This window comes from Physeter macrocephalus, chromosome 15 (assembly GCF_002837175.3).
Source record: "Physeter macrocephalus isolate SW-GA chromosome 15, ASM283717v5, whole genome shotgun sequence".
In the NCBI taxonomy this organism is placed as follows: Eukaryota; Metazoa; Chordata; class Mammalia; order Artiodactyla; family Physeteridae; genus Physeter; species Physeter macrocephalus.
In genome coordinates, this window is record NC_041228.1 from 63445890 (window position 1) to 63501722 (window position 55833).

Here is a 55833-nt window from a genome sequence, read left to right on the forward strand (position 1 = left end):
GCAGAGGGAGGCCCGCGTACCGCAAAAAAAAAAAAAAAAAAAAAAAAAAAAAAAAATATGGGCAAAGAACTTGAACAGACATTTCTCCAAAGAAGATAGAGATTTAACTCTCGAAGAACATGGATTTGAACTGTGGAGTCCACATATAGGTGGATTTTTTTTTTCAATAAATACCTACTACAGTGCTACATGATCTGAAGTTAGTGAATCTGCATACGCAGAATCTCAGGGTCAATTGTACAAAGGGGTTACATGAAAAGACTTTCAAAATCATTAGTCATCAGGGAAATGCAAGTCACAACCACAGTGAGACCACTTTGCATTCACTAGGATGGCTATAACCAAACCCAGCCAAAACTAAACAACGCCAGCCTGAAAGGAAAATAACAAGCACTAGTGAGGCTGGCAAGAAATTGAGACGTGATGGGAACGTAAAATGGTGCAGCTCCTGTGAAAAACGGTTTGACAGTTCCTCGGAAAGTTAAACGTAGAATTACCCTATGATCCTATAATTCCACTCCCAAGGTATATACCCCAAAGAATTGAAAATAGGCATTCAAACAAAAAACCCATGTTCATAGCAGTGCTATTCACAATGGCCAGAACAACCCAAATGTCCATCAACAGATGAATAAGTAAACAAAATGCAGTGTATCCGTACAATGGAATATTACGCAGTCATTAAAAAAGAATGACTTACACATACATACTACAACCTGGATGAACCTTGAAAACACTATGCTAAGTGAAAGAAGCTAGACCCAAAAAGTCACACATAGTATGATTCCATTTATAGGAAATGATCAGAATAGGTAAATCCTTAGAGACAGAATACAGGTTGGTAGTTGCCGGGAGCTAAGGGTAGGAATATTTAGGAGTAACTGCTTAACAGGTACAGGGTCTCCTTCTGGAGTTAAGAAAATGTTTTGGAACTAGATAGAAGCGATGTTTCACAATATCATGAATGTACTACATACCACTGTGGTCTAGCTTTTTTTACCCCGTTATAGCCTTAAATATTCTGGTGGTAACTAAATGTTGTTCTTTTTCTTCATTATCTGTTCAGCTCAGTGAAACCAAATTGCGTTGAGTCTGGCTTTTGCCAGTTGGCTGAATTGTTCGTGTTAAAATGGTTAATTTTATGTTATGCAAATTTCACCTCAATTTAAAAAAAAAAAAACTGAAGTGAATTACTCACTTGCTAGTGAGGGTGATTTTTCAGGGCATTTAATACTTCATTGAAATGGAAGGTATATTTTCTTTTCTAATGTATTTCGGTCAACCTAAGAAAAGTTTGCAGAAATACCTTCTCTGAAAATTGAAAATCCAAAACAAAACTGGTAGTCAACTCTGGACTTTAATTTGCTTTGCAATTCTGTCTGCTATGGTAGAGCAGTACTGAGTATGTGGCCCCTCTTCCTGTGAGAGCTGTCGTAGCACTGGAATCTTCCAACGTGTTCTTTTTTTTTTTTAAATAAATTTATGTATGTGTTTATTTATTTTTGGCTGCTTTGGGTCTTTGTTGCTGCGCGCAGGCTTTCTCTAGTTGCGGCGAGAGGGAGCTACTCTTCGTTGCGGTGCGCGGGCTTCTCATTGCGGTGGCTTCTCTTGTTACGGAGCACGGGCTCTAGGCATGCCGGCTTCAGTAGTTGTGGCACGTGGGCTCCAGTAGTTGTGGCACACAGGCTCAGTAGCTGTGGCTCGCAGGCTCTAGAGTACAGGCTGATAACACTGGCGTCTGACTCTGGATTGAACTGTTAGAAGTCTAACTAAATAGCCGAAAGGTGAAAACAGCTCAAGTATTTATCAATAAATGAATAAACAAGTTATGATCTATACATACAATGGAATATTATTCAGACATTAAGAAAGGAATGAAGTACTGATACATACTACAACCTGGATGAACCTTGAAAACACTATGCTAAGTGAAAGAAGCTAGACCCAAAAAGTCACACATAGTATGATTCCATTTATAGGAAATGATCAGAATAGGTAAATCCTTAGAGACAGAATACAGGTTGGTAGTTGCCGGGAGCTAAGGGTAGGAATATTTAGGAGTAACTGCTTAACAGGTACAGGGTCTCCTTCTGGAGTTAAGAAAATGTTTTGGAACTAGATAGAAGCGATGTTTCACAATATCATGAATGTACTACATACCACTGTGGTCTAGCTTTTTTTACCCCGTTATAGCCTTAAATATTCTGGTGGTAACTAAATGTTGTTCTTTTTCTTCATTATCTGTTCAGCTCAGTGAAACCAAATTGCGTTGAGTCTGGCTTTTGCCAGTTGGCTGAATTGTTCGTGTTAAAATGGTTAATTTTATGTTATGCAAATTTCACCTCAATTTAAAAAAAAAAAAACTGAAGTGAATTACTCACTTGCTAGTGAGGGTGATTTTTCAGGGCATTTAATACTTCATTGAAATGGAAGGTATATTTTCTTTTCTAATGTATTTCGGTCAACCTAAGAAAAGTTTGCAGAAATACCTTCTCTGAAAATTGAAAATCCAAAACAAAACTGGTAGTCAACTCTGGACTTTAATTTGCTTTGCAATTCTGTCTGCTATGGTAGAGCAGTACTGAGTATGTGGCCCCTCTTCCTGTGAGAGCTGTCGTAGCACTGGAATCTTCCAACGTGTTCTTTTTTTTTTTTAAATAAATTTATGTATGTGTTTATTTATTTTTGGCTGCTTTGGGTCTTTGTTGCTGCGCGCAGGCTTTCTCTAGTTGCGGCGAGAGGGAGCTACTCTTCGTTGCGGTGCGCGGGCTTCTCATTGCGGTGGCTTCTCTTGTTACGGAGCACGGGCTCTAGGCATGCCGGCTTCAGTAGTTGTGGCACGTGGGCTCCAGTAGTTGTGGCACACAGGCTCAGTAGCTGTGGCTCGCAGGCTCTAGAGTACAGGCTCAGTAGTTGTGGCGCTCAGGCTTAGTTGCTCTGTGACATGTGGGATCTTCCCGGACCAAGGATGGAACCCATGTCCCCTGCATTGGCAGGTGGATTCTTAACCACTGCACCACGAGGGAAGCCCCCATTCCAACATCTTCTTAAGCTACACGTTATAATAGACACCTCGAGGGCTCTAATCCAGAAGGGTAACTAGTGGGGAGAATTCGGTTGTGTATTTGTGAGGGTGGGACTTTCCACTCATTTCCCGCTAATTTCATCATGCCCGTGGGTGCAGCCAACACTACTGGACTAGAACTGATTTCAGAACAATTGTTAGCTAATCCAAATGTCCCTTTTGACTGCCAACATAGAACCTAAAACTCACAGATCAGTGAGATCTGTGGTTTTAACCGTATAAAGCCTCTCACTGTCTACAGGCCACGTCATATTTTCCACTATGTCCCACCTCCAACTCACGTGTCACTTCAGCTTAGCTGTCCCTGTTCACATTGCTACTTGCAATTTCCTATCTCCTTTCTTTTGTTATTGTCCAGATTTTATCACCCCACTAAAGCCCAAATACCCCAGTGGTGACTAAACGTTCTTTTCTTTATTATTTGTCCAGCTCAGTGAAACCAAATTACATTGAGTCTGGCTTTGATGCCAGTTGGCTGGCTCCTTTCCAGGTTTAATTATTGAAGAATTTGTCTTATTCTTCAATATTAATTACTCTGCGTGGGCTTCAGTGGAAAAAATAGTCCAGAGATGGAATGTGGCATTGGAAACAGGTCCAAATCCTGACTATTCTTGCCACTAGACCAGGGTGTGCTGAGCTTATTAAACCTGAGAGGAATGATGAAATACTCAAGGGTGCCTTTAGAAGACTTAAGACACCTAAAGAAAAATGGGAAGAGCAAAAAGAGGAGGACCAAGGAGAGTGGATGGGTGTGGAGGACACAGGAGGGCAATGACTTTTGGAGCACCCCATGAGCCATAAATGGTCACTTTTCATGGACTTGCTATTAGGAGGCACGGTGCTTAATTAAGACCATGAACTTGGGAATCAGAACAGCGTGGGTTTTAACTGAAGCCCTACAGGCAGGCTGTCTAACACCCTAGATCCCTAGTTTCCTCATCTGTAAAAGGAGGATAAAATTGACTACAGCGTATCTTTATTACGAGGAACACTTCAGCTAATGTATGCAGGATCTCACCACACAGTAAGTAATCAATAACTGAAGCCTGTTACCGTACTTATTGTAGTAGCTGCTATTTGTGTAGCCCTTTACCTTTTCTCTCCCTCTTTATGGATAACTTTATAGAAAAGGAGCCTTGCTAAGGTACCTAAGATAACCTCCTTTTTTCCTTTTGAGCTATTAATACTGAGCCAAGCAAGTATCCTTAAAGCAAATGTTTGTTGGTGTGTTGGGTTTTTGTTGGTTTTGCACCAGACTCAGGCTGAGTTCTGAGCTGCTGGGCTGCAATAGAGGAAAGGGATCAAACTGACCCTCAGAGAGTCACTGTGGAGCCGAGAGACCACACAGGAGACTGGGCGGCAGGCAGATGCCAGGGAAGGTGCCGTGGAGCAGAAACAAGAGGGAACAGGAGGGACTTCCCTGGTGGCGCAGTGGTTAAGAATCCGCCTGCCAATGCAGGGGACACGGGTTTGAGCCCTGGTCCGGGAAGATCCCACATGCCACGGAGCAACTAAGCCCGTGCGCCACAACTACTGAAGCCCGCGTGCCACAACTACTGAAGCCTGTGCGCCTAGAGCCCATGCTCCGCAACAAGAGAAGCCACCGCAATGAGAAGCCCGCGCACCGCAACAAAGAGTAGCCCCCGCTCGCCGCAACTAGAGAAAGCCCGTGTGCAGCAATGAAGACCCAGTGCAGCCAAAAATAAAATAAATAAAATAAATAAAATAATAAAAAAAAAGACACACACCTTTCACTGCTCCTCTCACCCTCAGATGAGGCAACGAGTGCTCTAATGTGTTGGTTTTCAAAATATTTGTTTATGCTCCCCCCTTACCCAAAGAATGTTATAAACTTGGGGTAACGCTCATGCTTAAAAAAAAGACTTCTAAAATTTTTTATCAGTGATGTAATTTGATGCAACGGATACAATTTCTATTGTAGTATAAATATTGGTACTTAAACATAATGCTATTAAAACTTGACTTCTAAAATTTTTTATCAGTGATGTAATTTGATGCAACGGATACAATTTCTATTGTAGTATAAATATTGGTACTTAAACATAATGCTATTATATTACTCTCTTAAATATATTCATTGAACTACAAATACCATAGTTATTTTATAACCACTGTCATCCATTTGTAAAACATGGAAAAACCCTTCTCTAACCGTGGGAAAGTTTGCAATGTTTCTTTGCTTCCTTGAACTTGTATTTCCATCCCACTTCTCCCATAGAATTTTATCCTATTATCTGGTTATGCTTGAAAGTTTAATAACCACCCTATCATAATGTTTTACAGTAAAATTATGCATATAAACTTAAATGTCTAGGTTTCCCATGTCTCTAAGACTGTAACTATTAAAATTTTATTCTGGAGTGAGTTTTCAAATATTATAAGGATTGATCAAAACGACATAGACATGTTAAAACATTTTAATAAATAATGTTATTAAACATAGAACATACACTTTTATTGGAGATACATTTTATTTATTTTTATTATTTTTCTCCCACTCCCCCCAGCCTGGTATTGCCCCCTCACCCCCTACCACTGGTAACCATTAGTTTGTTCTCTACATCTGGAGGCTGCTCTTTTCACTATATTCAGTAGTCTGTTGTATTTTTTAGATTTCACATATAAGTGATATCATACAGTATTTGTCTTTCTCTGTCTGACTGATTTCATTTAGCATAATACCCTCCAAGTCCATCCCTGTTGCTGCAAATGGCAAAATTTCATTCTTTTTTGTGGCTGAGTAGTATTCCATTACACATATATATGTAATATGTATATACACCACATCTTAATCCATTCATCTGTTGATGGACACAGGTGGCTTCCATATCTTGGCTATTGTAAATAATACTGCTATGAACATTGGGGTGCATGCATCTTTTTGAATTAGTGTTTTTGTTTTTTTCAGATACCCAGGAGTGGAATAGCTGGGTCATACGGTAGTTCTATTTTAGTTTTTTGAGAACACTCCATAAGGTTTTCCACAGTGGCTGCACCAATTTACTTTCCCACCAACGGTGTACAAGGGAAACGGTGTCCACATCCTTGCCAACATTTATTATTTGTGTTCTTTTTGATGATAGCCATTCTGACAGATGTGAGGTGATATCTCATTGTGGTTTTGATTTCCATTTCCTTGATGATTAGTGATGTTGAGCATCTTTTCATGTGCCTGTTGGCCATCTGCATTTCCTCTTTGGAAAAAATGTGAAACATACAATTTTATTGGAATAGAGAGCCTCCAAATTCTTCCCCAGCACCATCCTGACCATGGATGCACTGCAGACAGTGAAATAAATTCCAGGAAAGGAGCTTCGGTCTCTTTGAGACCGGACTGAGTGGTGGTAGGCGTGGAAAAATTGTGCCTCAGTCCTGTTCCAGGGGCTACCTTCTTCCAAGGGTCACTTAATTTCTTTTAATTTCTGTTTCCCACCTTTGTAAACTGGAGATAATACAATACATGCCCTGTTTCCTGCTCAGGGTTGTAGAAAGGTTCACCTAAGATAATGTAGAAATGCCTTGTGTGCATTACAAACAAAATACAATGGTTAATTACTGTTATTAGTAAAGGAGGGAAATGCCCATCTCTGAAATGTTGGCCTCTGAGGCCTGGAATTTAAATTGCAGTGTTGATAATTATAATGCTTACTTAATCTTGACCTGTCTGATATTGCTTTAGGCTTATCAGTATCCAAGATATTAAAATAAATTTATCTTTCTAAAGAAAAATATAAGAGCCCTTTAGGGATCCTCCAAGTAATCTTAAAAATAAAATTAAAAGGATTCCTGTAAGCTGAAATGACCCAATGTTCACGCTAGTGAGAAGTTAGCTCTGGGTTAGCCCCCAGCTAGGGCCTGGGACCCAGGAAGGCAAACCACCCACTCGTCAACCAGGAATGAACTGTGAATCACAGACTCAACACCCTGTGTGCACACAGCCAGGCAGCTTCTGGTTTTAAGGACCTTTCATCCTCGGCTCTTGGATAAGAGAGAAAAAGAGAGAGAGAGAGGTCTCTAAGAGTAAACAGACACAAGGAAATAAGCAAGTGAGGGGAAAAAAGGAAAAGCAAAATACAGAAGAGCAGCATGGGTGAAGTCTCCCATCTTGATTCCATCAGTTAAATCCCCCGGAGAACCTACAAAGTGAGTGGGCAGGTGGGGCGAGGAGGTGGAAGTGAGGTGAGGCCAGCTCTCCACTGACAGATTTCCCGTCTCAGCTCCGCTTTGAAGTTGACCTGAAAGATCCTTTCATCGGGTTCTCAATATCGCTGTGGCTATAATTTAAACTTGAAACAGGAACAAAGTGTTTTTACTATTGAGTAAATCCTCTGTTCGAAGAGCAGCAGCTTCCCCCCATGCAGATGGTTTGTCTCTGCTCTCCTCTTCTTGGGGGTGCATTTCACCTCCACACTTCACACACACAGTTTGGGAAAGCATCACTTTGTAGAGCAAGTGGACACATACATCAGGACTGAGTGTGGGTCCAAACAATAACAGTACCTTTTCTGAAGTTTTTCTTCCTCCTCCGGCCCCCTCTCCCCTCCTTCCTTCCTTTCTTTCTTGCCTTTTTTCTTTTCTTTTTTTCTTAGAAAAATTTTTTTTCAGTTTTCTTTCCATACTAGTACAGTACTATTGCAAATGTAATGCTCATTACAAAACATTAAGACAAATACAAATAAGCAAACACACAAAAAAATCAAAACAAAGCCATGGACTACCTCATCCAAAAATAACCTCAATTAACGTTCTGGTGGAAATTCTTCCAGACTACCCATCTCCCTGTCTCTCTCTAACTGTGTGTGTGTTTGTATGTGTGTGTTCACATATTAAGGATTACTCGACTAGAAATAAAGTTTCTTGAGGTTGATAACTCTTCTTCCCTTCAATTTGACCCATTTTTGAATAGAAGCTTCCACTTGTCTTCCTCCGTGGTGGTACCTTTAGTTTTATCTACAAGGAGCTACTTCTTGGACCATGTAATACAACATGATTTTCAGATTGGAGCTATCTGAGGAGGTCAGGACTACAGTTTCTGTTCATGAGGGTGGGTGACATGGGGTTGAATTTTAAAGGGTCTGAGTAGATGCTGAAATCAGAGCTTCCTGGGCAGGCTTGTCTGATCTCAATCACATGGTGTGATGGAAAATTGTGAAGTAAAGGAGCCCCCAGCAAGTCCATCATAAGTAGCCTCCTCCCCAGCCCTCTCTGGTCCCTACACTTTCCAAGAATGCATCATTCTTTGTGCTACAGGAATCCTGGGAAGATTCTCAAATAGAAATGTGCCTGCTTATAGATATCACACCAAACCCTTATCAGGCTTTTAGTAACGTCATCAGTTTCTGGGAAGAGAGGAAGGCTTTGACCAAGGTCTGGGTTGGGGTGGAGGAAATGAGGAAGAATAGAAAGTTAATGGAAGAAAAGGTTAGGGAAGATTCTGAGCCTAGGGACCTCCTCCAACATGATGGATGTTCCAATAGCAACCACACACACACTCACACACACACATACACACACACACACACACACAGGACAGAGGAAGGAAGGATTAGTGTGAAGATCCAATATTATTAGAAGTTATGGGGATATGAAATGAAGTATAGCAGATCCCCTTCTTTCTTCTCTGCCTCTCTTGTTCCTCTACCCCTCAAGCAATGTCTTCTAAGCACTCAGTCGGCATTTGGCCCCAAAGGGTCTCACGCTCCAACATCACAACAATCCTGGTTCAGTACTCACCACAGCCAACAGTTGTTTCTGTGTCTCTTAACTCAAATTCCCTAGAGTAGTGGCTCCAAAATCTGGCTGATCATTGAAATCACTTGCGGCTTTCTAAACACAGATTCCTGGGGGTCCATCCCAGGGACTCAATCAGCATCTCTGGCGAGAGAGTAGTAGGCCAATATCTCTCTCTTTGGGTGGATTCTGTTAGAGCTGCTGATTGGTTGCCCTGGGATCAGGTGTCCATCCGAGGACACTGAGCTGTGGCTGGGGTAGGTGGAATCCAAGACACACATGTGGGGTCATTTCAGGGTTGGGATCAGGACAAACAGAATAACACATCTTTGTGACAGTGTTCCTTCCAATCCATCCTCTACTGGCCACTGGAAGTTTAAAAAAATTTTATCTCTCAGTTCATGCTCACTCAGTGGATTCCCTATCTTTTTTTGGATAAGGATAAAAATCCTTAAAATGGTTCACATAGAGAGAGAGGTGAGGGCTGGAACAGAAACAAACAAAAACACATAGGAAACACTAATTGCAAAACTGAGTATCTAGGGGCCTGAATTATGGTTTGGATTCTGCATCATCTTGTCAGTCCTATAACGTCTCTGGCCTTAGTTTTCTCACTGTAAAAGTATGTGGTTGGATAAGATAATCTCTAATTCGCTCAGCTTTAACATTTTGATATTTCTTGGCTCTGCACCACGGTTTGGGCGATAAGAAGCCATTCTGGGGTCGGGGGAAGGAGTTGGTTGGAGCAACATGGGTCATGAATACTTTCACCTCCTATTAACTGGGGAGAAGTAACAGTGAGAAGTCAGTGGTCATAAGGGACTCTGTTTGCAAGATCCTGATCAAATCTTGGCATCAAAGACAACAAACAAACAAAACATATTCCTTCTGTCTTTTAAGGACACAATCAAATGATGCAAGTGAAAATCGGGATTCTGAGACTGTTCTTGCAAAAGACTCATTCTAAAGCCTGCTTATGAGCATGTCCAGGTTTCAGCTTGGAGAGTATATGGCAAATGCTGAAATAATTTAGTCCCAAACAAACTGAAGAACTGATACAAGAGAAATGATATGAAACTAACTACCAAGAGAAAATTAAAAATTACTATGGATGACTGGTCACATTGCAGCTCATAATAGTCATCTGAGGGTAGATGAAATAGCGTGTCAACAATTCATTGGTTGGATGATTATAATGACTCTTGTAAGTTGATGAAGAGGCTTGAGTTGCAATTTTTTAAGGAAGTTCAGAAATACTTCACTCATTTCTACTGATCAATGTGTGTGTCCCTGAGGTCAAAGATGGCATCCATCACTGTAACATGCTTGGACCTTTAACAATTTCCAACTAATCCATAGCAGTAGATGGAGGCCAATGGTTGGATGGAAGATGCTCAAAGACTCTTTCATCCATTATCCCACTCGCATCTTCCATCTACTTTGGAGTTTGCCCCCAGTGTACCAGAATGCCCTTCTCTTCTGCAGGCCAGCCTTTCTCTCTCATCATTCAACCTATTATGAAATTTTACCTTCACCAAGAATGCTGTCCTTTACTAGATGGATCGGGGCAGATGACTTTTGATTCCTAATGCTTAATTAATCACTCCATCTTCTGTGCTGCCACGTCATTTTATAAATACTACTATTATAAGACTTAGAGTATTAGTTATGTCGATCTGCCCATCTAGGTTGTATGTTTCTTTATAGCATACCTCATGACCACTTGTGTTTGTATCTCCCACACCTACCGTAGTGGCCAGCACACAAATACTTAGAGAAAGAGAATTATATCAATGATGGGGGGGAGGGGGAATGGGGAAGGGGAGTTACCATCTCAGAGGGACTTTTACTCCGATATATTTTATAACAGTTAAAATGCTACCCATTGACAATGAAAATATAGCAGAACCCAATGCGGTTTGAATACTAGTGATTCCAACAGAGAAATGCTGGGTAGGAGATATTTATTTTGAATGGTGGTGCTTCAGGAAAAGAGAACAAGCTAGTTTAAATAAAGGAGGGTGAGGAAGTAAGGAGCTTCGGAAAAGAGATCCTGAGTGATCTGGGGGGTTGTTCACATCTCCGCCCAGGTCAGGTTTCAAAGCACATGGCGTTCTTTTTCCTAGACATGCCCATTCTTACGGGTTTCCATCATATAAGATAATGTGCAGGCTAATGAGGTAGGTAGGAGGAGGAGCAGAGAAGAGAATGGGAATTTTAAAAAGGCCTGGAGGGATCTGAGCAAGTTGGAAGGAAAGAGGAGGGAAGTTGCTATGGGTTGAATTGTGTGCCCCCTCCCCCAGATTCATGTGTGGAAGTCCTAGTCCCCAGAACCTCAGCATGTGCCTTTATTTGGAAATATGGTTATTGCAGATATAGTTAAGATCATGAGGGTGGGCCCTGATCCAATATGACTGGTGTCCTTATAAAAAGCAGAAATTTGGACACAGAGACCGCATGCAGGAAGAATAGCACGTGACTATGAAGACGACCACCCACAAGCCAAGGAGAGAGGTGTGGAACAGACCTTTCCTTCACAGCCCTCAGAAGGAACCAAACAACTGACAGCTTGATTTCTGACTTTTGGCCTCCAGAACTGTGAGACAATAAATTTCAGTTGTTTGGGCTTCCTTAGGGCGCAGTGGTTAAGAATCCGCCTGCCAATGCAGGGGACACGGGTTTGAGCCCTGGTCCAGGAAGATCCCACATGCTGCGGAGCAGCTAAGCCCGTGAGCCACAACTACTGAGCCTGTGCTCTAGAGCCCGCGAGCCACAACTACTGAGCCTGCACTCTAGAGCCCGTGAGCCACAACTACTGAGCCTGCGCCCTGGAGCCCGCGAGCCACAACTACTGAGCCCGTGTGCCACAACTACTGAAGCCCGCACGCCTAGAGCCCGTGCTCTGCAATGAAGAGCAGCCCCCGCTCGCCGCAACTGGAGAAAGCCCGCGCGCAGCAACGAAGATCCAACACAGCCCCCAATTTTTTTTTTAATGTCAGTTGTTTAAGCCACCCAGTTTGTGGTAGTTTGTTACAGCAGCCCTAGCAAATTAATCTAGGAATGAAAGAGAACGTGTGTATACACGTATAAGAATGATTTCTTAGGAGGGAATGAACTGAATTGTGAACTGTGAAATACAGAGGTATGAGGGGGGGTGGCTGGCGAAAGCCTCGTCCGATGAAGAAGAAGAATCAGTTCCCAGGGCCAGCCAGAAGATGGCGCTGTTGATCGGACCAGCTCGCAGAGGCGGGAGGAGGAAGCCGGTGGGTCTTTCCAATTTGTCAGATATTTGCAAGTGGAGTAGCCTGGACACAGTAATTGCTGGACATGCAGTCTAGTGCCAAGCTGTGTCCAGCATCCTCGGTGATTCTTGGAAGGCTGTGAACAGAGAATGGTGGGAAATCTTTCTGATGATTATAATCTAGACAGGCGCACAGGGTGGTATGTGGGCATGGAATTTAAACTTTTGCTGCATCTGAGTGAAATGCAAACTCCTAGAGGGTTTGTGACAGTGGCTGTACCATTCCCTTTGCACAGCATCTTACACAAAATTAGAAGATGATTGTTCATTGTGGTAATAATTTTATCCTTTTGAGCTTACTAAAAAGAGATCTTTTTTTTCTTAAAAAATTACATTTTTAGGTCAATAGTATTTACATCTATTTGTATTTACCTCTACTTAAATCTCTGAGGCATGCTCCCATTTACTTCTTAGAATAGTAACAGCTAAAATTTTAATGTAAAAATTATATATATGAAGAATCCAACAGTGACCAAGTAACAACGATTCGTGCTTACAAAGCATTTTCACATAACAGCCCTGTTATCAAGGTAGATCTTACTGTTCCTGTTTTACAGGTGAGGAAAACTGAGACTCGTGGAGTTTAAGCAAGCAGGGAGTAGCAAAACAAAAACACACTAAAACCCAGTTTTTCCGACCCCAAATTGAACATTCTCTATCATTAATTAATTTTAGGAACGGTTGGAAATACAAATCAAACCACAATGAGATATCACCTCACACCTGTCAGAATGGCTATCATCAAAAAACCAAGAAATAACAAGTGTGGGTGAGAATGTGGAGAAAAGGGAGCCCTTGTGCACTGTTGGTGGGAATGTAAATTGGTGCAGTCACCATGGAAAACAGTAGGGAGGTTTTTCAAGAAATTAAAAATAGAATGATCATATAATCCAGCAATTCCACTTCTGGGTATTTAGCCAAAGGAAACGGAAACACTAACTTGAAAAGAAATCTGTAGTCCCATGTTCATTGCAGCATTATTCACAATAGCCAAGACATGGAAGCATCCTAGATGTCCATCAATGGATGAATGAATAAAGAATATATATATATATATATATATACGTATATATATATGAATATATATATATACGTATATATATATGAATATATATATATACATATATATATATATATACATATATATATACACACACACACACACACACACACACATAGTGGAATACTACTCAGACATAAAAAAGAGGAAATCCCACCATTTGGGATAACGTGGTTGGACCTTGAGGGCATTATGCTAAGTGAAATAAGTTAGACAGAGAAAGACAAATACTGTACAATCTCACTTATATGTAGAATCTTTAAAACAAAAGACAACTGAGCCCATAGCTGCAGATGGTGGTTGCTAGAGGTGGAGGGTGGGAGGTGGGCAAAACAAGTAAAGGTGGTCAAAAGGTATAAACTTCCAGTTATAAAAGAAATATCATGTAAATAAGGGATGGAATGTACAGCAGGGTGACTATAATTAATCATACTGTACGTGGGACTTCCCTGGTGGCACAGTGGTTAAGAATCCGCCTGCCAGTGCAGGGGACACGGGTTCGAGCCCTGGTCTGGGAAGATCCCACATGCCGCAGAGCAACTAAGCCCGTGTGCCATAACTACTGAGCCTGTGCTCTACAGCCCGTGAGCCACAACTACTGAGCCCATGAGCCACAACTACTGAAGCCCGCACACCGCAACGAAGAGTAGCCCCTGCTCGCCGCAACTAGAGGAAGCCTGCGCGCGGCAACGAAGACCCAATGCAGCCAAAAATAAATAAATAAATAAATTAATTAATTAAAAAGAAAAAAAAGATCCCATTAAAAATAATAATAAAAAATAATACTGTATGTGCACTTGAAAGCTGCTAAGAGAGTAAATCTTAAAAGTTCTCATCCCAAGAAAAAAAAATTTGTAACTAAAAAATTTAAGGAACTGATAATAGGAAATGATACCACAGGGTTCAACGACTTCAGTTATTTAATAGTCTATGCACCATTTGTCGAGCTATTTATCCTAAAAAGCCTATGAAATTTTAATAGAAATCCAGTGTTGGTTATATACTTCTCAGAGTAGAAAAAAATGTAGACTCTTGAAATTGCACAGAACAGGTTTGAATGTCTCTAGTTTGGGCAAATTTTCCAATGTCATCAAACTTCAATTTCCTTCACTGTCAAAAATAGTAGTAATACTTGCCTCATAAGCTTCAACAAACTAAAATACATTAAGAATGTAATATAGTTCACAGTACCAAATAGGCCTGGCTAAATGGTAGCTCCCTTATTCTCCATAAATAAGAGAGTATCTGGAGGCTTAGCGTGCAAAGAACATGTTTTCTCTCAAGCAAATGTCTAGGATCAAAGTCCAAGTCATAATATGCAGCCACCCAGGGCTGCCAGGCACACCAGCGAGCGCACTGGTTTCCCACTTGCTTCTTAGAACAAGTGAGTAGGAACACTCCTCTTCCTTGAAGAGGCACATTTCTCCCTGGCTTGGGGGGCAGGCAGTTCTGAGGGCTTCATGCCCTTCGCTGACTTAGCGGGAGTTTTGTGCATAGGAAGAAAGAACAGTCTGCTATAAAGATCCCTGCTGTGGCTCAAAGAAGGTGATTTTACCGTAGAAGGAGTAAATTACATGACTTCTTTAATGTCATCCCGATGATTTTCCTCCTTTTCATTTGTAAGCTTTGCTTACAATTCCACAGTATTTCCTCACAGCTCAGGCCCATCTAGGCACAAGCCAGAGCTTCAACGGTCCTAAACAAGGATTGCAGGGCGGAAGTTTTCTGACTGTGCCTTTTTAATTTCAGAATTCCATTTTACATGAACTCCTTCCATGCAGAGGAATGTTTATGTAGTTTACACAATGTTTAATGTATATTAGTTCATGAATTTTAGAGCTGGTCATATTGACTAAGGGTCAGCCAGACATTTTCTGTGAATATCCAGATAGTAAATATTTTAGGCTTTGTGGACTGTATAGCTTCTATCTTCTGCAACTACTCAACTCTGCCCTTGAGAGTGAAAAAAGCCAGAGACGATATGTAAACAAATGGTTATGGCTGTGTTCCAATAAAATTTTTATGGACACTGAAACATGAGAGTCATTTAATTTTCACATGATACCAGAAAACTCTCTAAAAACTTCTTTTCCCTTAGTCCACAAGCTATACAAAAATCGGCATAATTTGTCTAGACCTGAACTAGATGATTATAGTCATAGAATCAGTGGTGGATCCATCGAAGATCTTAGCTTCTCAAAGCCCTTCAATTGATAGCTGAGAGTCTGGAACACAGAGAAATTAAATACTTTCCTCAAAGTCATACAGCTAGAAGAGTTATGGGTCAAAATTCCCATCTCCTGATTCCTAAATCAGATTCTTTCAAACCGTGTCATTCTACCATAATCTCCTTGACTTATACACATCCATGCAAGCATCTACGATGAATTTGTAATTAATCTGTGGACATAAATGTCTGTCTCCAAGTAAGCCCTTTTGATCGCAACTTGGAGAGACTTGAACTCTGCAAAAGGACTTCTTCAACTGTGTTACTTGCAGCCTAATGTTAGGGTCAAAGAAAGCATGCAAGACCTCTCTGTCATGACTTATATCGCTACTAAATTTGAATATTAGAATCTTTGAGCTAAAAGGGTCATTGGAGATTGTCTTGGCTCACACCTTCAAATTATATAAGAGAAATCAAGGTCCGGAGAGCCTAAATGAACTGTCCGAGGTCACTCATTGGCAAGATCTAGAAGACAGGTCTTTGGACTCCTAGTGCAGAGCTGTTGCAATTGTACCTTATGGTCTGACAGTTTATGATTATGAATATGAATAGTTTATGGAAAGGAATTTTATTGCTTATAATTAAAGCATGTCTTTTGCGTTAAAGTCCAGAGAAGAAGTATAATAATTATCATTAATTCCCAACTTGTTCTAATATATCAGGAACTAAATTAGGCATTGCTTAATCCTTTCCTTCTTTATCTCCATTTTACAGATCAGGAAACCGAGGCTTGAAGGATTTACAATAATTTATTCCATGTTACGTAGCTAGTAAGTGATAGAACCATAGTTCAAATTTACTTTTCTCTTTAAAACCTGAGCTCTTCACTTTCCACGTCACCTCGGTTGGGTGCTTTTGTTTTAAGCCACAGAAATTTTTGCAACAAACTGGTATAAATTATAAGAGGGATTTCTTGGGACAGGGAATTGAAAGATGGAAATGTGATTTCAAGTGTCATTCAGTCAGAGCCTTGTGGGTGGTGGTGTGATGAACTGGGAGATTGGGAATGACATATATACACTAATAAGTATAAAATGGATAACTAATAAGAACCTGCTGTATAAAAAAATAAATTAAATTAAAAAAAAAAAATCAGAGCCCTGTGACCCCTGGCTCTGCCTTCCCTGGCTTGTTGGCTAATATCTCAGGTGGCTTCACATAGGCCACATGTGTCCTCATGCACATCCAGTGAGGGCAAAGGTGAAACTGAGTCATCTATGGACCCAACAAACATCCCAATCCTGGGGCTCTGATTGGACTAATCCCTGGACTGGTCCATAGGCTGAGGATGGAATTAATCCTGAGAACTCATCACTGGCGCTTGAGGTGAGGTTAATCCACCCAAAATGAACTGCTGTCACTTAATAGAGGGAAAGGGTTCTCCCTCTGCAAAGGAAATTTTAGGGGCTGTTAGAAAAGGAGGGAAGAATGAAATTTTATTTTATTTTTTATCTTATCTTTCAGCCATGCCGCGCAGCATGCAGGATCTTAATGCCCCCGACCAGGGATGGAACCCGTGCCCCCTGCAGTGGAAGCACGGAGTTCTAACCACTGGACCGCCAGGGAATTCCGAGAATGAATATTTTATGGGCAACAAATGAATTTACTTTACCACCTTTATACCCACCTCATTGTATTGATAGGGTCAAAGACACAAAATTGGTACCATAAACCTTGATAATGGTGTCCTTGACTGCTTGCTATAAGGTGGTAGGGGAGGAATTGCCCAACTTCCGTGAAACACACCAATCTTCAACAAGCAGATTTGGCTTCTTGCCTGTACTTTAGGCATCATTAGATGAATAAGTATCAGCCTATCAAGGCAGGACCTTCCCAAAAGGTATGCGAGCTTTTCCTGGGGGCTAAATCTGCACTTTGCAGGGACAAGGTAAGGGACTGATAGTGACCCAGTCTTCTAGAACCCAAATTCAATCTCCCCTTGCCTGCCCAGCTCCTGAGTCAGTCATCTCAGACACTCCCATCACCCCCTTTTAGAATAGCCCTCATCACAAAACACTGTGATGATCGTTACATGTCTAGTGTCTCCAGGAGACCTCAGTCTCCTTCGGGAAGGACCAGTTTTTTACCCATCTTTGGCCCTCAGCCGGGAGTAGCATCTCATACACAGAAAGGGGATGATTAGAACCAGATAAGCAATGCCAGCCATGAAGGGAGGACTCGGCTTGAGCTCTGGAGTGCTGGAGTGGTCACTTAGCTCCTCTGAGCCTCCCGTCCAGTGAAATGAGAAAATTAACAATATCTGCCCCATGGGATTTCCTGAAAAGCACATTATAAAATGTAAGGTGATGAAAGTGTTCTTTCTTTCCATTTTTCACTAATTCTAAGATCCACATTTTTCATGTGTTTTAACATCTCTGAAACTGAGATCCATTCTTGCAATGGACTGAATGCTTATGTTTCCCCCAAATTCGTGTGTTGAAACCTAATGCTCAAGGTGATGATATTAGAAGGTGGGGCCTTTGGGAGGTGCTTAGGTTATGAGCCCCCGTCAAGGAGACTAGCGCTCTCATGAAAGAGACCTCACAGAGGTCCTAGCCCTCTTTTTGCCATGTGAGGTTACAGCTAGAAGGCACTGTCTGTAAACCAGAAAGCAGGCCCTCACCATACACTGATCTGCCAGCACCTTGATCTTGGACTCTGAACATTTGAGGGATACATTCCTGTTGTTTATAAGCCATCCAGTCAATGGTATTTTGTTATTGCAGCCCGAACAGACTAAGACAATACTGCAATCCGCATATGAGTACACACCATACTTTAATCGACAGTGTTTTGTCTTACGTAGTATCTCTTAGTATTACATAAAATAATGGTGAATCTTACAGTTAAAGGTGTCTGAGTGTCAACAAAATATGATGTTCTCGATATCCATGCATTATTTTGCCTCTGACAAATGGCCCAAAACCTGCCTAAGAATCAACTATTCTATTTGATGTGAAACCAAAAAAACCCAAAACAAATGAATAAACGTAATTAAATAGAAACAGAGTTATAGATACAGAGAACAAATAGGTGGTTGCCAGAGGGGAGGAGATGAATAGGTGAGGGAATTTTCAGTTGCAAAATAAATGAGTCACAGGTATGAAATGTACAGTGTGGGGAATATAGTCAATAATTTTGTAATATCTTTGTAGGGTGACAGCTGACAACTAGACTTATGGCGATTATTTTGAAATGTATAGAAATATTGAATCATTATGTTGTGTACTAAGAACTATCAGAGTGTTGAGGTCAATTATACTTCAAAAATAAACTCATAGAAAAAAGAGATCAGATTTGTGGTTACCAGAGGCGGGGGGTGGAGGGATGGGGACTTGGATGAAGGTACAAACTTCCTGGGCTTCCCTGGTGGCGCAGTGGTTGCGCGTCCGCCTGCCGATGCAGGGGAACCGGGTTCGTGCCCCGGTTCCAGTTTTAAGTACTAGGGATGTAATGTACAACATGATAAAGATACTGAACACTGCTGTACATTATATATGAAAGTTGTTAAGATAGTAAATCCTAGAGTCCTCATCACAAGGAAAGAAACTTTTTTCTATTTTTTTAATGTTGCATCTATATGAGAGGATGGATGTTCACTAAACCTATTATGGTCATCGTTTCATGGTGTATGTAAGTCAGATCATTATGCTGTACGCCTTAAATGTATCCAGTGCTGTATGTCAATTATATCTCAATACAATTGGAAGGAAGAAAAAAAGAATCAACTCTTCTATTTGTCAATCTCAAGAGATTGATTGCCTCGACAGCCCTCAGAGCATCCTGGATGCCTTTTATAACTCCCTATCCATCTGACGTGTATCCAAACCTTTTGGGAAATGATTTGTATTTTCACTTCCACATACGCTAGTTACAGTGTTTAGTACAGCACTTAATCTTACTCGTCCTTACTTTCCATTACCATCTTACCAGCACTGCTACCAAGCTTTAAGTAATGGGAAGAATTCTGCAACGTCTTGCAAGGAATAATTTTAGTTCTGCTCTGGTTTTGTCACTAATTAGCTACATGTCTAATCTCTGTCATCTGCAAAACGGGGGTGCCAACATTTTCCTCACAGTTATGCAAGGTCGAATGAGATCATATATGTGGACGTCCTTTAAAATGACTGCATTCTGAAATCTGGTGAACAGAAAAGCCTCTCTTCCCCTCGGTATACTTACCAATCTTGGGCAGCTTTCAAAAACCACTCTTCAGAAGAAAGGGTGTCTTTTAAGGTGCATTTGATTACTTCCTACATTTACCACACGATCACTGAGATGATTTCTGTTCTCCAAAAATCTACAAGACACGGACAACAAAGTGACTGTTACATTTGACCAGCGCCCGGTTTCCGGTAAGAATGTGAACTTCATTGCTTTAAAAGTCAGTGTCTCCTTGACTTTGCCTTCCGGGCAAGAACTACTTCCTTTGCAGGGGCCGGCTCAGGGAAAACTTATTTTGATGTTTTCAAGACAGAGCAAGATTTAACTTGAAACTGTGAGTTTCTTTCAAAGTCACTTACCACAGACAAGCACCTTTTTTATGGTTGTTGATAAGTAGTAATCATTTACATCCGGCCCTCGGTATCCTCGGGTTCTACGTTGGACCAGCGAGCGGTTGGTTGAATCCATGGATACAGAACCAGTGGATACCGGGAGGGGGAGGGGCAACTGTACTATGTCATTTTATATAAGGGACTTGAATACCTGCAGATTTTGATATCTGTGGGGAAGGAGGGAGGGAAGGGGGCTTCCCTCCTCCACTGCCACCCCCATACTGAGGGACTACAGTATTTGCGGTTTCTTCTTTTTAACTTTGTGTTTTCCCCTACTTTGCACACTATTAAAACTGAGTTTGTCTGTTACTAGGCTCAGGCTTAAATTATGAAGTGGGAGTGGGGTAGGCATTAGGACAGTACCTAATAGATATTTAGTGCCCACTTTGTGCTCAATTTACCCACATCACCTTGTTTCTATAGGCAGCTCGCAGCAATCTGAAAAAGTTCAGTGTTCTATATTTGAGATGAAGATACTGAGGCAATTTGTCCAAGATCATAGAATCAGAACTGGACCCAACCTCCCTGATCCCAGACCCCCAACATTTTGTTTTTGATTTTAGGTTTTGGTTTTGTCTGGGCATAAGGGGGAAAAGGGGGTGAATAGAAAAGTATTTGAGCAAGCATTTGGCATTATGTTTTTAATTCTCTTAAACCGGAGGTCAGCTTCTGCTTTCTGTATGTGAAAATGAATTTGTCAGTGGATCATTTTCCTTTACATTTTCCTAGATTCTTAAGGCTTAACAGAACAAGTCTCTAGCTAAAGGCATTCCATAAAGCAGACAGCCTTAGGGAAGGAGTGGGGCATAAAATACATGAATGAGTTAGTACAAAGCTGCTAATAAAACCTACAACACAGGTAAAGGCAGAGGGTAAAATTTTCTGACAAAGCTATTTAGTACCAACTACCAAGAACTAAAAATATTAAAAAGTAAATATTTTTAAATTAAATTGCAAAAAGAGAGATTTACCTAAAGAGGAAAACAAAAGCATTTCCAAGCCTGAGATTTATTAGTATAAATAATCACAAAGAAAGGATTTCTTTTTTATTTTAGAGTATGTTTTCTTTGGACAGTGAAAAGAAAGAATTGCACTGTGCAGTTGTCAAACTTCACTTGTGATTACAGTTAGTAAGATACAATTCTTATAATGTATTCAATCTTTTTCATTTCACAACGTTTTTGCTTATTTTTAATGTGTGATTATTGTATTGCTTTACTACTTTCATAGCAAAGTTTTGTTTTCTTTTTCTTTTGTTACCTTCCTAGTCTCTAAAGAGTAAAGGGAATTCCTCTTTGAGAAGTCTTTACATGAGAAAGGAAAAAAATTAGCTCTGAAATTAATTAGATTTCTCAGACTCACAGATACAGACAACTTTATATTCCTGGTTTCTTACAAAAACCATTAATAGTTTAAATGATTTAAGAACATAAAATAAAATGAAACTTCCAGGATTTTCGGTTAACGAAAAAAGTACAGAAGATACAATATAGTTGGAGAGGAAGGTGGAAGAGAATGTCTATGGAAAGTTAGGCTGGCACTTGATTAAAGCGGAAATTATTTCTAAAATATCATCAAGCAGAATTTCTTTGGGGAAATCTGCATTAACAGAAAGCGGAGCGCCGTTTATATTCTATGTATCATTAATTGCCTCTTCTGTGAAGCAAAGTGGCATTTTCCTGGGGCAGGAAAATCCCATTATAAAATGCTGCAGGAATAAAGGATGCTTCTTCAGTCTTAGCTGTCGATTGCGTGGCCCGGGGTCGGGGGACTGGTGTCCCTGGAAAAGCGCAGCGTGGGCTTCCTGGGCGAAGCCTGGGTGACCCGCGCGCACGGTGCGGCTGAGCCCCGCACGGGCACATCAAGCGCTATTCGGCTCTTGGCCTTGGAGTCAAAGTGCCCCGCTGGCTAACATGTCCGCAGACGTCAGGAAGCAGAGTCGGGAACCAGGAGATGTGGTGGCCGCCCTGACGGGGCTGCTGGCGGCCCGGCACCTCACTGGGCCGCTGGGATCCCAGAGCACCTGCTCTTCCGCGGCCTCCGCGCGGGGTCGCCGCGGGGAGGGGGCCGGGGCCCGGAGCGTCGATCGCGGGCGCCCTGGGCTGAGGCGCCCTCCCCGCCCGTCTCTGGACGGGCGCGCCGCCAGGGCTGGGGAGGGGCGGCGGGAAGGGCGGGGGCCGGCGCGGGGCAGGGCCAGGCCGGGCTGCTCCGGGGCCCGCGCTCTCCGAGAAGCCCAGCGCTCGCCCCGAAGGTGTGCGGAGCGCGTGCCATGAGGACCCTGTGGATGGCGCTGTGCGCGCTGGCGCGGCTGTGGCCCGGGGCCCTGGCCGGTTGCGCCGACGCGGGGCGCTGCTGCCCCGGCCGGGACCCCGCCTGCTTTGCCCACGGCTGGCGGCAGGACAGGGTCTACGGGACGTGCTTCTGCGACCAAGCCTGCCGCCTCACCGGGGACTGCTGCTTCGACTACGCCAGGGCGTGCCCAGGTGGGTGGCGGGCCCGAGGGTGGGCAACCGGCCGTTCGCCCGCAGCGGAGGGGCACAGGGTCCCACGCCAGGGACCGCAGCCCGGCAGCCAGGTGTCCCGGTGCCGTCTATCCCGGCCCACCCCGGACGCCTCCATCCGGGGTCCTCCAGCACCCCCCTCTCTAGGTGCACCCCAGACTCTCCATACTCGGGTCCCCAGCCCCCTCCATCTCGGGATCTCCCAGTCCTCTCCAACTAGACCTACGGCTCCAGTGCCCCCCTTCCCACCAGAGCCTGGGTGGAAGGGGCTGGAGCCCTGTTGTCTGGAAGGGCGCTGGCCACCTCGGCCGAATGAATCCCTCCGCTTGGGAGCTGTGGCTTGGTAGGGCCACCTCCCACCTGGAGAGATGGCGCTGACAGGTTCCAGAGGTACGCCCCTGTGCCGGTTCCGCCCCGTGCAATCTGTTAACCCTGGAGAGGGGTGATGAGGGGGGAACGTGTAATTATCCCACTTGGCGCCAAGGCCTTGTCCTGGGAGGGTACTTTCTTCTGGAGAACAAGTTCCTGGAGGACCACAGTGGTCCTCTCCTGCACTCCAGCGTGTAGCACAGCCCCTTCCTTCTAGGAGGTGTTCCGTATATTCGTTGAATTCAATTTTATTCATATAGCATGATAAAGATGTTTATCTCAAAGTTCCTAGTATGTTTTAATCTTGCCGGTTTTCCTTTAGGGTCAATCTTTTTCATCTTTAAATCTCCCACAATATCACAGCCCCTGGTATAGGCTCAACAAATGCTGATTTAATTAAATTAAAAGGTAAAGGAAGACATGGTGAGTATAGTCCTGAAAAACAAGGCGTACCTGAGAAAAGCCAGCTCTGGAAATAAAAGTAGCCCTGCTCCCTGATAATCACATCACCCCCAAAGCCACACATACATTAGGGTTTGACCTCAAGGAGCCCAGCGTTGTGGGATCCTCAGCATCTTCCTGGTAACCTGCGGGGCTGTGTCATTCCCCGGGAAACCGGATGCCTGGTGGAGACTAGCACCCCTTCTGCCTCTTTTCTGCCGGGAGAGGCCACCAGCCCACCGCAGGACGGTCACCCAGGCCTTCTGCTGAAAGAACACAGTTGAAAAACATTAAGATTTTTAAAATCTTGATTGAACGCTAATGATTTACCTGAGAATATTGATCTTTTTGATAAGCTTCTTTCTCTCTTCTGCTCCAAGGCCAGGGTACTCTACTACTAAAGTAAGGTGAAGAGTCAGTTACTGAGGGAATGTAGTACCCTTGGGCCAGGCGTCCCCTGTTCCCTCCCCGCAGAATCCTCCCTAAACTCCTGTTTGCCTCAGTTACCTGGATCACTCAAACCTTTCCACCATGGCAGCCTCTCTCACTAACCTTTTCTCTCAAGGGATCTGCCTACATTTTAAAGGTAAATACAGAATTCCTGCAGTTCAGATAATGGGCCCCTGTCTGTGGTAAGCACAGCAATACAAAAACAATGAAGACACAATCTCTGCCCCCTGGGAGTTCAGAGTCGAGCAGGGAAACACACACAAAACCATTTGCAATACGCTCAGTGCCAAAATAATGGATCCAGGAAGCCAGAGAGGAAAAACTCAGAAGACCGGAGGAATTCAGGGAAGACTTCCCAGAGGAAGTAATGGGCAAGCCTGGTCCCAGAGAATGAGGGAGAAGCCTCTAGAAGGGGAAGGGGAGTTCTAAGAGGAAAGCATCTCATGGCTGTGCAGTGTTCCCTGTGGGCGTCAGCGTTTTGTGACAGCGCTAGGCTAGGCCCTGAGGCTCACCTGGGGAACCAGACAGACAGTGAACGCCGCTAGATAGGCGAGTGTCAGGAGGAAAACTGGCTTTTTCGTGTGCCCCTAACAGCGCCATGAGGAGTTGCAGAATCCTCCAAGTCTCTATTTGGTCAAAACTAAAACCCTCATTTTCAGTCCAGAGATATTAAAACAAAGAGCCTATCGTTTCGGACTGAGGATTTATTGGGGAAGTGATGGCAGAAGAGAGAAGACCTTACCATCTCCGGGGGAACTCAGAAGAAATCCCAGGACCTTTGTGGCTAGGAAGAGGCTGTGAGCTGTGGACAAAGAAGCCCAAGCCAGAAAAGGAAATGGTGCCTGCTAGGATTTTTAAAGGAGCATTTTCAGGAGCCTTAAATGCCCTTCCCCAGGGAGTTAACAGAGGCTCTTGCAGACCTAGGCAGAAAGCAGGCTCGGGATGGAAAAGGCTCCTCGTTGGTAGAGTCTCTGTGCCTCGAGTTTTGCGGGAAGGCAGTGAGAAAATAAGAGACAATTGGAAGGTGGCCCACTTGGCGAGCCCAAGCCTGCTCTGGCCTCAGAGCTGAGGGCGAGAGCGCGGGGCAGGACGGAGCCGAGATGCTCGGTCTCCTCAGCCCTGGACCAGCATCACAACTGTGCTGACTTGCGGTTCTGGGGAAAGGGGAGGTGGGCCTGCGTTATTAAGGTTTTCCAGCCGCAGGAGCTGGGGCTTTCAGAGGGCTCTTCTGTCACAGCGTTACCGCAGGTGGGCAGCAGGGTGAGATCTGAACCCACGCTGCGTGCTTTCAAGTTGCCATCCGCCCCATCTGTTTGCGGCAGCTCATAGCTGTAATTGATCATACCAGATAAGGGGCAGCGGCGCAGAGCCTCCAGTTACTCTATGTACGTAGAGCCATTCGGCCTCTGAGAATCCACTTCCTCTTACCTAATGTTAGGTTAACTATTGATGCTGCCCGAAGCAGTTCTGACTGACATGACATTTAAACGTGAATGAAAAATGTAACTGTGTCAGTGGAACTTACTTCCAGCCCTTCTGATTTTTTCATCTTGAGAAACACATTATTTTTTGGTGTGGCTAAGAGATGACCGTACTGGAACTTTTTTTTTTTTTTCCAAAATAGAAAGTTGTTGTTTTTTTAAATCTATTTATTTTTGGCTGCTCTGGGTCTTCGTTGTGGTGCGCGGGCTTCTCATCGCCGGCAGCTTCTCTTGTTGCGGAGCACGGGCTCTAGGCGCGCGGGCTTCAGTAGTTGTGGCTCGCGGGCTCTAGAGCGCAGACTCAGTAGTTGTGGCGCACGGGCTCAGTTGCTCCACGGCATGTGGGATGTTTCCGGACCAGGGCTCGAACCTGTGTCCCCTGCATTGGCAGGTGGATTCTTACCCACCACGCCGCCAGGGAAGTCTGAAAGTTATTTTTTTACTCAGTAAAAAATAAAAATAAGTTGAATCTGAAGAATAACTAAACTGCCCAAAAAAGTCAGTTCTGAAATTAATCATCTCAGAAAAATCTAATTATGTTGATGGTATGTGTTTCAACACCAATAACATATCTTCATAACCACCCCCCAGAGGATAAAGGATAGCGAATTCTCCACTGGCTGAGCCTGATCAGGGATTGGGAGAGACCGAGGAGGGGACAGGTCTGAGTTACCCTGCCCTGAAAGAACTTCCTGGAAGGCTTGCTTATCAGGCTCATAACACACAGTCTCTAACTCATCAGCTGGGTTCGTGGAGTCTGCATTCTAAGACCGTAGAAGCAGTAGGTTGCATTGGATCTTGGATGAGCAACTTAAGGACAGAGCAATCCTTAACCCAAGTGGAGCAGGACAAAAATTGAGTCGCCTCTATGGCCCAGTGTCTTCTCCTAGATTTATGGGGAATCCAAGAAACCAACTGGCCGCGCTCTCCAGGTACCTCCCAGCTCTCAATTTCCTTAGGTCTCACAACCCACCCAAGTATTCTTCATTTTGGTCTCACTCTATGGACGAGGCAACCAGAGCACAGAAAGGTCAAATAGTGTGTCCAAAGTCACACAGCTAATAAGTGATGAAGTGAGATTTGAACCCAGGAGCTCTGGATCCAGAGCCCACACGTTTAAACATTACGTTTTCACTGCCTCGCAGAAACTAGCCTTTATGAGAAGCTGTGGACTTTGTTGGTAGGCTCCATATAAATACTGGTAAAGTGAGTGAGTCTTCTATCTCCATCAACCGTATGCCCCTCAAGGGTGAAAAAATGTGTCCCGCTCCTCTTTGCAATCCCCTAAGAGCTATCGCAGTGTTGTTTACAAACATTTGTCCAAAAATATATGACCACTGGTTTCCACCTGGAGGATGTTACCTGTGACTTCAGAGGGCAGTGCCATCTGAGGCATATCCACATGTCCTTTTTAAAAATAACATTTTCTGGGAATTCCCTGGCAGTCCAGTGCTTAGGACTCTGTGCTTTCACTGCAGAGGGCGTGGGTTCGATCCCTGGTTGGAGAACTAAGATCCCGCAAGCCACCTGGCGCGGCCAAAAAAAAAATTTCCTTCCTGATCACAAAATATATGTTTGTTGCAGAAAGTGTAGAAATGCACAAAAGAAGAAAAGAATTTACCTGGAAACTTACTACCCAGAAAAAGCATCATTATCTTTTTTATTTTGAATCCCTTTTTTCCCCCAGGCTTGCATGGTGTCTAAAATTCTGTTTTTCTAAGGTGACAGTTCATGTCACTGTCTTGTTACCATTTCATAAACTTGTCCAGTTAATGTCTCAAAAGAAAAACAAACAAACAAAAAAAACCTACCAGGGGCCAGATAACAGAGTTTCTGCAAGAGGAGCCAGATAACGTAGTTTCTGCAAGAGGAGCCAGATAACGTAGTTTCTGCAAGAGGAAACAAATACTTGATCATTTTATTGGTGCTTTTTGAGGGGGTCCATAGGCACTTGGGCAATATTTATGCTCTCATTCGTCTTTCAGAGAAGTTGTGACAGAGTTCCTGGGAAAGGGGTACACATACATAAGGAGAGGGAAAAAGGCAGATGACATACAGTTAAAATTGTCTCACCCTGAGATGTGTGTGTGTGTGTGTGTGTGTGTGTGTGTGTGTGTATAAAGGGACGGTTTTATTTTTCCTCCGTAGATTGTCGAGAAACAGAAGTTACGCATCAATGGTACTGCTGCGGGTAAAGTGTGAAAAGAATATTTCGGACTAGACCTGATTAGAATTTAACAATGTGAGGGAGAAAGCGCTTGATCGTGGGTGGCCTTCAACTTTTAGGTGGCAAAGAGCCAGGCAGGCAGGGCCAGATTACAAAGAGGAAGGCTTGAGTGTCTGTGATTAACCAAGGTGAGGCTACATGAAGATAAGCAAGGCTTTACATTAAGAAGAAATAATCCAGACTATACTTAAGGAAATGAAGGAGCCTGGCTTTCAGCTCAGTTTGCTGCCGTGTGTGCGTGTGTGTGTGTGTGTGTGTGCGCGTTTGTGTGTGTCTAATTAGATGAGCTGGCCAGGAAAGGACTCCTTGAAAATAAAATAATTCAGCTGGACCTCAAGGATGAGCCGAACCCAGCCATGCCCAGTGTGGGAGGAACATTCCAGCAGAGGGAAAACACAGACAAAGGTCCCAGAGTGAAAGAGCCTGGGTGGGTGTGGCGGAGGGGTGAAGAGGCCAGAGTGGGCGGAGCCTGGGGCAGAGGGGCCACTGGGGGTGCCTCCGGGTGGGAGCGACGGGCAGGCACAGGCAGGTCACCCAGGACTTTGTGGGCCATGCAGGGAGGTTGGATTTTATTCCAAATTCAATGGCAAAGCCATGGAAGGAGGTTAAAAAGTCATTAAAAAAGAAAAAAAAAAAGATTAGTGGTACATCTTTTAAGGTAATTGTACTTGGATATGACTGGATACCCTTGTTAGGACATGGAAAAATGTACCCTACTCTTGTGTGCAGATTCGTTATTGAACTGTATAACTTACTTTTCTGCTCTTGGCTGTTCTCCTCGTGGCCGTAGTGGGGATATCTGATAAACAGAAAGCTCCAGAGGAAGGGGTCCTAGCTGGTACATCATGAAGGGCTTGATGATGCCTTGCGTTCCGGATCTATCCACTGTCTCACTGCCCAGTGAGCCCAGAGCCAGAGGTGCCCACTGGACCCAAAGTAGAAGCTTAGGACTCTACTTCCTACCTCTGTTCTCTTCTATGTCTTCTTCTCTGTCTCTGTTCCCCATTCCCTGATTATATTTCCTGGGATCACCTCCCCAGATAAATTGCTTGCATTCAGATCCATGTCTCAGGGTCTGCTTCTGGGGAAACTCAACCTGAATGTTATGTTGAGTTGAAACAAAGGAGAAAAAGAGAGCTTGCCGCTCTTCCAGGCACCCATTACATCTGGGCTTCTTTCCCCTAAAAGGGGTGGGAGGATGTCATCAAATCCCAAGTATTAAGACACAGGGAAGCTGGGGCAAACTTGGAGTCAGGAGATCCGTCTGCTCACTAGGTAACAGTCTGCCAGCCCCCAGTGACAGCCAGGGAAACAAGAAGGATGAGAAAGTCAGATTTGAAGAAAGAATATTTTGATATGCTAAGTATAGATGTGAGTTAGGTAAGCTTTAGTGGGAAGGAAACAAGAACGCTAATGGAAGAGTTCAAAAGGGAATCTGTGTCATGCAGTTGAGATATATGACTTGTAATAAATCTGTCAGAAGTTTCTGTACCTCTCCCAAGCTCCGTGACCAAAGATCACCTGTGACAAATCGCAATCCAAATAATCAAAAGTTCACAAGTTTGTTAATAATAGAATTTTTTCTGCAGAATAGGAATAAATACTTCAGACTCATCTTCCAACTCAAAATATTTTGTGGAACCCCTTTCCACTGGTGAAACTCTATGTGAACTTTTTTCACTTTCTCTGACAATAAAGTCCCCGAGATGTTATTGTTCAGGGCCCCAGAACTTTCTGACTCTCTTTATGAGGCTGTTAAAGTCATGAATTGGAAAGACAGAGCATAGTGTTTTGCCAAGGACAAACCTTAACCCATAGGAACAACAGTTGATTCAATGATTCTGTGAATTGAGGACTTTGCCTATTGGTCAAACCAAATAAAATAAACATTTATGACACATGAGACACAAATATTGAAGAAATACTGAGAGATTAAATTCATCCCCCCGTGTCAACTTTTACCATCTGGATAGGGTGCAACCCAAGGCCATATTACTAAGTTCTGAGTTAAAGCCATGGCAAAGTTGTATTTTTTTTAAAAGGACTTCCCTGGTAGTCCAGGGGTTAAGAATCAGCCCTACAATGCAGGGGATGCCACTAAGCCCACGTGCTGCAACTAAGACCTGATGCAGCTAAAAATAAATAAATAAATAAATATTTAAATAAAAAAATAAAGTGCTCCCTACTTCTCAGGCTATAACTATATATATATATATATTTTTTTGGCTGTGCCACACGGCACGTGAAATCTTAGCTCCCCAACCAGGTATCAAACCCGTGCTCCCTGCAGTGGAAGCATGGAGTCCTAACCATTGGACCACCAGGGAAATCCCACAAAGTTGTATTTTATAGTGATGTCTAAATGTTTAATGTTTGAATTAAGTGTATTATTAAGTGTAATTCAAGTCCAACATATCAGGTCAGGACTAGCTAGACTCAGGGATGAAGAGATTTGGGGGAGAAAGAGTTATTAAAGGAATTAAGGACAGAAGGTGTCTTTCTCAACCAGCTCCTAATCTGGCAGCCTCTTTAAATGCCTTCTGGTTCTGTGGGCCAATTAAATCAGGAGACTGTGAAAATAAAATGGGAAGGTCAACAAGAGATGAAGAGCAGGAAGTGACCTGTTATTGATTTTCCAAAGGATGTGTGCATGGCAGATACTGGGAACCAACCCTCATGTGGCTCGTTCTTGCTTCGTTAGGTAGCTGACATGTGATGCCATGAGTCTTTAGATGATTAGTAAAAGCATGTTTTAAAGGAGTTTGAAATTTTGGGATTACTGACCGAGCTTTATGTTGTATGTGACCCTTTTCATGTCAGGTGTAGTTATGTGCTACCAAATGATACAGCTTCCAAACGCCATGAACCCTAAACCAGAGTTTGCTGAGAGGCAAAATGAGTTTTTTCAGGTACAAACTGTTGGAAGTCCAATCAGATTTCAAAGAAGTTCAGGTGTTTTCGTGGTGAAGACTCTGGAAAGTATGAGGGTGATTGGGAAAAGTGGGTCACATTTTGTGGGAAAGAAAGAGTTTTGGCATCCGTTTCAGGGTCCATCTTCTGTCTCCTTGTCCTTTCCTTATATCCAATTTCAAGTCCTCAAGTAATTCAATTTAAAAACTCATTACAGTCCTTTTAAAAGACTCATTGGGATTTTAAATGAAAAAGTTAAATGTGCAACCACATTGATTTTACAGTCTTGGACAGAGCATTGAGAGCCAAATTCTCACCCTGACTCTGCCTCTTCATGCCTGACCATGGGTATTCTTACCCTGGGTGGGCCCTGGTTGCTGGTCTCTAAACTTCGCCTCTTACAGTGTATGAGTCTCTGAGCCATGGAGGATGAGACTAGAGCACCCAGGAGAAACCTACTGGGTAGGGGTACTTGGTGCAGCCTAAGTCATGTTTTATGGAGGCACATTTCCTGATAAGAATTGACCTGGGTAAGTGATGGGATGATTGGTGGGAGAAATACCTTTGCTTTTTTATAATTTTTTTTTCCTTTATGTTTTCTACAATGAATGTGTGTTACTGTTACCATAAAAATGTTCTGGCCAGAGGAGGATAAAGTTACAATCAAAGGAAAACAAGAGCAAAGACCTGATCTAAGCCCAGGGAGTAAAAGGAAGTACCCTGAAGGCATCAGTCTCTTTTACTCGGGTGTGTCCTGGCTCAGACCCATCTTCATGATCCTGGAACATCCGCCTGCCTCTAAGAGATACCCATTTATCAGTTCACCATCAGGGCGGGTGGTTGGCGGGAACGGCCGGGCAGGCGCTGGGTTTGCTCAGGTGTGCGTCCCCGTCGTGCTGTTTTTCAGCTCGCCCGTGCATCGTGGGGGAGTGGAGCCCCTGGAGCGGTTGTGCGGACCAGTGCCGGCCCACGGCCCGCGTGCGGAGGCGCGCGGTACGGCAGGAGCCCCGGAACGGCGGCGAGCCCTGCCCGGCCCTGGAGGAGAGAGCCGGCTGCTTGGAGTACGCGACGCACCAGGGCCAGGACTGCGGGCACGCCTACGGTACTGCGCTTTCCCTGATCGCCGCCCCTGGGGCCTCTGGTGACTTTCCATCCCTTCGTCCCATAGAAGGCCATGTGCCAGGCCGGGAAAGTTCCATGAGCTGCAGGGAATGGGATGGGCCAGTCTGCCCAGAGGAGATAGGAAGCTCAGGAAATACTTGATCAAGGAATTATAAGTCAGCTGTGTAAAGGCCTCCTCCCACCCCCTCCCAGTTACAACCCGTGCGTGGGTGGCCCCTTGCCGCTGTGCGCGTGCGCCCGGTGTAACGCACGCGCACTGTGGTTTTTGAGCAAACTCAGTCAAGCTGACCACAAAGGACTTTAGGTAGGATGAGAATATTTCGCTCAGGCTAGGATGTGTCCAGTAAGGATAACCTTGTTTCACCTTTCAAGGTCATTCCTGTTGAATCACGAATGCTTGCATCCATGTGAAAATAGGAGAAAAAAATAGACATTCCCAAAGGATGATAAAATGATTAAAACACCTGCCTCTCCTCTCAAGCCGACTGGATTGGAGCTGATGTGATCAGATTTATGATTTGGGAAGATCGTTCTGGTTGTGGCGCGGCCAAGGAGACCAGCAGTCGGCTTGATCATGCGTCAGGAGCCACAGGAAACTCACACAGAAATAAACAAAAAGGCCAAAACAGGGGTGTTGATCGGGGTTGAATCTGATAGAGCGAAAACACTGATTTCTCAGGGGAGAAAAGATCACATGTTTTTCATAGGAACCTGGAAAATTCCACGTCAGCGTGACCCTCCCTAAGCCATTTTTTCCCTTTTTTCCTTCCACACACAAATATTTAATGAGAGTCTACTTGATGCCAGGCACTGGGCTGAGTGCCAGTTACAACGGGGAAAAAAGTTGACATGGAGTCAGCTGTCAGGTAGATCACAGTCTAGTGGGAGGGGGAGATGATAAGCAGATAATCCTAGGAAACTAATCCCAGAAAATTACAGCTTCAGTTTGGTGCCACAGGTACTGAACAAGGGAAAGCTGTAGGGAGCGGTGAGTGTGTGTCCTAAGCAGATTCCCCCTGGCCTTGGTGGAGGAGGGCGTCCCCAGAGGCCAGGAGGGGAGCGACTTCCCTGAGGATGTGGAGATGAGGCTGAGAAATGCAGAGCTATCTAGGCAGAGACCAGTGTGGCGAACCAGACAGTCAGGTGTAGGGCTTTGGAGGGATCTGGGGACTGATCTAGGAAAAACGCATGACCACGAGAGTCAGTAACACACAACAACCTCAGGGTCCCCGTGAGAGGGGATGTCCAGAGGCTATGATATGGTGACCCCCATACAGAAGGGCAAGAGAGGAATCTGCCAGGAGCTTGTGTATCTAGGTGATGTTAGCCAAGCAGCATGGTTTGGAGTCCCTGGTTGGCTTCAGAGGGCAGGTGCCATGACAGCTTGGGGTCTTATAACCATAAGGCTTTACCTTATCAACGGCCGGCAGATGTTGGGTGTAATTTCACAGGGTATGCAAAACAGGCAGCACCTAAATGACTAAAAATCTGCTTGTTTGGCTATTTTAAAAACAAATTGGGGCTTCCCTCGTGGCGCAGGGAATCCGCCTGCCAATGCAGGAGACACGGGTTCGAGCCCTGGTCCGGGAAGATCCCACATGCCGTGGAGCAACTAAGCCCGTGCTCCACAACTACTGAGCCTGTGCTCTAGAGCCTGCGAGCCACAACTACTGAGCCCGTGTGCCACAACTACTGAAGCCCGCACGCCTAAAGCCCGTGCTCCGCAACAAGAGAAGCCACCGCAATGAGAAGCCACGCATTGCAACCAAGAGTAGCCCCCGCTCGCCGCAGCTAGAAAGAGCCCACGCACAGCCACGCAGACACAGTGCAGCCAAAAATAAACAAATTAAATGAATAAATTAAAAAACAAACAGACAAACAAAAAAACCAAATTGGATGTATAAAATTTTGAGTTTGGTGCCAGTAGGTTTTGAGACTAACAGGTCTCAGCCTGCTGTGAGGAAATAAACAACCTAGGGCCCATCTTTGGCTGATTTATATAACACAGGGGAGGCACAAGGCCCATTTGAGAAGCTGAAGGAAGGCCAGTGTGTGGGGAGCAGAGAGGGAGGCATCTGGGCTGACACCCCCCTGGATGCAGGGCCTTGGGGTCCCTGTTTAGGATTCTGGTCTTTCTCTTAAGAGCCGTGGAAAACCACTGGGGTGTTTTCTGCAGGTGCCAATGTGATCAGATCTGTGATTTGAAAAGATCTCTTGGGGAGTGGAGTGGGTAGTGGCAGGGCCAGGGCAGAGGCCCTTCATGGATATGGCAGTCGAGTTAAGCTCGCAGGGAAATAATTTAGGGCTCACAACAACGGTCACAGAACAAGCTCTCATTCAGCTCAGGCACTCTGCAGAAACATTACAGAAAGGCTGAGGGAGGAAGTCGCTGTGGGACATTATTGATTTTTTTGGATAGCTGTCACAGCCTATAGCAGATCTATCAGAAAAAGCAACTGCACCGTTCAGTTATAGGGATTGGCTGCTAGACCGTATTCCTGTAGCACATCTGAATCTTCATTGTGGCTCCAGGATGCCCAGACCCCTTCCCCTTCTCAGCCCTGGATCTCTTCAGAGCAGGATGATGCAGGTCACAGGAAAGGGAACAGGAAGCATGAAAATGCATATCTTCCATTTATTTGTATTTTCTTCAATTTCTTTCATCAGTGTCTTATAGTTTTCAAAGTAGTGGTCTTTCACCTCCTGGTTAAATTTATTCCTAGGTATTTTATTCTTTTCCATGCAAGTGTAAATGGGATTGTTCTGTTAATTTCTCTTTCTCATAGTTTGTTCCTATGAGAAACCAAATTCTTTTATTAGTTCTAACAGTTTTTTGGTGGAGGCTTTAGCGTTCTCTCTATATAGTATCATGTCATTTGCAAATAGTAGCAGTTTTATTTCTTCCTTTTCAATTTGGATGCCTTTTATTTCTTTTTTCTTACCTAATTGCTGTGGCTAGGACTTCCAATACTATGTTGAATAAAAGTGGCAAGAGCGCCCATCCTTGTCTTACTTCTCTCTTAGAAGAAAAGTTTTCAGCTTTTCACCATTGAGTATGTTAGCTGTGGGTTTGTCATATAAGGCCTTTATTATATTGAGGTACGTTCCTGCTATTCCCAGTTTGTTGACATCAACAACATAAATGGATGTTGAATTTTGTCAAATGCTTTTTCTGCAACTTTTGAGATGATCATATGATTTTTATCCTTCGTTTTGTAAATGTATCACATTGATTGATTTGCAAATCAATGTAACCATCCTTGCATCCCTGGAATAAATCCCACTTGATTGTGGTGTATGATCCTTTCAATGTATAGTTGGATTCAGTTTGTTAATATTTTGTTGAGGAGTTTTGCATCTATGTTTATCAAGGGTATTGGACCGTAATTTTCTTTTTTTGTAGTGTCTTTGTCTGGTCTTGGTATCAGGGTAATGCAGGCTTCATAAAATTTGTTTGGAAGGTTTTCCTCCTCTTCAATTTTTTGGAAAAGTTTGAGAAGGTTATTAAATGTTTTTGAATGTTTTGTAGAATTCTCCAGTGAAGCCGCCTGGTCCTGGGCTTTTGTCTGTTGGGAGATTCTTTTATTACTGTTTCAATTTCCCTACCAGTAATCAGTCTATTCAGATTCTCTATTTCTTCGTGATTCAGTCTTGTATGTTTCTAGGAATTTATTCATTTCTTTTAGGTTGTCCAATTTGTTGGTGTATAATTATTCATAATAGTCTCTTATGATCCTTTGTATTTCTGTGGTATTAGTTGTAACTTCTCCTTTTTCATTTCTGATTTTATTTATTTGAGTCCTCTTTTTTTCCTTGATGAGTCTAGCTAAACATTTGTCAATTTTGTTTATCTTTTCAAAGAACCTGCTCTTAGTTTCATTGATATATTCGACAGTTTTTAGTCTCTATTTAATTTATTTTCACTCTGATCTTTATTATTTCAGGAAGAACTGAAATAATATTTTTAATCCTCATGAAACCAGGACTTGATAAACTGTGAAATTCTCAGCCTACCAAAATGGCAAAGGACACTAGAATGAAGAGATTCACTCACAGGAAAACATGTTCTAGAGGAACACACGCAGGGCGTGGTTGTATTACCTTTTGTCAATACCTCAGAAAGCTGGAGGTAACAAATTATCACAAACTTAGTGACTTAAACAACACAAACATATTATCTTAGAGTTTTATAGTCAGAAGTCAGACAGGTCTCAAATCAAGGTGTAGATGGGGCTGAATTCCTTTCTGATGGCTCTGGGAGAGAATCAGTTTCTTTACATTTTCCATCATCCAGAAGCTTCCTTTTCCCATGGCCTCCTTCCTCCATCTTTACAGCCAGAAACATTGCATCTTTCTGTGCCTTTCTTCCATGGTAACATCTTCCTCTAACTCTTTGAAGGACCCTTGTGCTTAACATTCAGCCCATCTGGATAATCCAGGATGATCTCCCTATTTTAAGGTCAACTGAGTAACTTGAATTCTTCTTTGCCTTGTAACATAACATATTCACAGCTTCTGGGGATTAGGACATGGACATCTTGGGGAGGGGCCATTATTCTGCCTTTCGTGGAGGTAGGACAGTGTCATCATTCTTGGTTTACACATGAAGACATTGGAGCTCAGTGAGATGACAGCATTTGTAAAGGGACCAGAATTTAAACCTGCATCTCATGGCTCTAAATCCTGTGGGTTTCCCCCCCTTGATAGTGTTTTGCTGTTAAGTGTTATCATTAGTTATTATTATTATTATATTGCAAGTTAATATTGACATTGTAAATTCATTAATATTCATATATTAGTAGTATTATTATGTTTTAAAATTACAGTTACAGAATCTGGTAACTAAGTAGAAATATAAAGGCCGTGCAAGGCCAGTGAATGAAACATGATCACTGAGACACTCTTCTTAATGACCAAGTAGCCACTGCATTCTTTCTGTTTCATTTAACATGTATCATGAGTCTATTTCTATCATAAAAACAAATGCAAAAACCCATATTATATATTTGTTGCCCACACTGACAATTGTTTATATGCTTTTTCCTCTTGCGAGATTGCTGTGCATTATCATGAACCGTATACTTCCAGGCTGGTGTTATTTGTCAAATTTTCATTCTGTCGTCTTCTACACCATATCTACAGACCAGTTGTTCTAAGCCTGCTTTTGTGGCACCCCATTGTGTCAGAGGGCTTTATGAAATTCTCAAAGCAAATTTAATTTACTTTCATGTTCAAAGTAAGTATGTGCAGTGCCACGCTTTTAGAAGTGGAAGTTGTTGTGAAAGCGAACAGTGGTAGGTTGATGGGATGCCAGAAAAGCTGGCAAATAGTCTGTTAACAAAGAATCTATTACATTGAATATTGTTGCCAGGAAGGGGAAAGGAGGGGGAGCTGGCGTTTATTGAGAGCCTTTGTCCTGGGGCACCGGTTACGTGCTTCCACACAGAGGCAAAAGCGGGGCTGGAGGCAAAAATCATTTCTAAATTACTTACTGCTCTTAAGTAATGAAAAATTGAATTTCTGGGGGATGTTGAAAAGTGGTGTTGGTTCAGAGCTTGCCAGGAGATCTGGATTGTTTACTTTAGACTCTTGCCAGAGGGAAGGACGCCCCCCTCAATAGAATGTGCCACCAAACCAAGCCCGGGCTGGAGGAGGCAGGACACGGAGGAGACAAGGTCCAGGGTTACTGGCTTGCTTCTATGATGGGTCATAAGCACAGAGGCTTGACACTGGGCATGGATAGTAAGTCTTAAAGAAGCTAGTGTCTATACTGGGGATCCTGCTTGGTCATTTATTATTTATTTTCCCTTCACTTAACCTCGATGAGCCTCAGTCTTCTGATGAGAAAACCTGCTCAGAACACCTCTTGACAAAGCTTTGGTGAAGATCGGTTAACATACGACGTGAAAGCACTTTGTACACGAGCAGGCTACACACAGCAGGCTACACACGGACAAGGTGCCGTGCCTCTCCAGGCGTTAATCTGCGCCCACCATGAGCCCTCCCCCACCTCCTGGACCACACCTCCCGCCCCTCCCCCATGCCTGAGGGAAATCCGAAGGTCAGGGCTACCATCTCCCTGTCTCCTCTCTCAAATCTCACTTCGCATTAAGGGCAGTGATCGGGCACAGAAAGGGAAAACACAGCTGAATTTAAGCAATTCATCGGTAATATGCTGCAATATTGAAACTTAAAAGAGTGAAACTTTGTCATCTGCGTTGCACTAGAGGCAGCCTGCCACATTTAGACATGAGCCTTGAATATGTTTCTTAACCTCTCTGGGCCACAGTTTCCTCATCTGTGAAATGGGGAAATAATAGGGTCTATCTCAGAGCGGGGTTATGGGAATTAAATGAGTTAACACATGAAAAACACTTAGCATCATGCCTGGAAACTTAGAGGTTCATCACTGTTAGCTCTTATTTTTATTATCGTAGAACTTCTTCTTCAGATTTTGTATCAGAAACTATAGTCATACACTTGCCCTCTACTACCTAACCAAGTTTCCCACCCACCCCCCAAGCTACACATTAAGTGCATTGCCTTTGAACTTTTGTAATAATACCTGCAGTACAAATTAGGAGCTCAGATAAATGTTTTGCGCTAAAGAAACACATCCTGAAAACGTTATAGTTTGATTGATATAATGCTACGTGGATGTAGCAGTAAACGCATTCTTCACTTAGTGAATAAGCCTATAAATGCGTCAGAAGAACAGAAATGAAAACAATACATGAGAAAATGAAAAGCCTTTCGCTGTTTGTGTTTCTGATAATTAGGTCTAAGAGAAACAGAGAAGGAGCCTAACGTACATGCATTCACTTGTCCTTTTTGATTCCGTCCGTGGATTTTGGAAGTTCAAAAGCTACGGTCACATTTAGAAAGAATGACATGTTCTCTTTGGAAAACAAACATGTTAGCACAGCGAGGAAGAGCCACTCGGTTGGGAGTCTGTAGTTTACACTAGATGTGGGTAGCGTTCAGACTGCAGAGATTAGGTGCTCAGATACAGGGGACAAAAGCGGTGCCTGCGACGCTTAGGATCGAGTCTTAAATTCCCATGCCGTAGAAAAATGACTCCGCATTCAGAAAGTCTAAAGAAGAATTAAGGCTGCCATCTTGTGGCACGAAGGAGCTTAGCAAGAGGAACATGCAGGCTTGAAGCCTCTGTTTTGCTGCCGGTACCCGCACGCCATTGTGCTCTTGATGATAAGTCAACCTGAGCTGGTATCTCCCCTTCCTGGGATGGTCCAGTTTCTGAAAGGAGAGCTAAGAAGGATGGTTGAGCCATCTCAGCTGCAAGGCTCAGTATAGGAACAGAAGACCTCAGGGAAGTAGGACCCGTGAACCTTGGTGGCAATTTCATTCATTCATTCATTCCTTCCTTCCTTCATCGACCCATTCATTCCTCGCACACATATTTACTGAGTATGTAAATGTGTGAGGGCTCCCGTGATGAACAAGGCAAAACCCTGCCTTTCTTGAATTGACAGCAGGGTGGAATCAAGAGGTTATCTCCGGGTGCTACACAGAGCAACAGATGCCCCTCCAGACTTAGAGATGAAATAGGAGGTAGACAAACAAAATAAGAGAGCAGAGGTGGGAGGGAAGGATTTCTGGCTGTTTTCTTTTCTCCCACCCAGAGTGTCAGAGGTGGGAGTGGGGAGAGGGGCCAGGAGAGATGCTTTAGGACCTTTCTTCTCTGAGTTTGGTGTGGAGAGAGTGCTATGCTGGCGGGCACCTGGTGGTCACACCCTGGGCTATATGGTTGATGGTGAAACTTCCAGGCTGTGGTTATCAGAACACCTGGGAACGTTGACCCTTTCCTCCTTTTGTTCTTTCCCTTTCTCATTTCCTCTCTCTGGTTGTCTTTTTTTTTTTTTTTCTCCTTTTACCCCCTTTTCTCTCATGCCTTCCTTCCTTCCTTCTCTCTCTCCTTTTCCTTTATTCTTTCTATCTTTCCCTTTTCTTCTCTGTGTCTCTTCTTTCCTTTAAAAAAAAAAAAATCCTCTCCCTTTCTCCAGTACCTTACTTTTTTCCTTGGTTCCCCCGACCCTGCCCGTCTTTTTATTATTCCCTCTGGGCTGTGCTTCCTGGTCCCTCTCCTGCCTTTCCACGTGGTGTTATCACTGCAGACAAGTGTGCTTATCAAAAGCCTGCTGTTCCCTTCCCTACCCAACTGCACTGCACAGAGCTTTATGGAATTCGTTTCTGGGGATTCAGACTTCACCTCCTTTCACTCCTTGAGGGTGTCCCATAGATTTAGGGATGGAAGGCTTTAGACGGGTTTGAAACCAAGTTTGGGAAATGTCGCTCTGGGTACTTCAGGCTTCACGTGTTCAAGGTCATTTTTCTTTTCCAGTCCCTGCCTTTATAACTACCTCTGCGTTCAACAAGGAGCGAACAAGACAAGCGGCCTCCCCGCAGTGGTCCACAGACACAGAGGATGCTGGGTAACTTGCTGTTTTTTTTACTTATGTTTTTCCGGTTGCTCGGTCAAGTCAGCCCACAGAGGTAACTTGCTACATGGGTTTTCTTGTTATTCGTTCACTGACAAATGTGACTGTTTATCACAGAACTGGGAAGTACTTGTCCCTTCCCTGTTTTATGTTTAAAAAAGATTTGTTTCTGAGGTCTGATCCCTAAGAAGAAACATGCTGTATAAAAACGAGATGATACTATTTTGTCAGTCCCACTAAGGCTGCTCATCTTATAGTCCTTAGGGGACTGTGGGCTCCAGCACCGCCTCCGTCTGGTGAATTTGAACGTGACCTCCACCTGAGCTCTGAGGACTTTATCAAGACCTAATGGCTCAGGCTGGGAGGAACCTCTGACCTCATTAGAAATCCTTTGGGCTTCCCTGGTGGCGCGGTGGTTGCGAGTCCGCCTGCCCATGCAGGCGACGCGGGGTCGTGCCCCGGTCCGGGAAGATCCCACGTGCCGCGGAGCGGCTGGGCCCGTGAGCCGTGGCCGCTGCGCCTGCGCGTCCGGAGCCTGTGCTCCGCAGCGGGAGAGGCCACAACAGTGAGAGGCCCGCGCACCGCAAAAAAAAAAAAAAAAAGAAAAAAAGAAAAAAAGAAATCCACCCTTCTGCGGTCAGAATAGAGACGCCAGACGCACTGCATGTTCTAATCTCCACACTACCTCTCACCGCTCCTCAGTTTTTCCTTCTTGTAAAATGAGAATATTAATTCCTACCCCGTGGGTTGCTATGAGAATTTAATGAGAAAATATCATTGAAAAGATGCCAGGGTTAAGCGGTCTGAAATTGACTGAGGCTACATCAATAGAATTTCCTACCTTAATACCTTAAGGTATCTAATAAATAATACTTACCGTCATTAAAGATTTTCTTTGAAGCAGATTCTCCAGACACTTTCCATCTAACTTTTTACAGCTCATAATTGTATGGATTAAAAAAAAAAAACGAGCCCATTTTAGCATAGTTAGGACCTAAAATGCCACATTGTTTTGTTTCCCTGAAGAATTGCAAAATTGTGTTGCTTTTAAGTACAAGACTCTAAAATATTCATCCATGTCTGGATGCGCCCCCAGAGCCTTCAGAGTCTAGTCACATAATAGAGTGTTTCCCGCAGCTCAGTATAAGGTGACACTAGTCTGTTACAGGAAAACATGTCTCAGCTTCCCATGTCCTTTTATCTGTGGTGCCCAGTGTAACTTTGATGCTTGACTTCAAGTCAAAACTCATCTCATTAGCCCAGATCATGCAGGTGAGCCAGGCGGGGAGAACAGGGAAGGCCCCAGGAATGTTTGTGGGGCAGAAAAACACAAGCGCTGGCCTGGAAGTCCAGGACCAGCCCTCCTGGCGCTCACATGTTCTCAGGCTCAAGCAAGGTCTTGTTCAATTTCTGTAATTCATTAAAATCTCAGCAAAGTTATCAAGGGTAATTTTCCTGCTGAAATGTGCTTTTAGACACAATTTCGTGGTCAGACTAGACAGGATACGAAACAAGTTTCTGCAAATTCGTGTTGACCATATAATTCAACCGTGGGCTGAAAAACAGCAAAAACGTTCAGTTGTCAGTCAGACATCATAGTTCAGCGAATGAGAAACTTGACAAGGCATTCTGTGACCTGTGACCATGCAACGCCCTACCTTCTCCAGGCTGTCCCATTTCCTCGGGCGGAGGGGTGTTCCAGGCTTCCTAAGCCTTTCCCCAGCGTTAGGCCATTTCTGATTAACAGCAAGTGAAATCGCTCCTTTTTTTTTTTTGCTCTAGGTACTGTATGGAGTTCAAGACAGAGTCATTGACTCACCACTGCGCCACGGAAAACCGGCCCCTAACCCGATGGATGCAGTACCTGCGAGAGGGCTACACGGTGTGTGTGGACTGTCAGCCTCCAGCTATGGACTCTGCGAGCCTTCGATGCTCTGGAGACGGCCTGGACTCTGACAGGTAAGGGAGGGAAACTGGTTGGAGGATTTTTCTTGGTACTCGTTTGGGGAGATCTGTCCTCTCCATGTCCTGAACAGCGGACCAGGATGTAGCAGATCAAGGCATGATTTGGGGAATCAAAACAGTGAGGAGAACATTCCATCTGGCAATTCCGGAGTCCAGGACCCAGTTCAGACTCTGGGACTTAGAGGCTCTGTATCAGAGATGCGTGAGTGAATTTGGATATTGGGGTTCAGGCCAAGCTCACAAGTGACTACCAAAGACCTGCACAGTAGCAGCCGTAGACACTGTGTCAACCGATGAGCTTGTCTTTGCTCTAATAATACTGTGTTAATGCACACTAAAATTCCAGTTTTATATAATTTTCATGTATCATGAAATATCCTTTTGATTTTCTTTCAACTCTTTAAAAACATAAAAATCGATCTTTTCTATTACTGTTTTTTTCATTGAGGTATATTTGATGTACAATATTATATTAGTTTCAGGTATACAACATAGTGATTCAAAATTTTTACAGATTATACTCCATTTATAGTTATTATAAAATATTGACTATATTCCCTGAGCTGAACAGTATATCCCTGTGGCTTATTTATTTTACACACAGTAGTTTGTACCTCTTAATCCCCTCCCCCTAGTTGCCCCTCCCCCCATCCCTCTCCCCACAGGTAACCACTAGTTTGTTCTCTACATCTGTGAGTCTGTTTCTTTTTTGCTATATTCACTAGTTTGTTTTATTTTCTTAGGTTCCACGTATAAGTGATAACTTACAGTATTTGTCTTCCTCTGTCTGACTTACCTCACTAAGCATAATACCCTCCAGGTCCACGCATGTTATGGTAAATGGCAGAATTTCATTCTTTCTATGTCTGAGTAGTAGTATATATACCACATATCCATTTTCAACCATTGATAAACACTTAGGTTGCTTCCATGTCTTAATGCTGCTATGAACATTGGGGTGCGTGTATCTTTTCGAATTAGTGTTTTCGTTTTGTTTGGCTATATACCCAGGAGTGGAATTGCTGGATCATAAGTAAACATCAGTCTTAACTCACAGACTACACAAGGGGGTGGGCTGGATTTGGCCCGTGGGTCACAGTCTGCTGAAGCCTGCCCAGGTGATTCATACCCACAGCAAAATTTCAGAATCACTGCTCAGTGGGGTAGTCATAAAATCATGACTGAGATAGTAGCCGTGTGCCCAGCTCTGCAGGGTCAGAAACTCTTTTGATGTTCGGAGCCCCCGGTTCCCAGTGTGGGGGCGCAGGGGGTTCTCCTCACACAACAGGAAGCAATTCGTGGGACACCAGCTGGGCATCCAACAGTTTAGCTCAGTTCTGACACTGTCTACCCAGAGACGGCATCAGATTCCACAAGGTGAAGGGCTCAGTCCTACAAGACCGTTCCCTTTTGCACCCCCCTTCAAATCCCATTCTCAAGCTCAGGCTGTTACCTGTGCTTCTGACCAACTGGCTGTAAATCGGAGATTCCCATGACCTCCTCCTCAGGTTTGATTAATTTGCTAGAGCGGCTCACAGAACTCAGAGATACATTTACTTACTAGATGACCAGTTTATTGTAAAAGGATATATCTCAGGAACAGCCAGATGGGAGACATGCACAGGGTGTGGGAAGGGGTGTCATTCTCCCCACATCTCCACGTGTTCACCAGCGTAGAAGCCCTCTGAACCCTGTCCTTTGGGCTTTTATGGAGGCCTCATTATGTAGGCATCATTGATTAAATCATTGGCTATGACTGATTCAACCTCTGGCCCCTCTCCCCTCCCTGGAGGTTGGGGATGTGAGGTAGGACTGAAGGTTCCGACCCTGTAACCACCTGGTTAGTTCTCCTGGCAACCAAGCCTCAACTTCAGGTGCTTCCAAAAATCACCTCATTCACATAAGCAAGACATTTGCACCACTCTCAACATTTAGGAAATTCCAACGGCTTTGGGAGCGGTCGGCCAGGAACGGTGGACAAAGACCAAATATACATGAAAAATATATTTTGGTCATTTGAATGACCAAATATATATTTCTTGTAAATCATCATATCCCAGAAATCTACAGAAATCTATAGATTGTCCAAAAGAATTGACCCTTGAAAACATTTTACCACCCTAAAAATCCATGCCAGTCCTGTACTTATCTACTAGTTAAATCCGATAACACTATTCATAACCAAAAGAAGGGTAGAATTTGGGATGGGCATGGGTTATGGTTTTCAATATGTCAGACAGAACTGGGAAAAATACAGATTTGAAAGAACAATATGGACCTTCCCAGTTAATCATTATTCCCATAGTCTATTTTAATACTTAATAACTTGAATTTATGTTTATTAGCCTCCTGTGCCCAACAGCCTCTGTATTGAGTACACATACGAACAATAAAGTGGGTAAGGAATTCACATGAAATAGAAACAATATTTAGACTTAATATTTTCCTGACTACCTCATCCATATTTTAACTTTAAATGAATATTATAATTTAATTTGTCCCTGTAAAGCACCTTCAACCCAGGCTGAAATTCCAGTGACTTTAAAAATAATAATTTCAGTAATATGGCTTCTTTCTTTTCACTGCTCCCATTTTTCATTATGGAATCAAAGAGCTGGAAAGGATTTCAAGGGATCGTTTGGTTCAGACCCCTCTAATTTATTTATTTATTTTTAAAGAGGGTATTAAATCGTTTATTGATTACACCTGATAATGCATGATACACGAGCTTCATTCCCATCTATAACTTTATCTGGTACCATAATTCAATTTAGATATATTGCATAGGATGTGCCAACAATCCTATTAATAACCAAAAAACTCCATGACTTTGCTTGGGTGACCCTTTTCACGGTGAACTCCAGGTCACAACACAGTAACTGTCAGTTCAACTACACCAAGGTTTCGGAAGACAATAGCTTCTCCACCAAAGCAGGTTGTAAATAAATTTTGAACGGAACCTGGCATCACCCTGAAGGAATTCTAACTTCGCACTGTTGGGGTAGTTTACCAAAATGGCTTCAGAGTTAGATTAACTTTACACAGCACATATTTTAAAAAGACACATTTATTCAAGCATCATGATTAGACTATTACATTTAGCAATCAACAGCATGGGTGCAAAAAAGAAAAAAAAAAAAACTACATTAAAACCCTTTGTTGGGATGCTTTACACTTTCCACAGAACAGAAACTAAAATAACCTGTTATACAATTAGTCACAAATACAGTCCTCGAGTTTTTTTGCCCATACACATGAGTATTGTCAAAAACATGTCTTCTTCGTAGCAGCTAGGCCCTGCCACCACTGTGCGTGGGTGAGTTCACAAATCTGTTGTAACCTGGAGCCTCCCCATCAGTTCTCCGGCTCTCCTCTCCTGCCGAGCTTTGTTTCCTGGCAGTAATCAAAACCTTCTGCCACTGCCATAGCTACTGCTGCTGCTGGAACCACCATAGCCACCTTGGTTTCGGGGCTTGGCAAAGTATTGGCCTCCACCACCATAGGGGAGAACTTGTGCCTCCAAAGTTTCCTCCTTTCATGGGTCCAAAATTTAAAGACTGATTGTTGTAACTGCCAGAATCATTGCAGCTTCCATCACCTCCAAAATGGCTTCCATCGTTACCAAACCCATTATAGCCATTGCCACTGCCGCCATATCCCCCGCCACCCTGGCTGCCACCAAAGGCACCTCGGCCACTGAAGTTTCCTCCACGACCAAAGCTGCCATTCCCACCAAAACCCCCTCCAAGACCACCACCAAAGTTTCCAGAACCACTTCGACCTCTTTGTCTGGATGAAGCGCGAGCCACCTCTTGCTTAGATAGGGCTTTCCTTACTTCACAGTTGTGGCCATTCACGGTGTGGTATTTCTGAATGACAGTCTTGTCTACGGAGTCATGGTCCTCAAAGGTTACGAAAGCCAAGCCTCTCTTTTTGCCACTGCCTCTGTCAGTCGTGATTTCAATCACCTCACTTTTCCCACGCTGTTCAGAAGAATCTCTCAGGTGATGTTCTTCAGTGTCTTCCTTAATGCCACCAACAAAAATCTTTTTCACAGTGAGGTGGGCACCAGGTCTTTGAGAATCTTCTCTTGAGACGGCCCTCTCTGGTTCCCCAACTCTTCCATCCACCTCGTGTGGCCTTGCCTTCATGGCCGCATCCACCTCCTCCCCAGTGGCATATGTGACAAACCCGAAGCCTCTGGAGCGCCTGGTGTTTGGATCCCTCACTGCCGCACAATCTGTGAGCGTCCCCGTCGCTCACAGACCTCCGATGAAGAGCTTCCGCAGCTGTTGGGGCTCTTTGGGTGACTCTGATGTAGACATGACAGCAATGGAGGGGGCAGATGTCAACTCGGCGGCGTCCACAGGCAGAAAGGCCAGACCCCTCTAATTTAAATGTACACGAAACAGAAAGCCATTTTCCCTTATGTAGCGCTTCAGATACTCAGAGCAAGTGAGAGACACGAATGCAGTAACCTCAAACTACAATCTCAGCAGGGGGTGTTCTCAAATAGGGATTAATTGGTAACTTGTTGTGACGGAACCTGAAGAAGGGAAACTCAGTTTTGTGATCTTTTTTTTTTTTAAATTTCAATTTGTAATACACTTCAGAACTCAAGGTGTGATCATTTTCTAAAAAAACCCAAAAGACAACAAACCTCGATTTATAATTCTGTAAATTCGAACTTTCTTTGGTATGCTTTAGCGTAACTCACATTTTCAAAATATCATTTCAGAAATCAGACCCTCCATTGGCAAGCAATTGGCAATCCTCGATGTCAAGGAACTTGGAAAAAAGTTCGGCGAGTAGAACAATGTTCCTGTCCAGCTGTTCATAGTTTTATTTTTATATAGATCGTGATATAAGCGTTTCAGAATGTGTTTGTAAACATGCTAAGTACTAGCAAGCCATGCTCAACGCTTCATAATTCTTTAAAAGCTCTTTGGCCAAAGTTCCTGAATATATGTCATTGCCACACTCTGAAGTAGAGAAAGGAAATTTGCGGGCCAGTTCTCAAGAAACACAGTGCCTTTATTTTCATTTTTACTACGTTGAGGACCCACCCTAAAGTCTCCTGTGGTTTTCTGTCCTCGATCTGTCACCTGGAGTCTCATTTAATAGGTGGCCCATTGGACACAGTGTTCATCTGTTTGCACTAAACTTACCACATTTTAATGGTCCATTTATTGGTAAGTTGTCATTTAAGGGTATCCACGATTTAAATCTTGCATTCTTTCTTTCTATTCTGTAATCTCTTAAAAACTTCTTTCTTTAAAAAATGTCTACAGATATATGTACACTCACACATACATTTCCCATGTATTATTCCATAAATTCTCAAATAATAAGTTCAAGCAAATTGTCACAAATAACTTTCCACAGGACAAGTTGTTTGAGATTCAGTAAGCATTTCGTTATGCGAAACCAACAGTTCTGCTAAAAATACTTTCGTTTTCGTTTTTTTTTTTTTTTGGCCGCGCTGCTCAGCGTGCGGGATCTTGGTTCCCCCACCAGGGATAGGACCCGTGTCCCCTGCAGTGGAAGCACAGAGTCCTAACCACTGGACCGTCAGGGAATTCCCTAAAAAATACCTTTTTTTTGAAATAGAAGAAATTTTCTTCGGTTAATTGAAAAGCGTCAATCAAATGTTCGTTCTAGGTCAGCACAAGTTCCTTTAAATGTTATAATTTCCATGAAGTGAAATTTTGGCACCAATGAATGAAACAATTGCTTTAATTATGGACATTCTACCATCATTAATATCCAAAATTATTTCCAAGGCTTAAAGCCTGAAGTTGACTAAAATAATATTGGAGTCCAACTTCAAGTTTAATTGAAGTAAACTTACTACTTTTTTTTCCCTACAGCACGTATTTTCTTTTGTTTGGAGTAGAAGGCAGAGGTATAGATTATGGAAGGCATAGATTTATTACGAATGCTATGATCCCCGCCTCCCCCGTGCCCCGCCCCACCATACACACACAGAGAAGTATTAGTCTCCTTATTTTATGATTGGAAAAATCAATGGACCAGAGACAAAGTGCATTGTTGCAGGATCTGGGCTGCAGTCAGAGCCAAATCTCAGCTTCTCATCCAGAACTCAGCTTCAGTGGAAAGCCTGTCGTTGCCAAAGACTGTGCTGTAAAAGCGAAGCCCTTTTCATTTCTGAAACAAATTTTAAATTCAGGATATTTTCTTCGGAGAATTGAATCTCGAGATTTAAACTACAGGCAAACTTCGGAGGTATTCGGGTTCGGTTCCAGACCCCCAAAATAAAGCAAGTAGCAAGAAAGTTTTGGTTTCCCAGGGCATATGAAAGTTATGTTTACACTATACTGAAGTCTGTTAAGTGCGCAATAGCATTATTTCTTAAAAAGCAATGTATATACCTTAATTGAAAAATACTTTATTGCCAAAAAAAGCTAACCATCATCTGAGCCTTTAGCGAGTAGTAACATCAAAGATCACAGATCACCTTAACAAATAGAATAATAATGAAAAAGTTTGAAATATAGTGAGAATTACCAAAACGTGACACAGACATACAAAGTGAGCAAATGCCATCGGAAAATGGCACTGTAGACTTACTCGATGCAGGGTTGCCACGAACCTTCAATTTGTTAAAAAAAAATGCAATATCTGAGAAGCACAATAAAACAAGGTATGCCTGTATATGAAATTCCTTTGGTTTCATTTGTATAAAATATTATTTACTAACAAGTGATTTACTAAAATACATATTTCTTGGTACTTATCATGTAATGACATAATGACAAGAGCAAGTTTAACAGGGATGGAAGAATCCCCAATATTTAATGCTGAGAGTAGCAATATTTCTGACTATGTGTTCATTTAACTGTCAGAATTGTTTTTGTGGTAAATTAAATTCTTCAGAGATTAATAATTAAAATTTGAGTCTCATCAGGTTTGGGAACTTCAACTATAAGTTCATTATTAACATTTTAAGACCATTTCTAAGATCTGTAAAGCAAAACTTTTGAAGGCATACTTGGGTAATTTTCAATGTTACTTAAAATTTTATACCAGTAAATAAACTTTCTGTTCACATTTTAAAAATCTCTTTCTTTATTTGACTAGAAAATACCTAAATCTTCTGGACTGGTCAGAGAATAAACAAAAATTTCACCAAAACCAAAACAAAACACTTCAGAATTGATAGGCATAGTTATGATGATTAACAGCAGTAAAGCTATGATGTATTTATGGTTCCAACGTGTGTTATAATAGTTAGCATACTTGAGTTGTATAAAATCAATTTTTCAAATTACGTATTTAGCTTTCAGTACATGGCCATTAATTACTTTCATATTAAAGCATATTTTTATTTCTATTCTTGAGAAGAATTTCATGGGCTAGAAGACATAATATTAAATAATGGTCTTGAAAACCTTGTTATTAGTTCTAGTTATTAGCAAAGGAAACCGGACAGAACTGAAACATGTAGTCCAAGTGATTAATGAAGAACCAAAAGTTCTATTTTCAGAGATAAAGATCAAAGAATTTAAGACTTATTTGATATTCCTTTTTAACAAGTATCTTAGAGTTGGGGTCCTTTCCACGGACACTCTACAATGATTTACGGGCCCTAGCATTACTTAATAGGCTGCTTTTCAAAAGTGCATGAGAAAAGTAATTTGAACAAAAATAAATATAACCACTCAGGAAAGAAGGGGAAAGGAATTAGAGATGGTGATCACTTAGAAGAGAAAAGTGGAAAAAGAAAAAAAGAAGAGAAGGGAAAAGAAAAGAGTAGAAAAAAGAACAAGGTGAACTATAATCTCACTATTCTTTTCTTAGGGCCTTTCTTGCAATGTTTTTATTCAAGAATGTTGCAATTATGCATAAAAAGCCATAGCAATAATTTAAGTTGTTTAGCTCTACTCTGGCATAAAAATCTTAATTAGCCATCTTTTCTAGGTATGCACCAAAATGATGTAAAATAAAACTGGTTCTGCCCTCTAAGAATATTCTAGTGAAGTTTCATACAAATAACTGTAAGTTGATTTAGACGACCTGAGCATTCTGAAGTATAAGCAACCAGATAATGAGTATATTGAAAGAGAAGTGAAACTTCTAGGTCAAGGTGACAGATGGATATACATGGTTACCTTCTTCCTCAAATCTTATTGAGATTACAGAATTCACGGAAGAGAATAAGTCTATAACATAGATGAGAAGGCAGGAGTGGGAATCAGCCCAGAGATTTTGAAGATTTTTTTTTTGAAGATTGAAAGCACATGGGATTCTACTGATGGATAAACCAGAATGAAGGGACCATACCCTTTTTTTTTAAATATAAATTTATTTATATTTTTGGCTACATTGGGTCTTCGTTGCTGCACGCAGGCTTTCTCTAGTTGCGGCGAGTGGGGGCTACCCTTTGTTGCAGTGCGCAGGCTTCTCATTGTGGTGGCTTCTCTTGTTGCAGAGCATGGGCTCTAGGCACACGGGCTTCAGTAGTTGTGGCACGTCGGCTCAGTAGTTGTGGCGTGTGGGTTCAGCAGTTGTGGCACACGGGCTCTAGAGCAAAGGCTCAGTGGTTGTGGCGCACGGGCTTAGTTGCTCCGCGGCACGTGGGATCTTCCCGGACCAGGGCTCGAACCCGTGTCCCCTGCATTGGCAGGCGGATTCTTAACCACTGCGCCACCAGGGAAGCCCAACCATACCCTTTAAAACATGTAGAAAAGAAGGTGGAATCAGAGGTAAGAGCCATTCTTCTTGGGGTGGGGTGGTCCCACCCAGCACAAACAAGATGAATTTTTAAAATCCCCACCCCTAGAGACAAACTTGTGAAATTTAAAATCAAGGATAAAGAAAAGACTAAAACCTTCCCGAGAGAGAAAAACAGATTACCTACAAAGGAACAAGAATCCCTATGAGAGACCGCAGTCTTCTCATCAGCAACAGTGGATACTTGAAGTCTAATAGAGCAGGGGTCCCCAACCCCGGGTATCGGTCCGCGGCCTGTTAGGAACCGTGCCGCACAGCAGGAGGCGAGCGAGGCCTCAGCTGCCGCTCCCGGCCGCTCCCCATCGCTCGCATTACTGCCTGAACCATCCCCCACCACACCCAACCCCGTCCGTAGAAAAATTGTCTTCCACGAAACCAGTCCCTGGTCCCAAAATGCTGGGGACCGCTGTCATAGAGTAAAGCCTCCAAGTTCTGGGTGAGAATAATTTCGAAACTAGCATTTCTATGTAAGTCAAGCTACTAATAAAGTGTGAAGGCAAGATTCAGCCTTTCAGGGGTATAGAGTTCAGAAGCCTCGTGAGATGGTCCTAAGTAGGGTATTTTCTTTTCAGTTAAACATGGCAGGTTGAACATATATTTACTTCCTTTACCTTCAAATAAAATTCCAGTTAAAGGATTTTTTTAAAGACAAAAAAATATAATGATAAGGAGATTGAGAGAAAAAGGCTGATAAGAGATGGTCACAAAATTTCAGGACCGGTAAAGCAGAAGAAAGGAGAAAGCCAAATGTCTACAGGAGGGAATTTCAGCAGGCAAGGTCATTTACAGCACGCTGGAAAGGCTCAGGAACTTAAGGATCCAGATGCTTCCGTCAATGGAATGGTTGACAGTTGGTATAAGAAACAGTTAGAGCCTTAGATGGCTCTGCAGCCAGGCAACAACTCTCGGCAGGGGACTCCAGATTGGAAACACCAGCAACAACTGAGAATGGAGACTAAGTATCTATTCTGAATGGTGACCGCCCCCTCCCCAGCTCCCTCGTCCATGTGCTCTGAGATAGCTACTCTCACCAGCTCAGAACAGTTTGCTAGATTCCTCTCTGAGGAAACAGATCATCCAAGAAAATGGCTGTAGGTACCAGCAGCTGCGATAGCCAAGTCCCTGTCCAACCACTGCCTTGACCTGTGAGTGCCCGTCAGTGCTCACAGAGCTTCCAACCAGCTTCTTCACACTCACTCATAAATATAAATGGACAGGCCAGTTCAACCAAACATTTGAGGAAAACCATTGACATAGCAAGAGGGAAACCAAAATTAAACAGAAACAAGCACTATAACAAAACTCAGGCAATAAACACTGCCAGGGTCAGAAGAGATGCAATGATGTCAATCATGAAATAAGAACACAATGTCCTAAAAAAGAACGTTCAGAGAATTAAAAGCTCTTGTAAATTAAAAAGTTTGATAGTAGATATATGGTATGAAAACTTAGAAGGTAAAGTTTTGTGACATCTTCCCCAGAAAGTAAACAAAAAAAATTAAAGATACAGAAATTTGGAGACAAAAGATAGGAAAGTAGAGGATCGGTCAAAGAGATCCAACATCTGAGTAATGGGAGTTCCAGAAAGAAAGTGCAAAAAAAAAAAAAAAAACAGAAGGGAAAAAATTAGCAAAGAAATAACACAGTAATATTTTTTAGAACTTAGCACAGGGATTTCAGAAGTCACTGAGTGCCTGGCTCATTAGTTAAAAAAGAAAAGGAGACTCACAACAAAGCATGTTACCATGAAATTCTAGATCACTGAATACATGGAGGAATCTACAAGCTTCCAGAGAGGGAAAAAAAAAAAAAAGTAGGTGACATGAAAAGTTTCAGTAATCAGAATGGTATCAGACTAACTAAAGCAACATCTTGATGCTGATGATGACAGAGCAATGCCTTTGAAAGTCTGAGACAAAATGTTTTCCAGATGAAAATTCTATATCCAATAAAATTATTAATCAAATGTGAGGCTAGAAAAAGGATATTTTCAGACATGCATGATATAAACATTTTTCACTCTATGCATATTTTCTCAGGAGGTATAGGATGAGATGCCCTAGATAAACGAGAGTTAAAACCAAGAGAGAGGATCCAGGAAACAGGGAATTCAAACCAGGAGAGAGATGACTGGGATGCCCAGAGCCAAGATAAGGGAGATGTAAGCTTGATAGCTGTGCAGCAAGCCTGGAGGGCAAGCAGACACCAAGGAGTAGGAGGGCTGTCACCAAAACAAAACAACCAAAAAAAAAAAAAAAAAAACAATGACATTGGGAATTCCCTGGCGGTCCAGTGGTGAGGACTCGGCGCTCTCACTGCCGCGGCCCAGGGTTCGATCCCTGGTCAGGGAACTAAGATTCCTCAAGCTGCACAGTGTGGCCAGAAAAAAAAAATGTCAGTAGAATGACATATTTCAATGTATTCAGAGGTCTTCAAATTGGTCAGAGAATTTGGAGATAAATAAGTGATGAGTACACACAGCTCAGGTGTAAAAAACAGTTACAGAGTTATCATACAAACACTGAATGTTGGTTTAACCAAAAACTGATGCAAATACCCTGGAGGAACTGGGGAGCAGCATCTGTACGGGTGCAAGTTGTGTACTTATGGAGAGTGGAGGGGGAGCATGCAAGAGACCTAAAATGTCATCCTATTAGTGGGGGATCACTCATATAATACCTCACACTGAAAAATAACGAACAGCAGCATAAGCATATTTTTAGTAAGTATAAAAACCAGTACTCGAGAAAAGAGCTGAAAGAGTTGAGAATCGCCTTTAGGGAGCAGTGTAATATTATTATTCCTAATTTTACACTTCATGTAAATTGGAAAAGCCTTGCAGCCATTCACTGGAAACAACTCAGGGACTGAATATAAAAACTGACAACGGGCAGACCTTATAGGACAACTGCAAGCCACAACCTCTGCAGCAATGAGTTTAGAATGCCAAACTAAATCCCCGCAGCTATCTACCCAGAATGGGCAGGACCTGGTCGATGACTGCCAACATCCCTATTTTTGGTCCCTACTTCCAACTCAGGACCAGTCAGAGAAAGCCAAATATGTTCTCCCAAACAATCACATAAGATGCCTGCTGCTGGGCTTCCCTGGTGGCGCAGTGGTTAAGAATCCGCCTGCCAATGCAGGGGACACGGGTTCAAGCCCTGGTCCGGGAAGATCCCACGTGCCGCGGAGCAACTAAGCCGGTGCACCACTGCTACTGAGCCTGCGCTCTAGAGCCCACGAGCCACAACTACTGAGCCCACGTGTCACAACTACTGAGCCCACGTGTCACAACTACGGAAGCCGGCACGCCTAGAGCCCGTGCTCTGCAATGAAGAGCAGCCCCCGCTCGCCGCTACTGGAGAAAGCCCGCGCGCAGCAGCGAAGACACAATGCAGCCAAAAATTAAATAAATGAATAATATTTTTTTTTAAAAAAAGATGCCTGCTGCTAGTTGGCTAGCCTCAGCTTCCTCATACCAACAATGTCCAATCAGAGAACACCTGAAGCCTTAGTTTTTCCCTAGAAAGCTTTCCCACTCTGAACGTCTGCCTGCACCTCTGCCAAACACAAGTGATGGTGGCCGACTCCCTTGCTATAGCACGTGCTGAATAAACAGCCTGTTTGTTTTCTCTTTTGAGTCGTCTTCGTTTATTTCCACAACTCAACAGCACAACGAATGGCTGTGATAGAATTATACAACATTACTGTATAGAAATGCAAATGAACAAGTACAGCTACGTACACGAACATGTTGAAAGAAAAAATGGCAAAGAATACAGAGTATTTCATTTAATTTCCTTAAATCAAAAAGAAAGATACGCTCCCAGTATTGGCAGATTGGCTCTGAGTCGGGGCACTCGTTCAACGTCACCTACACCTCTGCCTTAGCCTCCACCTCCTGCACTTATGAAGCCTAAAGATCACTCAGCGTACAGGCCTAGGGTCCCCCCAGGTCTTTGCTGAGACTGCGTCTAGTCCTGGGCATGCGCCTGGCCTTCTGGATTCCCTGGTTTACTACAGAGTCCTTCAAAGCCTTAACCCCCCATGTACCTTCCTCTCCAGGCTTTTCAGTCTGTCTGCTGTCCCTGACCCCAGGCAGATGTAGGTAATGTTTTTAAAGCCCTTAAGAGTTCAGAAGGGGCAAAACAAAGGCAAATCTCTGAACTGAACCCTCAGGGAACTGCCAGACAGGTCAAAACACACCACCACAATGCCGAGCACTGTATTGGCACTTGCCGAAGCATCAAGCCACACCAAGAACACAAGTCACTTGTCACCTTAAGCCGGGTAAGCAAAAACACCAAAATGCCCCTAGCAAAATTTAGTAGCCTCTTTCTTCATTAAGCGTGTCCCAGTTGTTTTAAGTGTTATTCGATTTGTTTCAAAAAGTTAGGATTCTAACAGTTTTTGTCAGCTTACTACTTGCCTCGGAAGAGGGATGGCTCTTTGGAGCTCCCTACTTTGCCGTTTGTCACTCTTCATGTAACCTTTTGAATTAAATCTTAGAAATGGAGGGCAGATGAGTGGTTGGCAGGGGTTGGAGGAATGATGGAGAGTTGAGTGACAACAGAAGGGGTCCTCACAGTGTTGGAGTATCTTGCCTGTGGTAGATACATGCACCTACACAAATGATAAGCTTTCTGGCATTAAATACACACACTGCACACACATGGTACAAGACTGGGGAAATCTGGATAAAAATTGGTGAATTATATCTATGCCAATATCCTGAGGGTGATATACTATAGTTTTACAAATTGACATTGGGGTAAGCTGGAACAAGTGTACCAGGGACCTCTCTTATTATTTCTTACAACTATATATGAATCTATAGTTATCTCAACAAATTTCAATTTAAAAATTCAAAAGATTCAGATTAAAATGGGGAAGTACTAGGAATACAATTAATTACCCAATTTATTTTGCTTTGCTTTTTTATGCACCCACAAGTTATATAAAAATCTATGCTTACATAAATCTATAACATGTTTTAATTAAAGGAAACTGAAATTCTAATTAAGAAAGAACCATATTATAATATAACTGATAGTGATTTTTTTTTTTTTTTTTTGCGGTACGCGGGCCTCTCCCGTGGCGGAGCACAGGCTCCGGACGCGCAGGCACAGCGGCCATGGCTCACGGGCCCAGCCGCTCCGCGGCACGTGGGA

The 55833-nt window shown here is 43.1% G+C and overlaps 1 protein-coding gene across 1 annotated transcript; it reads left to right on the plus strand.

The window, feature by feature from the left end:
• Positions 1–22243: 22243 nt before the first annotated feature.
• SBSPON (somatomedin B and thrombospondin type 1 domain containing) lies at positions 22244–47090 on the plus strand. The gene is made up of 5 exons (XM_024127077.2): positions 22244–22463; positions 31267–31461; positions 39844–39934; positions 41723–41899; positions 46644–47090. Exons 1-5 carry the CDS (start codon positions 22250–22252, stop codon positions 46759–46761), a joined length of 795 nt encoding a protein of 264 aa, XP_023982845.1. The 5' UTR covers positions 22244–22249; the 3' UTR covers positions 46762–47090.
• Positions 47091–55833: the final 8743 nt, after the last annotated feature.

Bases quoted from the DNA above. Each gene is read 5' to 3' on its own strand.
- SBSPON (XM_024127077.2), top strand. From the start codon at position 22,250: ATGAGGACCCTGTGGATGGCGCTGTGCGCGCTGGCGCGGCTGTGGCCC. The intron at 22,464-31,266 runs GTGGGTGGCGGG...GCTGTTTTTCAG, and splicing joins CTACGCCAGGGCGTGCCCAG to CTCGCCCGTGCATCGTGGGG. The intron at 41,900-46,643 runs GTAAGGGAGGGA...ATATCATTTCAG, and splicing joins GACGGCCTGGACTCTGACAG to AAATCAGACCCTCCATTGGC.